This window comes from Ranitomeya imitator, chromosome 3, assembly GCF_032444005.1.
Source record: "Ranitomeya imitator isolate aRanImi1 chromosome 3, aRanImi1.pri, whole genome shotgun sequence".
NCBI classification, from domain to species: Eukaryota; Metazoa; Chordata; class Amphibia; order Anura; family Dendrobatidae; genus Ranitomeya; species Ranitomeya imitator.
In genome coordinates this window covers 837,874,191-837,939,127 of record NC_091284.1, presented here as the reverse complement: position 1 = coordinate 837,939,127, position 64,937 = coordinate 837,874,191, and the positions used below count along the sequence as shown (strand labels likewise).

At 48.2% G+C, this 64,937-nt stretch overlaps 1 protein-coding gene across 2 annotated transcripts; it reads right to left on the bottom strand.

The window, feature by feature from the left end:
- Positions 1-10,707: 10,707 nt before the first annotated feature.
- On the bottom strand, positions 10,708-63,502 carry LOC138671407 (ecto-ADP-ribosyltransferase 5-like). Of its 2 annotated transcripts, none has more exons than XM_069759551.1 (7): positions 63,364-63,502; positions 34,091-34,149; positions 20,141-20,840; positions 17,779-17,811; positions 12,330-12,557; positions 12,108-12,242; positions 10,708-11,072 (listed from the first exon to the last, which is right to left on the bottom strand). In XM_069759551.1, exons 2-7 carry the CDS (start codon positions 34,145-34,147, stop codon positions 10,990-10,992), a joined length of 1,236 nt encoding a protein of 411 aa, XP_069615652.1. In that variant the 5' UTR covers positions 34,148-34,149; positions 63,364-63,502; the 3' UTR covers positions 10,708-10,989. The 2 variants fall into 2 exon arrangements, with proteins under 2 accessions (XP_069615652.1, XP_069615653.1); XM_069759552.1 differs by lacking the exon at positions 63,364-63,502 and adding an exon at positions 40,691-40,746.
- Between the last annotated feature and the right edge of the window lie 1,435 nt (positions 63,503-64,937).

Below are 64,937 nucleotides of genomic sequence, written 5' to 3'. Positions count from 1 at the left end.
TGAATGTCTACAATCTATCATTTCTCCTTATGGAGAGTGACATACTATCTCTGGCTTGTCAAGGTAAGGAGGCTTATTCGCCATGCAATGCTCCTCTGGGAAATATAATATGCAAATTGCCTCTTCTGAGAAAAAGAGGACTTAACTCTATAGCGCCACCTGTTGGAAGTAGCGATCCTAAGTCATATTGCTCTTTAACGAGTCGAGCAATATGACTTAGGATCGCTACTTCCAACAGGTGGCGCTATAGAGTTAAGTCCTCTTTTTCTCAGAAGAGGCAATATGCATATTATATTTCACAGAGGAGCATTGCATGGCGAATAAGCCTCCTTACCTTGACAAGCCAGAGATGGTATGTCACTCTCCATAAGGAGAAACGATACCTCTTAGACCCCAGTCCAGAGCCTCTCACCGAGCCAAATTAGTTCTCATGCTTCGCAATGATGAGGGCCAACAGCCCGAAACACCGTGTCTGCGAATTGAGATACTAATTTGGCTTTTATCCTAAGTCATATTGCTCGACTCGTTAAAGAGTTGATTGTGATTTGTAGGATTGCTACTTCCAATAGGTGGCGCTATAGAGTTAAGTCCTCTTTTTCTCAGAAGAGGCAATTTGCATACAATGTATCATTATTGCAGAGTGTTACTATGTATCATGCATTGTGATGTGTGGCACATGGCGGTCTCCAGAGCTCGACATATTCACATGGCGGTCTCCAGAGCTCGGCATATTCACATGGCGGTCTTCTGAGCTCGGTATATTCACATGGCGGTCTCCAGAGCTCGGTATAATCACATGGCGGTCTCCAGAGCTCGGGATATTCACATGGCGGTCTCCAGAGCTCGGCATAATCACATGGAGGTCTCCAGAGCTCGGTATATTCACATGGCGGTCTCCAAAGCTCGGCATATTCACATGGCGGTCTCCAGAGCTCGGCATATTCACATGGCGGTCTCCAGAGCTCGGCATATTCAAATGGCGGTCTCCAGAGCTCGGCATAATCACATGGAGGTCTCCAGAGCTCGGTATATTCACATGGCGGTCTCCAGAGCTCGGCATATTCACATGGCGGTCTCCAGAGCTCGACATATTCACATGGCGGTCTCCAGAGCTCGGCATATTCACATGGCGGTCTTCTGAGCTCGGTATATTCACATGGCGGTCTCCAGAGCTCGGTATAATCACATGGCAGTCTCCAGAGCTCGGGATATTCACATGGTGGTCTCCAGAGCTCGGCATAATCACATGGAGGTCTCCAGAGCTCGGTATATTCACATGGCGGTCTCCAAAGCTCGGCATATTCACATGGCGGTCTCCAGAGCTCGGCATATTCACATGGCGGTCTCCAGAGCTCGGCATATTCACATGGCGGTCTCCAGAGCTCGGCATAATCACATGGAGGTCTCCAGAGCTCGGTATATTCACATGGCGGTCTCCAGAGCTTGGCATATTCACATGGTGGTCTCCAGAGCTCGGCATATTCACATGGCGGTCTCCAGAGCTCGGCATATTCACATGGTGGTCTCCAGAGCTCGGCATATTCACATGGCGGTCTCCAGAGCTCGGTATAATCACATGGCAGTCTCCAGAGCTCGGGATATTCACATGGCGGTCTCCAGAGCTCGGTATATTCACATGGCGGTCTCCAGAGTTCGGCATATTCACATGGCGGTCTCCAGAGCTCGGTATAATCACATGGTGGTCTCCAGAGCTCGGCATATTCACATGGCGGTCTCCAGAGCTCGGCATAATCACATGGCGGTCTCCAGAGCTCGGCATATTCACATGGCGGTCTCCACAGCTCGGTATAATCACATGGTGGTCTCCAGAGCTCGGCATATTCACATGGCGGTCTCCAGAGCTCGGCATATTAACATGGTGGTCTTCTGAGCTCGGCATATTCACATGGCGGTCTTCTGAGCTCGGTATATTCACATGGCGGTCTCCAGAGCTCGGTATAATCACATGGCGGTCTCCAGAGCTCGGGATATTCACATGGCGGTCTCCAGAGCTCGGGATATTCACATGGCGGTCTCCAGAGCTCGGCATATTCACATGGCGGTCTCCAGAGCTCGGCATATTCACATGGTGGTCTTCTGAGCTCAGCATATTCACATGGCGGTCTCCAGAGCTCGGTATAATCACATGGTGGTCTCCAGAGCTCGGCATATTCACATGGCGGTCTCCAGAGCTCGGCATAATCACATGGAGGTCTCCAGAGCTCGGTATATTCACATGGCGGTCTCCAGAGCTCGGCATAATCACATGGCGGTCTCCAGAGCTCGGCATATTCACATGGCGGTCTCCAGAGCTCGGCATATTCACATGGCGGTCTCCAGAGCTCAGCATATTCACATGGCGGTCTCCAGAGCTCGGCATATTCACATGGCGGTCTTCAGAGCTCGGCATAATCACATGGCGGTCTCCAGAGCTCGGCATATTCACATGGCGGTCTCCAGAGCTCGGCATATTCACATGGCGGTCTCCAGAGCTCAGCATATTCACATGGCGGTCTCCAGAGCTTGGCATATTCACATGGCGGTCTTCAGATCTCGGCATAATCACATGGTGGTCTCCAGAGCTCGGTATATTCACATGGCGGTCTCCAGAGCTCGGCATATTCACATGGCGGTCTCCAGAGCTCGGCATATTTACATGACGGTCTTCAGAGCTCGGCTGTATTCACATGGATCTCTCTAGAGCTCGGCATATTCACATGGTGGTCTCCAGAGCTCGGAATATTCACATGGCGGTCTCCAGAGCTCGGTATATTCACATGGCGGTCTCCAGAGCTCAGCATATTCACATGGCGGTCTCCAGAGCTCAGCATATTCACATGGTGGTCTCCAGAGCTCGGTATATTCACATGGCGGTCTCCAGAGCTCGGCACATTCACATGGCGGTCTCCAGTGCTCGGCATACTCACAATGATGTCTCCAGAGCTCGGCATATTCACATGGCGGTCTCCAGAGCTTGGCATACTCACAATGCTGTTTCCAGAACTTGGCATCTTCACATGGCGGTCTCCAGAGCTCGGCATATTCACATAGTGGTCTCCAGAGCTCGGCATATTCACATGGCGGTCTCTAGAGCTTGGCATATTCACATGGCAGTCTCCAGAGCTCGCTATATTCACATGGAGGTCTCCAGAGCTCGGTATATTCACATAGAGGTCTCCAGAGCTTGGTATATTCACATGGAGGTCTCCAGACCTCGGCATACTCACAATGCTGTCTCCAGAACTTGGCATCTTAACATAGCGGTCTCCAGAGCTCGGTATATTCACATGGCAGTCTCCAGAGCTCGGCATATTCACATGGCGGTCTCCTGAGCTCGGCATATTCACATGGAGGTCTCCTGAGCTCGTCATATTCACATAGTGGTCTTCTGAGCTCGGCATATTCACATGGTGGTCTCCAGAGCTCGGCATATTCACATGGCGGTCTCCAGAGCTCGGCATATTCACATGGCAGTCTCCAGAGTTCGGTATATTCACATGGCGGACTCCAGAGCTCGGCATAATCACATGGCGGTCTCCAGAGCTCGGCATATTCACATGGCGGTCTCCAGAGCTCGGCATATCCACACGGCGGTCTCCAGAGCTCGGCATATTCACATTGTGGTCTTCAGAGCTCGGCATAATCACATGGTGGTCTCCAGAGCTCGGTATATTCACATGGCGGTCTCCAGAGCTCAGCATACTCACATGGCGTTCTCCAGAGCTCGGCATATTCACATGGTGGTCTTCAGAGCTCGGCATTATCACATGGTGGTCTCCAGAGCTCGGTATATTCACATAGCGGTCTCCAGAGCTCGGCATAATCACATCGCGGTCTCCAGAGCTCGGCATATTCACATGGCGGTCCTCAGAGCTCGGCATATTCACATGGCGGTCTCCAGAGCTCGGCATATTCACATGGCGGTCTCCAGAGCTCGGCGTATTCACATGGCGGTCTCCAGAGCTCGGCATATTTACTTGGAGGTCTCCAGAGCTTGGCATATTCACATGGCGGTCTCCAGAGCTCGGCATACTCACAATGCTGTCTCCAGAGCTCGGCATATTCACATGGCGGTCTCCAGAGCTAGGCATACTCACAATGCTGTTTCCAGAACTCGGCATCTTCACATGGCGGTCTCCAGAGCTCGGCATATTCACATAGTGGTCTCCAGAGCTCGGCATATTCACATGGCGGTCTCCAGAGCTCGGCATATTCACATGGCGGTCTCCAGAGCTTGGTATATTCACATGGAGGTCTCCTGAGCTCGGTATATTCACATGGAGGTCTCCAGACCTCGGCATACTCACAATGCTGTCTCCAGAACTCGGCATCTTCACATGGCGGTCTCCAGAGCTCGGCATATTCACTTGGCGGTCTCCAGAGCTCGGTATAATCACATGGCGGTCTCCAGAGCTCGGCATAATCACATGGTGGTCTCCAGAGCTCGGCATATTCACATGGCGGTCTCCAGAGCTCGGCATAATCACATGGAGGTCTCCAGAGCTCGGTATATTCACATGGCGGTCTCCAGAGCTCGGCATAATCACATGGCGGTCTCCAGAACTCGGCATATTCACATGGCGGTCTCCAGGGCTCGGCATATTCACATGGCGGTCTCCAGAGCTCAGCATATTCACATGGCGGTCTTCAGAGCTCGGCATAATCACATGGCGGTCTCCAGAGCTCGGCATATTCACATGGCGGTCTCCAGAGCTCGGCATATTCACATGGCGGTCTCCAGAGCTCAGCATATTCACATGGCGGTCTCCAGAGCTTGGCATATTCACATGGCGGTCTTCAGAGCTCGGCATAATCACATGTTGGTCTCCAGAGCTCCGTATATTCACATGGCGGTCTCCAGAGCTCGGCATATTCACATGGCGGTCTCCAGAGCTCGGCATATTTACATGACGGTCTTCAGAGCTCGGCTGTATTCACATGGATCTCTCTAGAGCTCGGCATATTCACATGGTGGTCTCCAGAGCTCGGAATATTCACATGGCGGTCTCCAGAGCTCGGTATATTCACATGGCGGTCTCCAGAGCTCAGCATATTCACATGGCGGTCTCCAGAGCTCGACATATTCACATGGTGGTCTCCAGAGCTCGGCATATTCACATGGCGGTCTCCAGAGCTCGGCATATTCACATGGTGGTCTCCAGAGCTCGGCACATTCACATGGCGGTCTCCAGAGCTCGGCATACTCACAATGATGTCTCCAGAGCTCGGCATATTCACATGGCGGTCTCCAGAGCTTGGCATACTCACAATGCTGTTTCCAGAACTTGGCATCTTCACATGGCGGTCTCCAGAGCTCGGCATATTCACATAGTGGTCTCCAGAGCTCGGCATATTCACATGGCGGTCTCTAGAGCTTGGCATATTCACATGGTGGTCTCCAGAGCTCGGTATATTCACATGGCGGTCTCCAGAGCTCGGCATAATCACATCGCGGTCTCCAGAGCTCGGCATATTCACATGGCGGTCTTCAGAGCTCGGCATATTCACATGGCGGTCTCCAGAGCTCGGCGTATTCACATGGCGGTCTCCAGAGCTCGGCATATTTACTTGGAGGTCTCCAGAGCTTGGCATATTCACATGGTGGTCTCCAGAGCTCGGCATATTCACAAGGCGGTCCCCAGAGCTCGGCATATTCAAATGGTGGTCTTCAGAGCTCGGTATATTCACATGGAGGTCTCCAGAGCTCGGCATATTCACATGGCAGTCTTCAGAGCTCGGCTGTATTCACATGGATCTCTCCAGAGCTCGGCATATTCACATGGTGGTCTCCAGAGCTCGGAATATTCACATGGCGGTCTCCAGAGCTCGGTATATTCACATGGCGGTCTCCAGAGCTCAGCATATTTACATGGCGGTCTCCAGAGCTCAGCATATTCACATGGTGGTCTCCAGAGCTCGGCATATTCACATGGCGGTCTCCAGTGCTCGGCATATTCACATGGCGGTCTCCAGAGCTCGGCATATTCACATGGCAGTCTCCAGAGCTCGGCATATTTACATGACGGTCTCCAGAGCTCAGCATATTCACATGGTGGTCTCCAGAGCTCAGAATATTCACATGGCGGTCTCCAGTGCTCGGCATATTCACATGGCAGTCTCCAGAGCTCGGCATATTCACATGGCAGTCTCCAGAGCTCGGCATATTCACATGGCGGTCTCCAGAGCTCGACATATTCACATGGCGGTCTCCAGAGCTCGGCATATTCACATGGTGGTCTCCAGGGCTCGGTATATTCACATGGCGGTCTCCAGAGCTCGGCATACTCACAATGCTGTCTCCAGAGCTCGGCATATTCACATGGCGGTCTCCAGAGCTTGGCATACTCACAATGCTGTTTCCAGAACTCGGCATCTTCACATGGCGGTCTCCAGAGCTCGGCATATTCACATAGTGGTCTCCAGAGCTCGGCATATTCACATGGCGGTCTCCAGAGCTCGGCATATTCACATGGCGGTCTCCAGAGCTCGGTATATTCACATGGAGGTCTCCTGAGCTCGGTATATTCACATGGAGGTCTCCAGACCTCGGCATACTCACAATGCTGTCTCCAGAACTCGGCATCTTCACATGGCGGTCTCCAGAGCTCGGCATATTCACTTGGCGGTCTCCAGAGCTCGGCATATTCACATGGCGGTCTCCAGAGCTCGGCATAATCACATGGTGGTCTCCAGAGCTCGGTATATTCACATGGCGGTCTCCAGAGCTCGGCATATTCAGATGGCGGTCTCTAGAGCTCGGCATATTCACATGGCGGTCTCCAGAGCTCGGCATATTCACATGGTGGTCTCCAGAGCTCTGTATATTTACATGGCGGTCTCCAGAGCTCGGCACATTCACATGGCGGTCTCCAGAGCTCGGCATATTAACATGGTGGTCTCCAGAGCTCAGCATATTTACATGGCGGTCTCCAGAGCTCAGCATATTCACATGGTGGTCTCCAGAGCTCGGCATATTCACATGGCGGTCTCCAGTGCTCGGCATATTCACATGGCGGTCTCCAGAGCTCGGCATATTCACATGGCAGTCTCCAGAGCTCGGCATATTTACATGACGGTCTCCAGAGCTCAGCATATTCACATGGTGGTCTCCAGAGCTCAGCATATTCACATGGCGGTCTCCAGTGCTCGGCATATTCACATGGCAGTCTCCAGAGCTCGGCATATTCACATGGCAGTCTCCAGAGCTCGGCATATTCACATGGCGGTCTCCAGAGCTCGACATATTCACATGGCGGTCTCCAGAGCTCGGCATATTCACATGGTGGTCTCCAAGGCTCGGTATATTCACATGGCGGTCTCCAGAGCTCGGCATACTCACAATGCTGTCTCCAGAGCTCGGCATATTCACATGGCGGTCTCCAGAGCTTGGCATACTCACAATGCTGTTTCCAGAACTCGGCATCTTCACATGGCGGTCTCCAGAGCTCGGCATATTCACATAGTGGTCTCCAGAGCTCGGCATATTCACATGGCGGTCTCCAGAGCTCGGCATATTCACATGGCGGTCTCCAGAGCTCGGTATATTCACATGGAGGTCTCCTGAGCTCGGTATATTCACATGGAGGTCTCCAGACCTCGGCATACTCACAATGCTGTCTCCAGAACTCGGCATCTTCACATGGCGGTCTCCAGAGCTCGGCATATTCACTTGGCGGTCTCCAGAGCTCGGCATATTCACATGGCGGTCTCCAGAGCTCGGCATAATCACATGGTGGTCTCCAGAGCTCGGTATATTCACATGGCGGTCTCCAGAGCTCAGCATATTCAGATGGCGGTCTCTAGAGCTCGGCATATTCACATGGCGGTCTCCAGAGCTCGGCATATTCACATGGTGGTCTCCAGAGCTCGGTATATTTACATGGCGGTCTCCAGAGCTTGGCACATTCACATGGCGGTCTCCAGAGCTCGGCATACTCACAATGCTGTTTCCAGAACTTGGCATCTTCATATGGCGGTCTCCAGAGCTCGGTATAATCACATGGCAGTCTCCAGAGCTCGGTATAATCACATGGCTGTCTCCAGAGCTCGGCATATTCACATGGCGGTCTCCAGAGCTCAGCATATTCACATGACGGTCTTCAGAGCTCGGCATAATCACATGGTGGTCTCCAGAGCTCGGCATATTCACATGGTGGTCTCCAGAGCTCGGCATATTCACATGGCGGTCTCCAGAGCTCGGCATATTTACATTGCGGACTTCAGAGCTCGGCTGTATTCACATGGATCTCTCTAGAGCTCGGCATGTTCACATGGTGGTCTCCAGAGCTCGGAATATTCACATGGCGGTCTCCAGAGCTCGGTATATTCACATGGCGGTCTCCAGAGCTCAGCATATTCACATGGCGGTCTCCAGAGCTCGGCATATTCACATGGTGGTCTCCAGAGCTCGGCATATTCACAATGCTGTCTCCAGAACTCGGCATCTTCACATAGCAGTCTCCAGAGCTCGGCATAATCACATGGTGGTCTCCAGAGCTCGGCATATTTACATGATGGTCTCCAGAGCTCGGCATATTCACATGGCGGTCTCCTGAGCTCGGCATATTCACATGGAGGTCTCCTGAGCTCGGCATATTCACATAGTGGTCTTCTGAGCTCGGCATATTCACATGGTGGTCTCCAGAGCTCGGCATATTCACACGGCGGTCTACAGAGCTTGGTATATTCACATGGAGGTCTCCATAGCTCGGCATATTCACATGGTGGTCTCCAGAGCTCGGCATATTCACATGGCGGTCTCCAGAGCTCGGTATATTCACATGGCAGTCTCCAGAGTTCGGTATATTCACATGGCGGTCTCCAGAGCTCGGCATATTCACATGGCGGTCTCCAGAGCTCGGCATATTCACATGGCGGTCTCCAGAGCTCGGCATATTCACACGGCGGTCTACAGAGCTTGGTATATTCACATGGAGGTCTCCATAGCTCGGCATATTCACATGGTGGTCTCCAGAGCTCGGCATATTCACATGGCGGTCTCCAGAGCTCGGTATATTCACATGGCAGTCTCCAGAGTTCGGTATATTCACATGGCGGTCTCCAGAGCTCGGCATATTCACATGGCGGTCTCCAGAGCTCGGCATATTCACATGGCGGTCTCCAGAGCTCGGCATATTCACATGGTGGTCTTCAGAGCTCGGCATAATCACATGGTGGTCTCTAGAGCTCGGTATATTCACATGGCGGTCTCCAGAGCTCGGCATACTCACATGGCGGTCTCCAGAGCTCGGCATATTCACATGGTGGTCTTCAGAGCTCGGCATTATCACATGGTGGTCTCCAGAGCTCGGTATATTCACATGGCGGTCTCCAGAGCTCGGCATAATCACATCGAGGTCTCCAGAGCTCGGCATATTCACATGGCGGTCTTCAGAGCTCGGCATATTTACATGACGGTCTCCAGAGCTCAGCATATTCACATGGTGGTCTCCAGAGCTCAGCATATTCACATGGCGGTCTCCAGTGCTCGGCATATTCACATGGCGGTCTCCAGAGCTCGGCATATTCACATGGCGGTCTCCAGAGCTCGGCATATTCACATGGTGGTCTTCAGAGTTCGGCATAATCACATGGTGGTCTCCAGAGCTCGGTATATTCACATGGCGGTCTCCAGAGCTCGGCATACTCACATGGCGGTCTCCAGAGCTCGGCATATTCACATGGTGGTCTTCAGAGCTCGGCATTATCACATGGCGGTCTCCAGAGCTCGGCATTTTCACATGGCGGTCTCCAGAGCTCGGCATAATCACATCGAGGTCTCCAGAGCTCGGCATATTCACATGGCGGTCTTCAGAGCTCGGCATATTTACATGACGGTCTCCAGAGCTCAGCATATTCACATGGTGGTCTCCAGAGCTCAGCATATTCACATGGCGGTCTCCAGTGCTCGGCATATTCACATGGCAGTCTCCAGAGCTCGGCATATTCACATGGCAGTCTCCAGAGCTCGGCATATTCACATGGCGGTCTCCAGAGCTCGGCATATTCACATGGCGGTCTCCAGAGCTCGGCATATTCACATGGTGGTCTCCAGAGCTCGGCATATTCACATGGCGGTCTTCAGGGCTCGGCATATTCACATGGCGGTCTCCAGAGCTCGGCATACTCACAATGCTGTCTCCAGAGCTCGGCATATTCACATGGCGGTCTCCAGAGCTTGGCATACTCACAATGCTGTTTCCAGAACTCGGCATCTTCACATGGCGTTCTCCAGAGCTCGGCATATTCACATAGTGGTCTCCAGAGCTCGGCATATTCACATGGCGGTCTCCAGAGCTCGGCATATTCACATGGCGGTCTCCAGAGCTCGGTATATTCACATGGAGGTCTCCTGAGCTCGGTATATTCACATGGATGTCTCCAGACCTCGGCATACTCACAATGCTGTCTCCTTAACTCGGCATCTTCACATGGCGGTCTCCAGAGCTCGGCATATTTACATGTTGGTCTCCAGAGCTCGGCATATTCACATGGTGGTCTCCTGAGCTCGGCATATTCACATGGTGGTCTTCTGAGCTTGGCATATTCACATGATGGTCTCCAGAGCTCGGCATATTCACATGGCGGTCTCCAGAGCTCGGTTTATTCAGATATGAAGAAAAGGTTGGTGGTCTAAATGTTCCTGACAAAGAAGGAAATGTCCTAGGGGTCTCTAGAGACGCAAAAAATAATAGCAATAAGAAGAGAGACATTCTACAAAAACTTTATTAATGTGATAACATCGACTTACAAAAAAATCTAAGGGCATCACTGCCATGGCCTTTCACACAGTGATGACAATGTTTAGCAGGACACTACCCTGAGAAATGAAAAGAGGACAGTGGAGTCAGATGAGGTCCAGCAGAAGGGGCTGAAGGACCGGGCAGCTCTTTCAATATTAATCTTCTGCATAAAGTACAGGAATCGGAGGCAGGAGAAGTCGGCTGGTCGGTGCCGATATCTGAACAATCGTCTCAGAGTTTAAAGATTTCACATACAAAGTTTATAGACCAGAAGAGTAGCGCTGGTGATGGCAAACGCAATAACACAAGTGGAGAGGAACTGGAGAGAGGCTGCAGAGAAAAGAGGAAAAAATCATTCTGGTTGGGACCTCAGCAGAACGTCATGACCAAAGATCACAGCATAACCCTGCAAGAACCCCGCGGAGAGCTGAGCACAACTAATATAACAAGTGATTCTGCAAATTTACTACTGAATGATAGCAGGATTATCCACCCCTTCATGACCAGCATCTTTAGTATTTAGCAAAGCTCATATGACCGGTCTGACCTGCTGTTCCTCTGGCTGTTATGACTCTTTGCCTGTTAAGACCTGTTTCCCCTCGGGAAGCTTACAACCTGCTGTATCTGGCTGTTAAGACCTGCTTTCTCCTCTGGCTGTTATGATCAGCTTTGTCTTTGCCTGTTATGACTGGTTGTGCCAGTTGCTGCGATGAACATTTGTCCCAGTTGCTATTATTACCTGCTGTCCCTTTAGCTATTCTGACCTGATGTTCCTCAGCATGTTATTTGCTGCTGTCCTTCTGGCTGTTGTAACCTGCTGTCCTTCTGGCTGTTATGACCTGCTGTCCTTCTGGCTGTTGTAACCTGCTGTCCTTCTGGCTGTTATGACCTGCCGTCCTTCTGGCTGTTGTAACCTGCTGTCCTTCTGGCTGTTATAAACTGGTGTTTCTATTGCTGTTATAATAACTTGCTGTCCTTCTGGCTGTTATGACCTGTAGTCTATTTGCCTGTTAAGACCTGTTGCCCTTAAGAAGGCTACAACCTGCTGTCTGGCTGTTAAGACCTGCTTCTCCCCTGGTTGTTATGATCAGCTTTGTCTTTGTCTGTTATGACTGGTTGTCCCATTTGCGCTGTTATTATCTGATGTGCCTCAGGATGTTATGAGCTTCTGGCTGTCGTGACCTGCTGCAGACATAATGCACAGCTAGACACCGGCTGCTAGAAATGTTCCTGCCCAGCCATCATGACCACCGGTCTTCATGTCACTAATAAGTCTGAGCACTATGGATGCTGGTTATGATTCCGTGAAGGTGAGACTGAATATCACCGGCAGGTCTCATATCATCCTCCGCTCCGGCTTCTTACCTCGCTGATTTGACAGATCTTTCTTTATCTCTTCGAAGAGTGACTGATGAAGAGACACCAGCCGGATGACTTTCCCCTCGTTCTTCATCACCACCTTCAGCTGATTCCCAATAGAGAAAGTGACGTCCCTCAGATCTGAGAAGATAAAGACAAGATAAAGCAACCATCTCTAGATATTGGAATCTTTGTGACCCACAGTGATACCAGAGCCGGCAGAGTTACCCTTTATCCGGGCAGCCAGTTTCTTTAGAGAGTTGTAGAGCGTGGATTTATTTCCATGATCAGAAAAGTGATGTAGAATGGCTTCCATGTCGGTGTGATACTCGTCCCAGTACAGGTGATTCTGGCTGATCTGTTCCTCCAGGACTCTCATCCTCTGCTCCAGCTCCCTCTCAGATGCATCCACCGCCTCACTTCCATCTATTGAGTCTTCAAGTGTTTGAGTTGTGGCTTCACAAAAAGAAAAATGTAAAAAAATTGCAATTTACTAGAAATTCAAAATATTTCCCAAACCAGAACCATTTTATTCTAATTATCTCAATAAACCTGAAGGCACAAGACAATATCCTATCTATAGCCACCATTAGGGGGAGCTCCCTGTATACAGAGATACATGATAAGATCCTGTCTGCAGCCACCACTAGGGGGAGCTCCCTGTATACAGAGATACATGATAAGATCCTGTCTGCAGTCACCACTAGAGGGAGCTCCCTGTATATAGAGATACATGATAAGATTCTGTCTGCAGTCACCACTAGGGGGAGCTCCCTGTATATAGAGATACATGATAAGATTCTGTCTGCAGCCACCACTAGGGGGAGCTCCCTGTATACAGAGATACATGATAAGATCCTGTCTGCAGCCACCACTAGGGGGAGCTCCCTGTATACAGAGATACATGATAAGATCCTGTCTGCAGCCACCACTAGGGGGAGCTCCCTGTATACAGAGATACAAGATAAGATTCTGTCTGCAGCCACCACTAGGGGGAGCTCCCTGTATACAGAGATACATGATAAGATCCTGTCTGCTGTCACCACTAGGGGGAGCTCCCTGTATAGAGATACATGATAAGATCCTGTCTGTAGCCACCACTAGGGGGAGCTTCCTGTATACAGATACATGATAAGATCCTGTCTGTAGCCACCACTAGGGGGAGCTCCCTGTATATAGAGATACATGATAAGATCCTGTCTGCAGCCACCACTAGGGGGAGCTCCCTGTATACAGAGATACATGATAAGATCCAGTTTGCAGCCACCACTAGGGGGAGCTCCCTGTATACAGAGATACATGATGAGATCCTGTCTGCAGCCACCACTAGGGGGAGCTCCCTGTATACAGAGATACATGATAAGATCCTGTCTGCAGCCACCACTAGAGGGAGCTCCCTGTATACAGAGATACATGGTAAGATTCTGTCTGCAGCCACCACTAGGGGGAGCTCCCTGTATACAGAGATACATGATAAGATCCTGTCTGCAGCCACCACTAGGGGGAGCTCCCTGTATACAGAGATACATGATAAGATTCTGTCTGCAGCCACCACTAGGGGGAGCTCCCTGTATACAGAGATACATTATAAGATCCTGTCTGAAGCCACCACTAGGGGGAGCTCCCTGTATACAGAGATACATGATAAGATTCTGTCTGCAGCCACCACTAGGGGGAGCTCCCTGTATATAGAGATACATGATAAGATCCTGTCTGCAGCCACCACTAGAGGGAGCTCCCTGTATACAGAGATACATGATAAGATCCTGTCTGCAGCCACCACTAGAGGGAGCTCCCTGTATACAGAGATACATGATAAGATTCTGTCTGCAGCCACCACTAGAGGGAGCTCCCTGTATATAGAGATACATGATAAGATCCTGTCTGCAGTCACCACTAGGGAGAGCTCCCTGTATACAGAGATACATGATAAGATCCTGTCTGCAGCCACCACTAGGAGGAGCTCCCTGTATACAGAGATACATGATAAGATCCTGTCTGCAGCCACCACTAGGGGGAGCTCCCTGTATACAGAGATACATGATAAGATCCTGTCTGCAGCCACCACTAGGGGGAGCTCCCTGTATACAGAGATACATGATAAGATCCTGTCTGCAGTCACCAGATGGAGACCAGTAGGAGATGGAGTGTTGTCCTCTTGGTGGGGACAGGGAAATCTTGCCTGTTGGGAGACTGGCACACATGGCTGATTTTATGTCCCTCTGCCTTTCCCGTGAATAGCACATTGTGAGGAAAATGTATAATATAAATATTAGTTTCTCCTGCTAGCCCATGCTGTGGGCTAAACACCCCTCCCCCCTTTCTCTCTCTGGCTCTCTTTGTTTCAATGTGTGAGTGGAGCTTTCTTCTCAATGCTCTGCCCTTCCCTCAAGCCAGAAAGGTCTGGTGCGCTGGTAGCAGCACAATTCTCTCTCCAGCTAGAGCCGGTCTGATAGTAACATATAGTAACATAGTAACATAGTTAGTAAGGCCGAAAAAAGACATTTGTCCATCCAGTTCAGCCTATATTCCATCATAATAAATCCCCAGATCTACGTCCTTCTACAGAACCTAATTGTATGATACAATATTGTTCTGCTCCAGGAAGACATCCAGGCCTCTCTTGAACCCCTCGACTGAGTTCGCCATCACCACCTCCTCAGGCAAGCAATTCCAGATTCTCACTGCCCTAACAGTAAAGAATCCTCTTCTATGTTGGTGGAAAAACCTTCTCTCCTCCAGACGCAAAGAATGCCCCCTTGTGCCCGTCACCTTCCTTGGTATAAACAGATCCTCAGCGAGATATTTGTATTGTCCCCTTATATACTTATACATGGTTATTAGATCGCCCCTCAGTCGTCTTTTTTCTAGACTAAATAATCCTAATTTCGCTAATCTATCTGGGTATTGTAGTTCTCCCATCCCCTTTATTAATTTTGTTGCCCTCCTGATAGCTTTCTCAAAGCCATGCGGCTCTTTGTTCTGTTATCGCAAGATATTGGGCCAACGATTTAGGCTAGGAAAATAAAAATTACATATTCTTAACATCCACCGGTGGATCTATCCGCCACGGTAAACGCGGGCTTCTAGTTCCAACAGGTAAAGTATGGATTTCTCTGGAACTGTGTGTCCCACTAGCCCGAATTTAGTATCTATAGAGAGCAAATCTTAATACAAGATGGATGAGGGGTGTGTTATGACTCTGCCAGATTCTCCAGCGAAAAATATGACAATCATAAGAATGGTTGGAGAAAACTTACAGCTGAGGAAAGGGGAGGGCGATCTTAACTCTACCCCTTTTAGTGATGTCACGAGCCTGGGGGTTTCAAAGTCTCTACCCTTATCCCAGCCTGAGTTTGAATTCAGCAGAGATCTTACCGGAGGGGCTGTTTCTACCCAGACCTCCTGATGCATTGGGACATTTGGGAAGCTCCGCCCACCAGCATGGTTTTGCCTGATATGAACTGAGAATATGTGAGTTTTACCTTTCTTCTTTATTCCCCTTTATTTTATAATTATTTTGTACATATTTTCAATTGTCTTATATTGTAACATCTTTATATGCCTTTTTATAAACACTGCCTTAATTTCGGAGTAAAATATATAAATAACTAGTTTTTGTTCTTCCTGCTCTAAAACGTACCCCAAGTCTTCTGATGGGAATTACGCTACTGTTTTGGGTTAGCTTCGGACCCGTTTAATCGAAGCTGGTGGCAGCATTCCGTGTGCTGTGCCTTTGGGAGTCGTTGTAGCGACTGCGACGTTGATAATTATTGTTCCTGCCTGAGCGGGAGTAGTTAATCGCGTCGCTGCAGTGTGCCCAATAGCCATTACATAGCAGGCAGCCTTTCTGGCGACTAATTACCCTAGGTGCACTACCTAGTCTGACCTGAGGGTGAGGGGGCGCCAGAGAGCTGCAAGTTTCAAGTGGAACTGTAAAGCGGGATATCCATAAATCCCTGCAGTTTATGGTATATTGAAGAGCAGTGGGATAACTAAAATAAGCCCCTGCTGTAATACAAGAGGTCAATAGCCTTGTGTGTGTTTTCATCACATTGTGGAGTGGAGGGATAACTAAGATAAGCCCCCTGCACATGTGATAGCCGTCTGTTGGCCTAAAGTCATCCCGATCCGTGATGTGGGGTGACGGTCACGGTGTGAATCGTGACATATTGTTGGCAGCGGTGTGGATTCGTGACACACATGATACACATTTTGGCTAACACTGATTACTGGTTCTTCACCCTTCTCGACCCATGTTTTCCATCTCTCCTTTCTGCGGCAGGGAGACAAATAAAATGGTACAATACCAGAATACCCTAGATGAACAATTAGTACAAAAATTCCCATATGGCAACGCTGGTAGCAGAGGTCATAGATCCTTGGGCAACTAAGGAGAAGAGATGAGGGAGACACACAACAGGTCCAACATAACCAGGTGAACACTATCAAAGGTCTGGGACAATTTTGTTAGACCCTCCCAGCGTCCAGGCCCTGATGCGTGGTGTACTCTGACAAGAAGGGAAAAGTTTGGAAGATGCTGAAGGAGTACCTTACCGACTGTACCTCGGTGACTTACAACGATTGGATATCCAAGCTGGACACATGGAAGAACTGGCACTCTAGGCCTTGGAGGTCGTAGCCTGCCCGGCCGCTAGCATTTTGTTGGACTGGTTTTTAGAACCGCGGAGGGGGGGGGTATTATAACTGATGCATCCGCCTGTCAACTGAAGATGCTGACAGGCTCACTCTTATCAAGATGAGCAAGGCCTCGACTGGCCCAGACTTGATAACAGCACCGGATGACAGCAGAGGAACATAAAGCCAATTCTAATGTTCCTTTTTTTCTGGTGTATTTCCATGCACCTCACCCCACCCAGAAAAGGGTATACAGTTCACTTTCTTCTTTTTCTTGTCTCCCGCCTCCTTTTCCTCCTGCTCCACCAGATCAACAGGGTCACTAGACCCCACTAGGCCTAACTCTACAGTTCTCTTATATATATATATATACCCACAAGGAGTAAATGTTTTTCAGCCCTTGCATTTAGTACATAGGTTTTACCAGTCTAGGAGTCCTACGCCTTAAAAATTGGAAAAAAATGTTTTCTGAGGCCTCCTGTGAGTCTTCCAGGGTGTATCGCAACCCCTCCTTATAATGTTTGGCAGCCGTTGCACTTAGTGCATAGCCTTTATGAGTCCAGGAGACCAATACATGACAGTGTGACCAGAATGTGTATGATCCCTCCTTTATGTCTAATACAGGGGTATCGGAGGCCCCGTTCTTCTATTTCTTGGCAGTTCTTGTATTGTTCGCATAGGCTTTGTGAGTTTCAGAGTCCCTCCTTCATAAATTAACAGGATGTGTCTGACCATGTCACACTCACCATAGCCCAGAAAATGCCGGAGTTGCCTTCCATTGACTTCCATTATACTCGTTACTCGAGCCCGTCCGTGCGTCCGACCCGATGGACTCGAGCATTTTAGTGCTTGATCATCACTAGTTATAATGTTTCTTTATGCTTTTAGTTGTTTATTGGCCCCTGTTTATTTGACCGCAGGGATCTGTCTGAATGAAGGCTTGTCCTAATCACGAGCCCCCCCCCAGCCCTCCATTATTAAAGCATTGACAGCCCATATTAAGTTATTACCCCACAGACTCCTTTAAAGTTTTTCTTACCTGAGTGGCATAAAGGGGATTTTCTCTTTTCACCTGAAAGTTAAAAAAAAATGTAAATGTACAACTTTTGTTATAATTGTGTCTGACTCCAAAACCAACCCAGAGATCGACCTCGGGCTCCACAGTCCTGGGATTAGTCCGGTCCATTCATCCTTATCGAAGTCATTGGAAACGAAGGCATCAGACAGACACTGGTCGTGTTCTTCAGCTTTGTAGAAATGGCCCATAATGGTCCGCGATCATTAGAAGAGGTGCAACAAAAATACAGACTAATATCTGGACGCTCGTTACGTTCCTCTGGACTATTTTAGGTGAGCGGCTTATTGGGGGCATTCACACTCCACCCACCCTAAGGAAAGTATTTAATGTCTTGTGTCCCCAAATACAAAGGTCACTGTCCCAGCGTGGTCAGGCTCTTGTGTCGCCCTCTCTCTTATCTCCTCTTGAAACAGATTTATCGGTATCTTTTGGAAACCTGATCGCTTGGATTTCCAAAGTTCTGACATTGGCAAATCAAAAGGACATTTATGGCTCAATAACAGAAGTTCCCTCTCTGCCATCACAGCAGTAAAAAGACATCAATGCAAAAAAACAACTCTCAACACTGAACCTCCACATTTTTCAACCTTTGGGTCTTCATCGTGCCAACATTAACATAGACCGCAGGTCTTCAGGAGAGGCTGATCCAGAACATGGCCCCACAATATATTAGTAACATGGTACAATGTATCATAGAAACAGAAGAATGTCTGATATAAAACATAGAAGTAAAAGAGGTGACATTGCAACAATGTTTCACTATTAGTTTAGATGAGGCAGGAAAGCCGTGTGCTCAGAAGAAATCCAAAATGCCTCTCAGCTCAATAATCGATGTTTCCGGCCACCTCCTCAATTCGTCTTGTTAACCTCAGTTGGGAGTTAAAAAGCGTTGGAAAAAATGTTGGGAGTTGAATCGCGTTGGATAAAATGTTGGGAGTTGAATTGTGTTGGATAAAATGTTGGGAGTTGAATCGTGTTGGATAAAATGTTGAGAGTTGAATTGTGTTGGATAAAATGTTGGGAGTTGAATCACGTTGGATAAAATGTTGAGAGTTGAATTGCATTGGAAAAAATGTTGGGAGTTGAATCACGTTGGATAAAATGTTGAGAGTTGAATTGCGTTGGATAAAATGTTGGGAGTTGAGTTGTGTTGGATAAAATGTTGGGAGTTGAATTGCATTGAATAAAATGTTGGGAGTTGAATTGCATTAAATAAAATGTTGGAAGTTGAATCGCGTTGGATAAAATGTTTAGAGTTGAATTGTGTTGGATAAAATGTTGGGAGTTGAATCGCGTTGGATAAAATGTTGGGAGTTGAATCGCGTTTGATAAAATGTTGGGAGTTGAATTGCGTTGGATAAAATGTTGGGAGTTGAGTTGTGTTGGATAAAATGTTGGGAGTTGAATTGCATTGAATAAAATGTTGGGAGTTGAATTGCATTAAATAAAATGTTGGAAGTTGAATCGCGTTGGATAAAATGTTTAGAGTTGAATTGTGTTGGATAAAATGCTGGGAGTTGAATCGCGTTGGATAAAATGTTGGGAGTTGAATCGCGTTGGATAAAATGTTGGGAGTTGAATCGCGTTGGATAAAATGTTGAGAGTTGAATCGCATTGGATAAAATGTTGAGAGTTGAATTGCATTGGAAAAAATGTTGGGAGTTGAATCACGTTGGATAAAATGTTGAGAGTTGAATTGTGTTGGATAAAATGTTGGGAGTTGAATCGCGTTGGATAAAATGTTGGGAGTTGAATTGCGTTGGATAAAATGTTGGGAGTTGAATCGCGTTGGATAAAATGTTGGGAGTTGAGTTGTGTTGGATAAAATGTTGGGAGTTGAATCGCGTTGAATAAAATGTTGGGAGTTGAATTGCGTTGGATAAAATGTTGGGAGTTGAGTTGTGTTGGATAAAATGTTGGGAGTTGAATTGCATTAAATAAAATGATGGGAGTTGAATTGCATTGAATAAAATGTTGGGAGTTGAATTGCATTGAATAAAATATTGAGAGTTGAATTGCATTGAATAAAATGTTGGGAGTTGATTCGCGTTGGATAAAATGTTGGGAGTTGAATTGCATTGAATAAAATGTTGGGAGTTGAATCGCGTTGGGTAAAATGTTGGGAGTTGTTGTTCTGTATTTCCACTTTTCTAATAAAATGAAGATTTTCCGGAGAGTGGATGCCTGTGTTTGATCTTGATACACCACGAACTCGATTGACCGTGACCCTGTCATAAGGGAGGAATATTCTACAAGGAAGGGGAATCTTTTCATGGTTCTTTCCTCTCTGGACATCACCCTTAACAGATGGACGGACATTTACTTTTTAGATAGGCGCAGTTGAAGTAGCTGCACATCTCTCCGGTACTTTTCAGAATGTGGAGTGAATTCTGTTTCGTAAGAGACAGAAACTTTTCTGTTGGAGGAATCAGAACTTCGTCTTTCAGGGAATAAAAGGAGAATTTACCAATTTTGGCACCAAAACAAGATGTGATCTGAAATAGCGACTCAGTGCCGAAGACCTGAGCGGCCTCAAGGTTCAAAGAGGACGAGGTGAATGTGCCGAACTTGAATAGCAGCTTTATGTCCTTGGAGTGAGGACTTCCTCTGTAGGTTGTGTAGGTTTCCTCACAGTTGGGTTTTAGTATCTGTAAAGCTCTTGTTAGATAGAAGTGAAGGGCTTTGAAGTGGAACTTCTCCATGTACTCTGTCGTGGAGGCTCCCGCTATGGTGAGGTTCCCATTCAGCTGCTGGTATATGGGGTTTCCTGCTGGATACTTGTTGGAGAAAGTCAGCAGCGCTATCCCATACTCATCCTCAAACCCTTCCGGAATATCCAGCTCATTTTTGACATCGTACCACCACTCAGTGGCAATTGTCCAGGCTTCCTTAAATTGCACATTTTCCTTCTCTTTCTGAAGCACCTTTGGCATGACCTTCTTCAGGAGTTGGTCAGAGCAGCCAATGTATTGGTCATCAAATACATTGGGGTCTTGCGTCATGACATAGGTTTCACTGTAAACCTAGATTGGAAGAAAATAGAAGAGTTAACCAGAGCATTTCCAATGGCGCCCCAGAGAACATAACACTGCGTGCAGCGCTGGGCAAACGCTTTACTTTTTTTTAAATTAATTAACAAAATGCAAAGAGAATGAACAAAAGAGAAATCTAAATCCCATCAATCATCATTAATGATCACTTTTTATCTCTATAAGTTTCCTTAGGTACATATGGGGATGTCTAAGCGGGAACATTTCACCTTGCAGAGAGTGCCGAGCCAGTGTAAGGAGACTATGGGCCATGCTATGCTACTCTGGAAATTTCAATATGCAAATTGTCTCTTCAGAAGGAAAATAATTTGATCTCTCTCGCCACCTACTGGATGTAGCAATCTTATTAGTCAATGATGACCCTTTAACCCTTTAACAATGTTTGCCACATGACTTAGAATAAGAATCCAAACCAGACATTCCATGTGCAGATGCATGTTTTGTGTTTGCGTGGTCTATAAGTCTCCTTACACTGGTTGGCACTGTCCACAAGAAGAAATGTTTCCCTTTAGAGCAGCAGTCTCTCATGTGATCAAATCTGATCCCCTGCTTTGCCCTGATAAGGTAGAAGATATTCGTCTTGTGAGGCAGTGACTGGTGTTATATGCGAGGGTCGCTTGGTTTTCCATGTGACCTATGGCCACAGGTTATTGTAAAAACCCCTGCAGCAGAGGGTTGGGTGTGTCAGTTTTGATCTTGCAAGCAGGCAGAGCAGTCAACTCTGCAGAGCACTACCTGCGTGAAGCAACACAGGGCCAAGCGGAGCCAAAAGGCCTGGCACCCTCAGCGTACACGGCAGTGGAGTCGCCCATGGCAACCGGTCGTGGACTATCTTTGTTTTACCATCTGCAATCCGGAGGATCCAAGTTATGTTCTGTTTGTGAGTACACTGAATATTAAAAGAGACTTTACTTTGAACCTTTTTTCCTGGGTCATTGCCTCATCATTGCACAGCGTGGATTCCGCTGCACTACATATGGTGGAGAATGCGGGCAGTGTGAACTGAGACATACCTCAAAGCGCGCTGCATGTCAGTGTTTAAGCCTAGTATAGAAAGGTAGGAGACAAAAAAAGCGCAAATAGGGTCTTATCCCCAGGATTGTTTCCAATCAATTATGAGAGAACTGTGCTCACCTGGTGGTACACAGTAAAGGCGTGTAGTTGTACCGATCTCTGGCTATATTCTGACTAAGATTCCTGCTTATCCTCCCAACTACTCTGCTGCTCCATGTACCAACCACTGGCTATATCCTGACCACATTACCTGCTTATCCTCCCAACTACACTGCTGCTCCGTGTACCGACCTCAGGATATATCCTGACTACATTACCTGCTTATCCTCCCAACTATACTGCTGCTCCGTGTACCGACCTCTGGCTATATCCTGACTACATTACCTGCTTATCCTCCCAACTATACTGCTGCTCCGTGTACTGACCTCTGGATATATCATGACTACATTATCTGCTTATCTGCCCAACTATACTGCTGCTCCGTGTACTGACCTCTGGCTATATCCTGACTACATTACCTGCTTATCCTCCCAACTATACTGCTGCTCCGTGTACCAACCTCTGGCTATATCCTGACTACATTACCTGCTTATCTTCCCAACTACACTGCTGCTCCATGTACCGACCTCTGGCTATATCCTGACTACATTACCTGCTTATCCTCCCAACTATACTGCTGCTCCAAGTACCGACCTCTGGCTATATCATGACTCCATTATCTGCTTATCCGCCCAACTATACTGCTGCTCCATGTACTGACCTCTGGCTATATCCTGACTACATTACCTGCTTATCCTCCCAACTATACTGCTGCTCCGTGTACCAACCTCTGGCTATATCCTGACTACATTACCTGCTTATCTTCCCAACTACACTGCTGCTCCATGTACCGACCTCTGGCTATATCCTGACTACATTACCTGCTTATCCTCCCAACTATACTGCTGCTCCGTGTACCGACCTCTGGCAATATCCTGACTACATTACCTGCTTATCCTCCCAACTACACTGCTGCTCCGTGTACCGACCTCTTTCTATATCCTGACTACGTTATCTGCTTATCCTCCCAACTATACTGCTGCTCCGTGTACCGACCTCTCGATATATCATGACTACATTACCTGCTTATCCACCCAACTATACTGCTGCTCCGTGTACTGACCTCTGGCTATATCCTGACTACATTACCTGCTTATCTGTTATGAAAGGTAATTCAGTACCTCAATGGTCATAGAGGTCAGCGCACATACAGTGACCTGGCAATAACCCAAAAAACAAGAACGAGCTCTGAGACGTGGGAACTCTGTTGACCGCAATCCCTAATCCTCTCCAACCACACTAAAGGCAGCCGTGGATTGCGCCTGACGCTCCCTATGCAACTCGGCACGGCCTGAGAAACTAGCTAGCCTGAAGATAGAAAATAAGCCTACCTTGCCTCAGAGAAATACCCCAAAGGAAAAGGCAGCCCCCACATATAATGACTGTGAGTTAAGATGAAAAGACAAACGTAGAGATGAAATAAATTTAGCAAAGTGAGGCCCAACTTTCTGAACAGAGCGAGGATAGGAAAGGTAACTTTGCGGTCAACACAAAACCCTACAAAAACCACGCAAAGGGGGCAAAAAGACCCTCCGTACCGAACTAACGGCACGGAGGTACACCGTCTGCGTCCCAGAGCTTCCAGCAAGCAGAAAAAAACAAATTGACAAGCTGGACAGAAAAAAACAGCAAACAAATAGCAAAGAGTAACTTAGCTATGCAGAGCAGCAGGCCACAGGAACGATCCAGGAGGAAACAGGTTCAATACTAGAACATTGACTGGAGGCCAGGATCAAAGCACTAGGTGGAGTTAAATAGAGCAGCACCTAACGACTTCACCACATCACCTGAGGAAGGAAACTCAGAAGCCGCAGTACCACTTTCCTCCACCAACAGAAGCTCACAGAGAGAACCAGCCGAAGTACCACTTGTGACCACAGGAGGGAGCTCTACCACAGAATTCACAACAGTACCCCCCCCTTGAGGAGGGGTCACCGAACCCTCACCAGAGCTCCCAAGACGACCAGGATGAGCCATATGAAAGGCACGAACAAGATCGGGAGCATGGACATCAGAGGCAAAGACCCAGGAATTATCTTCCTGAGCATAACCCTTCCACTTAACCAGATACTGGAGTTTCCGCCTTGAAACACGAGAATCCAAAATCTTCTCCACAATATACTCCAACTCCCCCTCCACCAAAACCAGGGCAGGAGGATCAACAGATGGAACCATAGGTGCCACGTATCTCCGCAACAATGACCTATGGAATACGTTATGTATGGAAAAAGAATCTGGAAGGGTCAGACGAAAAGACACAGGATTAAGAACCTCAGAAATCCTATACGGACCAATAAAACGAGGTTTAAACTTAGGAGAGGAAACCTTCATAGGAATATGACGAGAAGATAACCAAACCAAGTCCCCAACCCGAAGTCGGGGACCCACACAGCGTCTGCGATTAGCGAAACGTTGAGCCTTCTTCTGGGACAAAGTCAAATTGTCCACTACATGAGTCCAAATCTGCTGCAACCTGTCCACCACAGTATCCACACCAGGACAGTCCGAAGACTCAACCTGTCCTGAAGAGAAACGAGGATGGAACCCAGAATTGCAGAAAAACGGCGAAACCAAGGTAGCCGAGCTGGCCCGATTATTAAGGGCGAACTCAGCCAAAGGCAAAAAGGACACCCAGTCATCCTGATCAGCAGAAACAAAGCATCTCAGATATGTTTCCAAGGTCTGATTGGTTCGTTCGGTCTGGCCATTAGTCTGAGGATGGAAAGCCGAGGAAAAAGACAAGTCAATGCCCATCCTACCACAAAAGGCTCGCCAAAACCTCGAAACAAACTGGGAACCTCTGTCAGAAACGATATTCTCTGGAATGCCATGTAAACGAACCACATGCTGGAAAAACAATGGCACCAAATCAGAGGAGGAAGGCAATTTAGACAAGGGTACCAAATGGACCATCTTAGAGAAGCGATCACAGACCACCCAAATGACTGACATCTTTTGAGAGACGGGAAGATCTGAAATAAAATCCATAGAGATATGTGTCCAACGCCTCTTCGGGACCGGCAAGGGCAAAAGCAACCCACTGGCACGAGAACAGCAGGGCTTAGCCCGAGCACAAATCCCACAGGACTGCACAAAAGTACGCACATCCCGCGACAGAGATGGCCACCAAAAGGATCTAGCCACTAGCTCTCTGGTACCAAAGATTCCAGGATGACCAGCCAACACCGAACAATGAACCTCAGAGATAACTTTATTCGTCCACCTATCAGGGACAAACAGTTTCTCCGCTGGGCAACGATCAGGTTTATTAGCCTGAAATTTTTGCAGCACCCGCCGCAAATCAGGGGAGATGGCAGACACAATTACTCCCTCTTTGAGGATACCCGCCGGCTCAGATACACCCGGAGAGTCATGCACAAAACTCCTAGACAGAGCATCCACCTTCACATTTTTAGAGCCCGGAAGGTATGAAATCACAAAGTCAAAACGGGCAAAAAACAACGACCAACGAGCTTGTCTAGGATTCAACCGCTTGGCGGACTCGAGATAAGTCAAGTTCTTATGATCAGTCAAGACCACCACGCGATGCTTAGCTCCTTCAAGCCAATGACGCCACTCCTCGAATGCCCACTTCATGGCCAGCAACTCTCGATTGCCCACATCATAATTTCGCTCAGCAGGCGAAAACTTCCTGGAAAAGAAGGCGCATGGTTTCATCACCGAGCAATCAGAACTTCTCTGCGACAAAACAGCCCCTGCTCCAATCTCAGAAGCATCAACCTCGACCTGGAACGGAAGCGAAACATCTGGTTGACACAACACAGGGGCTGAAGAAAAACGACGCTTCAACTCTTGAAAAGCTTCCACCGCAGCAGAAGACCAATTGACCACATCAGCACCTTTCTTGGTCAAATCGGTCAATGGTTTAGCAATACTAGAAAAATTGCAGATGAAGCGACGATAAAAATTAGCAAAGCCCAGGAACTTTTGCAGACTTTTCAGAGATGTCGGCTGAGTCCAATTATGGATGGCTTCCACCTTAACAGGGTCCATCTCGATAGTAGAAGGGGAAAAGATGAACCCCAAAAATGAAACCTTCTGAACACCAAAGAGACACTTTGATCCCTTCACAAACAAAGAATTAGCACGCAGGACCTGAAACACCGTTCTGACCTGCTTCACATGAGACTCCCAATCATCCGAGAAGATCAAAATGTCATCTAAGTACACAATCAGGAATTTATCCAGGTACTCTCGGAAGATGTCATGCATAAAGGACTGAAACACTGATGGAGCATAAGCAAGTCCGAACGGCATTACTAGATACTCAAAATGGCCCTCGGGTGTATTAAATGCAGTTTTCCACTCATCGCCTCGCTTAATACGCACAAGATTATACGCACCACGAAGATCTATCTTGGTGAACCAACTAGCCCCCTTAATCAGAGCAAACAAATCAGATAACAATGGCAAGGGGTACTGAAATTTTACCGTGATCTTATTTAGAAGGCGGTAATCTATACAAGGTCTCAGTGAACCATCCTTCTTGGCTACAAAAAAGAACCTTGCTCCTAATGGCGACGATGACGGGCGAATATGCCCCTTCTCCAAAGACTCCTTCACATAACTCCGCATAGCGGCGTGCTCAGGCACAGATAAATTAAACAGTCGACCTTTTGTGAATTTACTACCAGGAATCAAATCGAAAGCACAATCACAATCCCTATGCGGAGGTAGGGTATCGGACTTGGGCTCATCAAATAAATCCCGGTAATCAGACAAGAACTCAGGAACCTCAGAAGGGGTGGATGACGAAATAGTCAGAAATGGGACATCACCATGTACCCCCTGACAACCCCAGCTGGACACAGACATGGATTTCCAATCTAATACTGGATTATGGACTTGTAGCCATGGCAACCCCAACACGACCACATCATGCAGATTATGCAACACCAGAAAGCGAATAACCTCCTGATGTGCAGGAGCCATGCACATGGTCAGCTGGGTCCAGTACTGAGGCTTATTCTTGGCCAAAGGCGTAGCATCAATTCCTCTCAATGGAATAGGACACTGCAAGGGCTCCAAGAAAAACCCACAACGCTTAGCATATTCCAAGTCCATCAAATTCAGAGCAGCGCCTGAGTCCACAAATGCCATGACAGAATACGATGACAAAGAGCAGATCAAGGTAACAGACAGAAGAAATTTTGACTGTACCGTACCAATGGTGGCAGACCTAGCGAACCGCTTAGTGCGCTTAGGACAATCAGAGATAACATGAGTGGAATCCTCACAGTAGAAACACAGCCCATTCAGACGTCTGTGTTCTTGCCGTTCAACTCTGGTCAAAGTCCTATCGCACTGCATAGGCTCAGGTTTAAGCTCAGGTAATACCGCCAAATGGTGCACAGATTTACGCTCGCGCAAGCGTCGACCGATCTGAATGGCCAAAGACATAGACTCATTCAGACCAGCAGGCATAGGAAATCCCACCATGACATCCTTAAGGGCTTCAGAGAAACCTTTTCTGAAAATAGCTGCGAGCGCACCTTCATTCCACTGAGTGAGCACGGACCACTTTTTAAATTTCTGACAATATACCTCTATTTCATCCTGACCCTGACACAGAGCCAGCAAATTCTTCTCTGCCTGATCCACAGAATTAGGTTCATCATACAGCAATCCGAGCGCCAGGAAAAATGCATCGATATTACTTAATGCAGGATCTCCTGACGCAAGAGAAAATGCCCAGTCCTGAGGGTCGCCACGCAAAAAAGAAATAACGAACCTAACTTGTTGAACTGGGTCACCAGAGGAGCGAGGTTTCAAAGCCAGAAATAGTTTACAATTATTTTTGAAACTCAGAAATTTAGTTCTATCTCCAAAAAACAAATCAGGAATAGGAATTCTCGGTTCTAACATAGAATTCTGAACCACAAAGTCTTGAATACTTTGTACTCTTGCCGTGAGCTGATCCACACATGAAGACAGACCTTTAATGTCCATTGCTACACCTGTGTCCTGAACCACCCAAATGTCTAGGGGAAAAAAAAGGCAAAACACAGTGCAAAGAAAAAAAAATGGTCTCAGAACTTCTTTTTTCCCTCTATTGAGAATCATTAGTACTTTTGGCCTCCAGTACTGTTATGAAAGGTAATTCAGTACCACAATGGACATAGAGGTCAGCGCACATACAGTGACCTGGCAATAACCCAAAAAACAAGAACGACCTCTGAGATGTGGGAACTCTGTTGACCGCAATCCCTAATCCTCTCCAACCACACTAAAGGCAGCCGTGGATTGCGCCTGACGTTCCCTATGCAACTCGGCACGGCCTGAGAAACTAGCTAGCCTGAAGATAGAAAATAAGCCTACCTTGCCTCAGAGAAATACCCCAAAGGAAAAGGCAGCCCCCACATATAATGACTGTGAGTTAAGATGAAAAGACAAACGTAGAGATGAAATAGATTTAGCAAAGTGAGGCCCAACTTTCTGAACAGAGCGAGGATAGGAAAGGTAACTTTGCGGTCAACACAAAACCCTACAAAAACCACGCAAAGGGGGCAAAAAGACCCTCCGTACCGAATTAACGGCACGGAGGTACACCGTCTGCATCCCAGAGCTTCCAGCAAGCAGAAAAAAACAAATTGACAAGCTGGACAGAAAAAAACAGCAAACAAATAGCAAAAAGTAACTTAGCTATGCAGAGCAGCAGGCCACAGGAACGATCCAGGAGGAAACAGGTTCAATACTAGAACATTGACTGGAGGCCAGGATCAAAGCACTAGGTGGAGTTAAATAGAGCAGCACCTAACGACTTCACCACATCACCTGAGGAAGGAAACTCAGAAGCCGCAGTACCACTTTCCTCCACCAACGGAAGCTCACAGAGAGAACCAGCCGAAGTACCACTTGTGACCACAGGAGGGAGCTCTGCCACAGAATTCACAACACTTATCCTCCCAACTATGCTGCTGCTCCGTGTACCGACCTCTGGCTATATCCTGACTACATTACCTGCTTATCCTCCCAACTATACTGCTGCTCCGTGTACCGACCTCTGGCTATATCCTGACTACATTACCTGCTTATCCTCCCAACTATACTGCTGCTCCGTGTACCGACCTCTGGCTATATCCTGACTACATTTCCTGCTTATCCTCCCAAATACACTGCTGCTCCTCTCTCGGCATGACTCTTACTGGCTCTCCTTTGTGCTGATCTCGTTTACACTGTTCCACAATATTCTTCCCTTCTTGTCTCTTTCTTAGGATACCGCCGCAAGGTGTGCAGGCGCGGTTCCGTTACGTTCTGTTCTGTTCGCTAGGCACCTGCCAGGTTCCCACGCCTGACAGGGACCCCCCTGTGCCTTCTCCCTGCAACACCCCCTGCCACGGGATGTTGCCTGGTTCCAACCCAGTCAGCTTCTGACTAACTTCCTCCCCAGTCCCTAGTTTTACCAGTGTGAGGAGTGACCCAATAAATAAAGCCTTTTTCTCCCCCTAGTGGCCGGAGTGTGAAGTGTAATGTGTTCTGGTGATACCTGGTCAGGAGAACTCTTTAGTGCCATCAGATGTACCGCTGCTCCCCTTAGTGGCAGAGCGCTATACTACAACGACCAGGTCTCTGGGGCGCTGCACTGACCTCTGGCTATATCCTGACTATGATTCTGGCTTATCCGTCCAACTACACTGCTGCTCTGTGTACCGACCTCTGGCTATATCCTGACTGCGATTCCCAATGATCCTCACAACTATACTGCTGCTCCGTGTACCGACCTCTGGCTATATCCTGACTACAATACCTGCTTATCCTCCCAACTATACTGCTGCTCCGTGTACCGACCTCTGGCTATATCCTGACTGCGATTCCCAATGATCCTCACAACTATAGGAATTTTTTTCCCCAATGTAGAGCTTATTCTTTGCCACATGGGTTTTTTTTGCCTTCCTCTGTATCAACATGTTAGGGCATGTTAGGTTAGGCTATGGGTTGAACTAGATGGACATATAGTCTTCCTTCAACCTTAATAACTATGTAACTATGTAACTATACTGCTGCTCTGTGTACCGACCTCTGGCTATATCCTGACTACATTACCTGCTTATCCTCCCAACTATACTGCTGCTCCGTGTACCGACCTCTAGCTGTATCCGGACTACATTACCTGCTTATCCTCCCAACTATACTGCTGCTCCATGTACTGACCTCTGGCTATATCCTGACTACATTTCCTGCTTATCCTCCCAAATACACTGCTGCTCCATGTACTGACCTCTGGATATATCATGACTACATTACCTGCTTATCCTCCCAACTATGCTGCTGCTCCGTGTGCCGACCTCTTTCTATATCCTGACTACATTACCTGCTTATCCTCCAATATACTGCTGCTCCATGTACCGACCTCTGGCTATATCCTGACTACATTACCTGCTTATCCTCCCAACGACACTGCTGCTCCGTGTACCGACCTCTGGCTATATCCTGACTACATTACCTGCTTATCCTCCCAACTATACTGCTGCTCCGTGTACCGACCTCTAGCTGTATCTGGACTACATTACCTGCTTATCCTCCCAACTATACTGCTGCTCCATGTACTGACCTCTGGCTATATCCTGACTACATTTCCTGCTTATCCTCCCAAATACACTGCTGCTCCATGTACTGACCTCTGGATATATCATGACTACATTACCTGCTTATCCTCCCAACTATGCTGCTGCTCCGTGTGCCGACCTCTTTCTATATCCTGACTACATTACCTGCTTATCCTCCAATATACTGCTGCTCCATGTACCGACCTCTGGCTATATCCTGACTACATTACCTGCTTATCCTCCCAACTATACTGCTGCTCCATGTACCGACCTCTGGCTATATCCTGACTACATTACCTGCTTATCCTCCCAACTATACTGCTGCTCCGTGTACCGACCACAGGCTATATCCTGACTGCATTACCTGTTTATCTACCCAACTACACTGCTGCTCCGTGTACCGACCTCTGGCTATATCATGACTACATTACCTGCTTATCCTCCCAACTATACTGCTGCTCCATGTACCGACCTCTGGCTATATCCTGACTACATTACCTGCTTATCCTCCCAACTATACTGCTGCTCCGTGTACCGACCTCTGGCTATATCATGACTACATTACCTGCTTATCCTCCCAACTATACTGCTGCTCCATGTACCGACCTCTGGATATATCCTGACTACATTACCTGCTTATCCTCCCAACTATACTGCTGCTCCGCGTACCGACCTCTGGCTCTATCCTGACTGTGATTCCTGCTTATCCTCCCAACCATACTGCTGCTCCGTGTACCGACCTCTGGCTATATCCTGACTACACTACCTGCTTATCCTCCCAACTATGCTGCTGCTCCGTGTGCCGACCTCTGGCTATATCCTGACTACATTACCTGCTTATCCTCCCAACTATACTGTTGCTCCGTGTACTGACCTCTGGCTATATCCTGACTACATTACCTGCTTATCTTCCCAAATACACTGCTGCTCCATGTACTGACCTCTGGATATATCATGACTACATTACCTGCTTATCCTCCCAACTATGCTGCTGCTCCGTGTGCCGACCTCTTTCTATATCCTGACTACATTACCTGCTTATCCTCCAATATACTGCTGCTCCATTTACCGACCTCTGGCTATATCCTGACTACATTACCTGCTTATCCTCCCAACGACACTGCTGCTCCGTGTACCGACCTCTGGCTATATCCTGACTACATTACCTGCTTATCCTCCCAACTATACTGCTGCTCCGTGTACCGACCTCTAGCTGTATCCGGACTACATTACCTGCTTATCCTCCCAACTATACTGCTGCTCCATGTACTGACCTCTGGCTATATCCTGACTACATTTCCTGCTTATCCTCCCAAATACACTGCTGCTCCATGTACTGACCTCTGGATATATCATGACTACATTACCTGCTTATCCTCCCAACTATGCTGCTGCTCCGTGTGCCGACCTCTTTCTATATCCTGACTACATTACCTGCTTATCCTCCAATATACTGCTGCTCCGTGTACCGACCTCTGGCTATATCCTGACTACATTACCTGCTTATCCTCCCAACTATACTGCTGCTCCATGTACCGACCTCTGGCTATATCCTGACTACATTACCTGCTTATCCTCCCAACTATACTGCTGCTCCGTGTACCGACCTCAGGCTATATCCTGACTGCATTACCTGTTTATCTACCCAACTACACTGCTGCTCCATGTACCGACCTCTGGCTATATCATGACTACATTACCTGCTTATCCTCCCAACTATACTGCTGCTCCATGTACCGACCTCTGGCTATATCCTGACTACATTACCTGCTTATCCTCCCAACTATACTGCTGCTCCGTGTACCGACCTCTGGCTATATCATGACTACATTACCTGCTTATCCTCCCAACTATACTGCTGCTCCATGTACCGACCTCTGGATATATCCTGACTACATTACCTGCTTATCCTCCCAACTATACTGCTGCTCCGCGTACCGACCTCTGGCTCTATCCTGACTGTGATTCCTGCTTATCCTCCCAACTACACTGCTGCTCCGTGTACCGACCTCTGGATATATCCTGACTACATTACCTGCTTAGCCTCCCAACTATACTGCTGCTCCGTGTACCGACCTCTGGCTGTATCCGGACTACATTACCTGCTTATCCTCCCATCCATACTGCTGCTCCGTGTACCGACCTCTGGCTATATCCTGACTACACTACCTGCTTATCCTCCCAACTATGCTGCTGCTCCGTGTGCCGACCTCTGGCTATATCCTGACTACATTACCTGCTTATCCTCCCAACTATACTGTTGCTCCGTGTACTGACCTCTGGCTATATCCTGACTACATTACCTGCTTATCCTCCCAACTACACGGCTGCTCCGTGTACCGACCTCTGGCTATATCCTGACTACATTACCTGCTTATCCTCCCAACTACACTGCTGCTCCGTGTGCCGACCTCTGGCTATATCCTGACTGCGATTCCCAATGATCCTCACAACTACACTGCTGCTCCGTGTACCGACCTCTGGCTATATCCTGACTGCGATTTCCAATGATCCTCACAACTACACTGCTGCTCCGTGTACCGACCTCTGGCTATATCCTGACTGCGATTTCCAATGATCCTCACAACTACACTGCTGCTCCGTGTACCGACCTCTGGCTATATCCTGACTGCGATTTCCAATGATCCTCACAACTACACTGCTGCTCCGTGTACCGACCTCTGGCTATATCCTGACTGCGATTTCCAATGATCCTCACAACTATACTGCTGCTCCGTGTACCGACCTCTGGCTCTATCCTGACTGTGATACCTGCTTATCCTCCCAACTACGCTGTTGCTCCGTGTACTGACTTCTGGCTATTACTGACTATGCTACCTGCCAGTGCTGCCCCTACTGGTTGCAATACCACTACTCCAACACAGGTCAGTCAATAACAGAGGCCTTTAGCTGCTTAAAGGTAACCTTGGGGTCCTTTGTGACCTTGCAAACTATCATATGCCTTGTTGTTAGAGTGATCCTTACTGATCGACCATTCCTGTGGAGGGTAATAATGGTTTTGCGATAAATTTCCTCCATTTTTACATAATTTGTTTGTCTTTTGATTGGTGGAGTCCGAAACCTATTCCAGCCCGATGAGCATTAACAACTCCTCTTCTGAGGTGCTCAGAAATCTTCTTTATTTGTACCTTTATACACTTCCTCAAACATAATGTGAAGATCAGACTTTGATAGATCTCTGGTCTTTGTTTATAACAGGTCGCCCACTCACACCTGATTGCCATGACATTGACTAAAGTCATCAAACTCAAATCTCACCTTCAACTTGTCTACTTCACAAGAAGGTTCACATACTTTTGCCATATACTGACACATAATATTGGATTATTTTCCTTACATAATAAAAATGATAAGGTCTAATATTCTTTTGTCATCTGTCTGACTTGGTTCTTTATCGACTTTTAGGAAGCAGGGTTTTTAACCATTACTGACTGTAATATGTAGAAAAAATATATGGAGACTCCTATCAATATTATGTAACACAAAACTAACACTTTATATCAATAATATCATTTATCATACCTGTGGACAAAGACAAGCAGTAATGAGCCAGATAATGGCACTGGTGAAGAGAAGCATATCTGGAAGACAAGAAAGAAATAAAGCAAAATAAATCGCTGCGTACATACATTACATTACTGATCCTGAGTTACATCCTGTATTATACTCCAGAGCTGCACTCACTATTCTGCTGGTGCAGTCACTGTGTACATACATTACATTACTGATCCTGAGTTACATCCTGTATTATACTCCAGAGCTGCACTCACTATTCTGCTGGTGCAGTCACTGTGTACATACATTACATTACTGATCCTGAGTTACATCCTGTATTATACTCCAGAGCTGCACTCACTATTCTGCTGGTGCAGTCACTGTGTACATACATTACATTACTTATTCTGAGTTACATCCTGTATTATACTCCAGAGCTGCACTCACTATTCTGCTGGTGCAGTCACTGTGTACATACATTATATTACTTATCCTGAGTTACATCCTGTATTATACTCCAGAGCTGCACTCGCTTTTCTGCTGGTGCAGTCACTGTGTACATACATTACATTACTAATCCTGAGTTACATCATGTATTATACCCCAGAGCTGCACTCACTATTCTGCTGGTACAGTCACTGTGTACATACATTACACTACTGATCCTGAGTTACTTCCCGTATTATACTCCAGAGCTGCACTCACTATTCTGCTGGTGCAGTCACTGTGTACATACATTACTGATCCTGAGTTACATCCTGTATTATACCCCAGAGCTGTACTCACTATTCTGCTGGTGCAGTCACTGTGTACATACACTACATTACTGATCCTGAGTTACATCCTGTATTATACTCCAAAGCTGCACTCAGTATTCTGCTGCTGCAGTCACGGTGTACATACATTACATTACTGATCCTGAGTTACATCCTGTATTATACTCCAGAGCTGCACTCACTATTCTGCTGGTGCAGTCACTGTGTACATACATTACATTACTGATCCTGAGTTACATCCTGTATTATACCCCAGAGCTGCACTCACTATTCTGCTGGTGCAGTCACTGTGTACATACATTACTGATCCTGAGTTACATCCTGTATTATACCCCAGAGCTGCACTCACTATTCTGCTGGTGCAGTCACTGTGTACATACATTACATTACTGATCCTGAGTTACATCCTGTATTATACCCCAGAGCTGCACTCACTATTCTGCTGGTGCAGTCACTGAGTACATACATTACATTACTGATCCTGAGTTACATCCTGTATTATACTCCAGAGCTGCACTCACTATTCTGCTGGTGCAGTCACTGAGTACATACATTACATTACTGATCCTGAGTTACATCCTGTATTATACCCCAGAGCTGCACTCACTATTCTGCTGGTGCAGTCACTGAGTACATACATTACATTACTGATCCTGAGTTACATCCTGTATTATACTCCAGAGCTGCACTCACTATTCTGCTGGTGCAGTCACTGTGTACATACATTACATTACTGATCCTGAGTTACATCCTGTATTATACCCCAGAGCTGCACTCACTATTCTGCTGGTGCAGTCACTGTGTACATACATTACATTACTGATCCTGAGTTACCTCCTGTATTATACCCCAGAGCTGCACTCACTATTCTGCTGGTGCAGTCACCGTGTACATACATTACATACTGATCCTGAGTTACATCCTGTATTATACCCCAGAGCTGCACTCACTATTCTGCTGGTGCAGTCACTGTGTACATACATTACATTACTGATCCTGAGTTACCTCCTGTATTATACTCCAGAGCTGCACTCACTATTCTGCTGGTGCAGTCACTGTGTACATACATTACATTACTGATCCCGAGTTACTTCCTGTATTATACCCCAGAGCTGCACTCACTATTCTGCTGGTGCAGTCACTGTGTACATACATTACATTACTGATCCTGAGTTACATCCTGTATTATACCCCAGAGCTGCACTCACTATTCTGCTGGTGCAGTCACTGTGTACATACATTACATTACTGATCCTGAGTTACATCCTGTATTATACCCCAGAGCTGCACTCACTATTCTGCTGGTGCAGTCACTGTGTACATACATTACATTACTGATCCTGAGTTACATCCTGTATTATACTCCAGAGCTGCACTCACTATTCTGCTGGTGCAGTCACTGAGTACATACATTACATTACTGATCCTGAGTTACATCCTGTATTATACCCCAGAGCTGCACTCACTATTCTGCTGGTGCAGTCACTGAGTACATACATTACATTACTGATCCTGAGTTACATCCTGTATTATACTCCAGAGCTGCACTCACTATTCTGCTGGTGCAGTCACTGTGTACATACATTACATTACTGATCCTGAGTTGCATCCTGTATTATACCCCAGAGCTGCACTCATTATTCTGCTGGTGCAGTCACTGTGTACATACATTACATTACTGATCCTGAGTTACATCCTGTATTATACCCCAGAGCTGCACTCACTATTCTGCTGGTGCAGTCACTGTGTACATATATTACATTACTGATCCTGAGTTACATCCTGTATTATACTCCAGAGCTGCACTCACTATTCTGCTGGTGCAGTCACTGTGTACATACATTACATTACTGATCCTGAGTTACATCGTGTATTATACCCCAGAGCTGTACTCACTATTCTGCTGGTGCAGTCACTGTGTACATACATTACATTACTGATCCTGAGTTACCTCCTGTATTATACCCCAGAGCTGCACTCACTATTCTGCTGGTGCAGTCACCGTGTACATACATTACATACTGATCCTGAGTTACATCCTGTATTATACCCCAGAGCTGCACTCACTATTCTGCTGGTGCAGTCACTGTGTACATACATTACATTACTGATCCTGAGTTACATCCTGTATTATACCCCAGAGCTGCACTCACTATTCTGCTGGTGCAGTCACTGTGTACATGCATTACATTACTGATCCTGAGTTACATCCTGTATCTCTTTTTATTATAAAAGTACAAAACAAAACTTACAGGCAAAGCTTACAGACAAACTCAATAACAAAACAAATTATTTACAATCCCCAAAAAGTCCAATGTCCAGCAGATTTATACAAACAAAATGTTCCTCCATTTCATTAATACCCCCAGCAAGGGAAGAGACCTCAACCTATATCCTTTTTCCCCCTCATACATACATACCCACGCATTCATCCCTAGAAAAATAAACACGTCGGCCAACTGCCCTAAACAAAGTAAATAGGCCACCTGGCCGAAACTTAATCATATATTTTTATATATTTTTTTATTTTATATATTTTTTTATAATTTTTTTTTTTCCCCCTCCTAAACTATACCACCACCATTCCCCCAAAGGTCCCACGAAAGTTTGTGGCCTATCACACCAGGTCCCACCAAAGTTTGTGGCCTTTGCTATACAGCAAGGTCCGTAAAAGTTTATGGCCTTTTTTTTTCCTCTTCTTGGCATCCCGCCGGACGTCCATTCTCCAAAACCCATCCCCCCACCCCCCAAGAAACCCCCCCACCTAAACTAAATCCCCCTACACGCATCATAGTACACATGTAACATATATATACAACCTTATAATAACATATCAATAATAACATAATAATAATAACCACTACACACCTTAACCATGACCAAAGAACAGGCCCAAGTTCAATGCTTGCAAGCCCTATACCCAGGTTACCAATTACAAAACAAAAATCTGTAAGTGAGGGTTACAGCCCACCACCAGGAACTGGAGACCATAGAGGCTCTCACCCTAATCTACCGCACATCACCCTGACCCTCCCTAACAACACAAAAGAGAAAATCCTGTCCCTATAGCCCTACCAATCTCTCCCTACCTGCCCCTATCTGTCCCTCACTGACCCTCACTACCAACCTAATACTAACTACCTGTCCCTAAAGACTGTCCCTATCTGTCCCTATCTGTCCCTACACATCTATCTGACCCTACAAAATAAAGATAAAAGGATAAAACTCAACCCTATCACAGGCACACAGAACCTAACTCTCCCTAGGGCACATTAAAGGAGAAACCCCTCCATAGAAGAGAGGCCCTCCCTGCACCCAGCCTCTCAAACTCCAGCACGCGCACTTTTGCCAGGTCACCCAGGATGTTCCTAATCACCTCTTCCCCGGGGAGGACTTTACGCTGAGTAGACACTAGACACCGTGCATTCCACGTGTGGAACCTAGTTACTAAACTAACTAAGAAAACAGTGCCCCGATCTCGGCCACCAAGGGACCTGAATGCCCCATAGGCCCACTCCGCATAGGAAAGGCCTGCCAGCCTGGGCCAGCCAATGGAAGCACCCACCCTGCTATAGACCTCTGTATTAAAGGGACACCGAAGCAGGAAATGCTCCATGCTTTCAAGCATGCCGCCACACTCCTCGCGGGGACAATCCCGGTCATCAGAGCGTCTGCACTTCAGGTTGTCCCTCACATACAGCTTCCCATGGAAGCAGCGCCAAGCCAAGTCCCAAAACTTCAAGGGGATCCGCTTAGAGTTCAATAACCCGAGCCCCACCTCCAGATCCCAGCTTGGGCAATCCCTGAGCGCCAGGGGCTTCTGAAAGTGGGTCAACAGGACCCTATTGTCAAGAAACATTCTCAACATGGTCCTGATCTCCCACACTCCCAGACCCCACCGACGGATCACCTTCAGAACTGGGGTAGCATAAGCCGGAAGATGCCCATGAGGTGTACGAAGGTCCTTCACCTGCCCTCCTGTCTCCCATTCCTGGAAGAAAGGCCGAAACCACCCCCTACAGGAGAATACCCACAGAGGAGCCCTCTCTAACCAGAGGTTGGCGATGTTTGCCTTAAGAAAGGTGTTTACTAGAAACACCACTGGGTTGACCATACCCAACCCTCCTAGTCTCCTCGTGCGGTACGTGACCTCCCTCTTGATTAGGTTCAGCCTATTTCCCCATAATAATTGGAAAAACAGGCTGTAAACCCGTGTCCAAAGAGGCTCTGGCAAGATGCAGACGCTGCCCAGATATATTAGCAAAGGAAGCAAATAGCCCTTGGCAAGACTAACCCTTTCCCTTAGGGTCAAAGACCAACCCTTCCACTGATTCACCTTCTGAGCGGCAATCTTAAGTCTGCCCTCCCAGTTTTGCTGGGGATAGTCCCCCGGGCCGAAACTGATGCCTAATATTTTTGCTGTGGCCTGAGGCCCTGGAAGGGTGTCCGGAAGATCAAAACTTGGATCTCCCCCTCCCAGCCAGAGACTCTCACACTTGTCCCGGTTGATCATGGATCCGGATGCCACCGAGTAGCGTTCAACCTCAGACATCACCCAATCTGCCTCCTCTCTCGAGGATACAAAAAGGGAAACATCGTCAGCGTACGCCACTACCCTCAAGGCAGCCTCAGGATCCGCCTGGTCCATCCCGACTCCCACCAACGGTCCACGCTCCACCCTCCTTAAAAGGGGGTCGATTGCAAACACGTATAACAGTGGGCTCAGAGGACAGCCCTGGCGGACACCAGACCTCACCTCAAAAGGGTGTCCGACCCAACCGTTCACGAGCGGAAAAGTCTCTGCCCCATTGTATAAAACTCTCAACCAATCAACAAACCTCCCAGGCAGACCATATCTCAGAAGGACGGACCAGAGGTAATCATGGTTAACCCGGTCAAAGGCCTTCGCCTGATCTAAGGACAGCAAGTACCCCTTCCAGTGACCCGCCCTGCCCTGCTCCACTGCCTCCCGGACACCGAGCACAGCACTAAATGTACTGCGGCCTGGAACAGAGCAGTGCTGGGCCCCCGAAAGGAGCCGGGGCGCAAACTGCACCAACCGATTAAAAAGCACCTTTGCCAGAACCTTTCGGTCCGTATTGAGAAGCGCTATGGGACGCCAATTCTCAATACGGGACGAGTCTTTACCCTTTGACAGGATAATCAGGGCTGACTTCCTCATTGAACTGGGCAGAATGTCCGAGGAGAGACACTCATTAAACATCTCAGTCAAGAGGGGGACCAAAGAGTCCCTAAAAGTCTTGTAGAACTCGGATGTTAAGCCATCCGGACCGGGCGACTTTTTGGGCCGGAGCCCATCAATCGCCTGTCTCACTTCCTCTTCCCTGATTGCTTCTGTCAAAACATGAAGAGAGGGGTCATCCCCTGGCTCAGGGATGGTTTCAGTCAGGAAAGCCGACATCTCATCACGATCAGGATCCTTCCTCCCCAAGAGGTGCAAGTAGAAGGATCTGACCACCTCCAGAATCCACGATTTGGATCTGTTCAGGGACCCCGTACTGTCAATCAGTCCTCTCACCATCTTACAATTCACTGACAACCTGCAGTTTCTGTAAGGGTCGGGCGAGCGGTACCTCCCGAAATCCCTCTCAAAAACCAAGGATGTGTGCCTATCATACTGGCACCCCTTGAGCAAGGTCTTCACCCTGGAGATTTCCTCTCGGTCCCCTCCAGTCGAGACGAGCTGCTCGAGTTTCCTCCCCAGCTCCCGATACAGGCGGTACCTGTTCAGGCCCCTGAGGCTCGAGAGCTGACGGAAGAACCCCGCGACCCTTCTTTTGAAGATCTCCCACCACTCAGACTTACTGCTACAAAGACCCAAGAGAGGTACCTGGCTCTGAAGAAATTCCTCAAAGGACTGTCTTACTTCCGCCTCTTCCAGAAGGGACGAATTCAGCTTCCATAGGCCTCTCCCCATGCGGGGGGTCTCTGTAACATTCAAAGTAAAGAAAATGAAACTCCACCTCAACAGCGGACACTGCAGAAGAGACGGCTTCCTCCTTTAAAAAAAACCTATCTATCCTAGACCTACTGCTTCCCCTAAAAAAGGTGAAACCCCCGTGACCTGGGGTGTGCCGGATGTGGACATCCACCAGGCGAGCTTCGCTTACTATGCTATTCAAGGCTACGCTATCATAAGCCAGCCGGTCTCCGGGGCCTCCCCTATCACGGAGTCTGGTTACAGTATTAAAATCCCCACCGAAGACCACCTGCCGGCTTGTAAAAAGATAGGGCTTGATCCTCAGGAACAGACATTTATGGTCCCACTTAGATTGCGGGCCATAGATAATGATGAGCCGAAGCTCCTGTCCCCTCATGAAGACGTCAAGGACCAAACATCTCCCCATTTCTACCTCAATCACCCGTCTGCATTCCACCTCCGCGGTCTTAAAAAGGACCGCTACCCCGCTATACGGCTCGGCCGCAAGAGACCAGTATGAGGGCCCACTCCTCCATTCCCTCTTTGCTTTGTAGATGGACCCCAGGTCCGTTAGTCTGGTCTCCTGCAAAAATAAAATATCAGCCTCAACCCGGGTGAAAAAAATCAAAGGCCGTAAATCTAGCCGTATCTGACTTTATGCTGGCGACATTAATTGACGCCAGAGTCAACGGGGTAGGTTCCGCCATCATGGGTGATTGAGTTAGATGGCCTGTTTTTTAACCGTACCCCCTGATTTCCTCTTCCCCTCTGAGGAGGAGCCCGACTCACCCCTCCTCTTTAAAGACACCGAGGTGTCCATATCCTCCTTTACAGTACTGGACTTCCCAGAAATAGATTCCTCGCCCCTGGACCCCGAGGTAGTCCCCCCCCAGAGGAGTGTGAATCCCAAGGAGGACAGACCTCACCATTCCCCGAAGGCACCCCAGATGTTCCGTCCGGCCCCTCACCCCCGACCTCCGACACAGCAGAGTCATCAAGGGCTTGGAACCGATTGGAGAGGGGGATCAGAGGGGAGTCGGTGAGCCCTTCCGTAGGCACCCCAGTGGCCAGGGGGGGGCTTAGATTTTTTAGCCTTGTTCTTCTTCTTCTTCCGACTCTTACCGGTACGATTGTCACCCGTTTTTTTAGGCTGCTCCATCACCTCTTCATCCAGACTTTCATACTGGGAAGAGTTATCAGAAGCAGCCAACTCCTCCCTCTCCATCCTCCGGATCTCATCGCTCACCGCCTTCTCCCCCAGGGCCTCAGAGGCTTCGGCTGCCGCGTCCAGGCTGGGGGCAGTCATCACCCCAGTTGCCTGAGGTTTATCCTGCCCCCTGCCCTTACGGCGCCTCACCTGTTGCCACTGATGGGCAGATGTACCAGCCTCGCCTTTCCTCACTGACCCCTCAGCTCCCCTCAAGCCTCCACCCTCAGCTGCAGCAGAAGCTGCACCACCAGGGACCCCCCCGGGGCTCCCCCCTGCCGGGCCAGAGATGGTGCTGGAAAAGGAACGGGGGCAGCGGCTATACGGGTGACCTAGGTCACCACACAGGTGACACCTAATGTCACCACAGGCTGCGGCAAGATGGCCTACCCCGCCACACAAGGCACATTTCTGCACCTTGCAGCCTGCGCTGAAGTGGCGGGGATCACCGCACCTGTGGCAGACCTTCGGTTGCCCCTGGTAGAAGATCTGGATTCTGTCCCTCCCCAGAAATGCTGAGGAGGGGATATGGGTGACCGTACCTCCTGAAACCTTCAACTTTACCATGAAGGTCCAGCCCCCTGACCAAATGCCAAACTCGTCCCTATTTTTCTTAGGGACCTCGGTGACTTCCCCATAACGGGAAAGCCACGTCATTATGTCGACCCCAGAGAGTGACTCGTTACTTGTCAGAACAGTCACCCTCTTTACACTATTTTGACGAGACACCGCCTGCACGGCAAAGTCTCGCCAGCCGGGCTCCCCCTTTGCCAGTTCAAAATTCGACCAGAAAAGCTCCAAGCCCTCCGGCCGAACAAAACTGACATCGAAGAAGGAGGTGCCAAACGGATGAATCAGGGCAAAGATGTCCGTTTCCCTGAAGTCCATCTTCAGAAGGAGCTCCACAACCCTCGCCCTTGGCGGGCACGCTTCACTGCCCCTCCACCGAAGACGGACCACATTCCACCTGGCCACCCCCTGCCCGGCTGTCGGGAGGGACCAAACCGTTTCCCCTTCCCTTTTATCTTGGAAGGCAGCCAGGCTGTGTCTATCCAGCCAAAAGGCCAAGTCCACCACTCTTCCCTCTACTTCGATCGTCCGTTCTCCCTTTTTGAGGGCCTCCAGGAAACGGCGCCGCAAGACGCTATCCCTGAGGTCCAGAGGCGAGGAAACCCCTTGATTAGACCCCGAGGCTCCAGCCACCACCCCCGAATAACTCAGAGGACCTGTGGCCGGGGGGGCAGATGGAACGGCCCCCTCCCCCCTTCTCCCACTACCATCAGACACCGTACTCACACTTGCCACGATATTCACACTTGCCACCTCAGACGCACTGCCACTCGCATCCTCAACCACAGACACTTCCATACCCGCACCCTCCTCATCCACTCCATCAGTCACCGCACTCTCACTCACATGCACACTGGGGTCAGTATTATTTTGCCTCACCTTTTGGGTATTTCCAGGTTTTGTTTTCCCACTGCTTCGCCACCTACTGGTGGCATCTTCCCTGCTGGGGGGTTTGGCGCACACAGTGCTGCTGTCCCTTTAAGAGTCCTGCTGCCATTGGGTTTAAGCAGCACTTTCTTACTTTCCACCATAGCAGGCACAGAGCTTCCTCCCTCACTGGCAGGTAGGAAGCCAGGTGCAGACCCGCATCCAGCTCCATCCTGCCTTGTGGCCAGAGCCCCCACCGCAGGTAAGCCCCCCGACACAGGGGACCCCGCCAGGCAGGCGCCCTTGCTGCTATCTGCTGCAGCTGCAGTTCCTGCACCATTGCTGACCGCAGCTATGACCATTTTTTTTCTTTTGCTTTGGAAGCCACGCCACCAGCCTCCAGCCGCACAGCACAACTATCCAAAGCTGCTCCTACATGGGCAGCGGGTGCCGAGGAGGCCACGCCCCCTGAGACCGGCCGCAGCGGGACCCCCAGAGCCGACCCAGAGCTGGATCCACCCCCAGGAATCCCCCCAGCGGTACCGGTCCCCTGAGGCACAGCGCCCCCCACCACCACACCCTGGGCCACAAACAGCCTGGCCACAGCAACTCCAGCGGCTGGCCCCAGGCTAGGCCACTCCCCCTCAGCATCCACCAGTGGCGGTGCCCCCAATGCAGGAGACCCTGACTTCACCGCAGACCCCGCCAGGGGAGCTTCCACCATTTTCTTTTTATGAGCCTGTTCAGCTGGAGCCGCAGGCCCCTCCCCCTTTACTTTACTAGGTGCCTGGGTCCCCAGAAGCGATCCAGCTTTAACGGATCCGTAAGTGGGGGACCCGGACACCCCAGCGCTCACCGCCGGAGATGCGGTCCCGGCTGTCACTCTCCTGCCCACCACTGGGCCACCCTCCACATCATGCTCCATATCAGACACATCACTACCCCCTCCGTTACCACAAACAGAGGCAGCGCCCTGCGTGTCATGGCCTGTAATCTCCCCGCTCCCTCGCTGCGGACCCACAACAGAGGCCGAGCCGGGGTGGGTAGCGGGTGCCGCACAGCGGGACCGGGGGGCCCCAGAGGGGGGGACATACACGAATTTCTGCACAGTAGATGTTTTCTGCTTATTCCTTTTCTTGGCCTTTCTCTTCATCCCCCTCCTGGTTGCCTCGTCCTCGTAGATCTCATCCCCGAACCTCAGCTGGTTAAAACGGATCGGGGATTCGATCTGCCGGATCTGCTGCATGACGAGGCAGCCCCCCTCACTGCTACTACTCCCACCATCCTCATCCTCCCCCTCGCTCCCGCTGTCCCCTGAAGGGCCAGAATCTGACGGGAGAGCCACCTGCTCGGGGGCTATCCCGCTATGCGACGCCTGGAGATCTCTTACCAGGCCACCAGGCGGTGGGTAGGGCACGACCTCCTCCTCACATTCCTCTTCCTCATCATCCTCCTCCACCACCTGGCCCGAGCTCCGTGACCCCTCCAGAGCCCCACTGGCCATGGCTCCGAACCGGTCATCGTTCTCCAGCTTTTCACGGAAGGGCCCGCTGCCATCCAGGATCTCACATCTCCGGCTTTCCAGGTCTTGTATGGATTTTTTGATCTTCTTGACCGCGGCGGATAGCTCGGCCTTCTTATTGCCGGAGGCCCTGTCAGACCTCTCCTTAGCTACCCTCAACTCCCCCCAGAGGGATTTTAGCTTCCTTGAGGCGTCCTCATACTCGCAGAGGTGCGCATGGACGCGGGAACCATAGACCAGGGCGGATTCTCTAGCCGCCTTGGTGCCCCAACCAAGAGGCACCGCTGCAGCTCCCCTGCTCGTACTAGGCCTACCTCCAGGGGAAGGAGCCGCCGCGGCCTCAGGGGTCCTCCGGGTCTTCATGTTGGATCCTTGGCCAGATCTTGTGGCCCTAGCCGGAGTTGGAGTCCTCCCACCCCCCGCTTGGACCGGGAGGTGGGAGCCAGGGGCCCAGCCCCGGAGGCCAGTCCCAAAATGAGCCTTCTTTCCTGGGAAGGGGGCAGACAAAAAGTCCTGGATGGAAAACTTTACCTCCCTTCTCAGGAGCTCTCTCTAGGCAGCACACAGAGCACATGGCAAACAGGCTCCGCCTCTTCCTGTATGACACTCCAGAGCTGCACTCACTATTCTGCTGGTGCAGTCACTGTGTACATACATTACATTACTGATCCTGAGTTACATCCTGTATTATACCCCAGAGCTGCACTCACTATTCTGCTGGTGCAGTCACTGTGTACATACATTACATTACTGATCCTGAGTTACATCCTGTATTATCCTCCAGAGCTGCACTCACTATTCTGCTGGTGCAGTCACTGTGTACATACATTACATTACTGATCCTGAGTTACATCCTGTATTATACTCCAGAGCTGCACTCACTATTCTGCTGGTGGAGTCACTGTGTACATACATTACATTACTGATCCTGAGTTAACTCCTGTATTATCCTCCAGAGCTGCACTCACTATTCTGCTGGTGCAGTCACTGTATACATACATTACATTACTGATCCTGAGTTACATCCTGTATTATCCTCCAGAGCTGCACTCACTATTCTGCTGGTGCAGTCACTGTGTACATACATTACATTACTGATCCTGAGTTACATCCTGTATTATACCCCAGAGCTGCACTCACTATTCTGCTGGTGCAGTCACTGTGTACATACATTACATTACTGATCCTGAGTTACATCCTGTATTATACTCCAGAGCTGCACTCACTATTCTGCTGGTGGAGTCACTGTGTACATACATTACATTACTGATCCTGAGTTAACTCCTGTATTATCCTCCAGAGCTGCACTCACTATTCTGCTGGTGCAGTCACTGTGTACATACATTACATTACTGATCCTGAGTTACATCCTGTATTATCCTCCAGAGCTGCACTCACTATTCTGCTGGTGCAGTCACTGTGTACATACATTACATTACTGATCCTGAGTTACATCCTGTATTATACCCCAGAGCTGCACTCACTATTCTGCTGGTGCAGTCACTGTGTACATACATTACATTACGGATCCTGAGTTACATCCTGTATTATACTCCAGAGCTGCACTCACTATTCTGCTGGTGCTGTCACGGTGTACATTTATTACATTACTGATCCTATGTCCTCCTGAGCCATATTGTGTCACATGATACACTCCTGCTGGTTTGTCTTTCTACGTCTTTAGATAACAAAGAACTTATATGTGGATTTTTTTCCCCTTCTCATCAGGAGATGACTTCCGTGGTCTCTGTGAGATGTTAGAACTTCATTTTTCTTACTTTCTTGTATCACATTTCCTCCGGTGTCTGACTGATAAGTGTATATGTGCAGCTCTTCTTGCAGCCATCACATTTTTTGTAAAGAAATTATTTTCTTTCTCAGGTCTTGTGACATTTCTCTTCCATGAGGTGCCATTGCTGACAGCATAAATGGGGACGTGTTTCCTTTGTTTATGGGGTTGTCACAAGAATAAAGTAAGACAGGAAGCAAAAAAGTAGAACATTTTTTAAAAACAGCTGAGGAAATGCTTTATCTCAGAAAAACAGTCTCTACACTCTTTTTAGTTTAAGGATTCTGAAACAACCACAAGACGAATTTCATCACCAGGTAACAGTGTAATCAGAATAACGGCACCGACCTGACACTGTCTGTAGTCACTGAGCACAATCCTGATCACAGGTATCAGTGTATTCAGAATAACGGCACCGACCTGACACTGTCTGTAGCCACTGAGCACAATCCTGATCACAGGTATCAGTGTAATCAGTATAACGGCACCGACCTGACACTGTCTGTAGTCACTGAGCACAATCCTGATCACAGGTATCAGTGTAATCAGTATAACGGCACCGACCTGACAGTGTCTGTAGTCACTGAGCACAATCCTGATCACAGGTGTCAGTGTAATCAGTATAATGGCACCAACCTGACACTGTTTGTAGTCACTGAGCACAATCCTGATCACAGGTATCAGTGTAATCAGTATAACGGCACCGACCTGACACTGTCTGTAGTCACTGAGCACAATCCTGATCACAGGTATCAGTGTAATCAGTATAACGGCACCGACCTGACAGTGTCTGTAGTCACTGAGCACAATCCTGATCACAGGTGTCAGTGTAATCAGTATAATGGCACCAACCTGACACTGTTTGTAGTCACTGAGCACAATCCTGATCAAAGGTCTCAGTGTAATCAGTATAACGGCACCGACCTGACACTGTCTGTAGCCACTGAGCACAATCCTGATCACAGGTATCAGTGTAATCAGTATAATGGCAGCGACCTGACACTGTTTGTAGTCACTGAGCACAATCCTGATCACAGGTATCAGTGCAATCAGTATAACGGCACCGACCTGACACTGCCTGTAGTCACTGAGCACAATACTGATCACAGGTATCAGTGTAATCAGTATAACTGCACCGACCTGACGCGGTCTGTAGTTACTGAGCACAATCCTGCTGACAGGTATCAGTACAATCAGTATAACGGCGCCGACCTGACACTCTGTAGTCAGTGGGCATAATCCTGATCACAGGCATCAGTGTAATCAGTATAATGGCAGCGACCTGACACTGTTTGTAGTCACTGGGCACAATCCTGATCAAAGGTCTCAGTGTAATCAGTATAACGGCACCAACCTGACACTGTCTGTAGCCACTGAACACAATCCTGATCACAGGTATCAGTGTAATCTGAGTAACGGCACCAACCTGACACTGTTTGTAGTCACTGAGCACAATCCTGATCACAGGTATCAGTGTAATCAGTATAACGGCACTGACCTGACACTGTCTGTAGTCACTGAGCACAATCCTGATCACAGGTATCAGTGTATTCAGTATAACGGCACCGACCTGACACTGTCTGTAGTCACTGAGCACAATCCTGATCACAGGTATCAGTGTAATCAGTATAACGGCACCGACCTGACACTGTCTGTAGTCACTGAGCACAATCCTGATCACAGGTGTCAGTGTAATCAGTATAACAGCACTGACCTGACACTGCCTGTAATCACTGAGCACAATCCCGATCACAGGTATCAGTGTAATCAGTATAACGGCACCGACCTGACACTGTCTGTAGTCACTGAGCACAATCCTGATCACAGGTGTCAGTGTAATCAGTATAACAGCACTGACCTGACACTGCCTGTAATCACTGAGCACAATCCTGATCACAGGTATCAGTGTAATCAGTATAACGGCACCGACCTGACACTGTCTGTAATCACTGAGCACAATCCTGATCACAGGAATCAGTGTAATCAGTATAACGGCACCGACCTGACACTGTCTGTAATCACTGAGCACAATCCTGATCACAGGTATCAGTGTAATCAGTATAACGGCACCGACCTGACACTGTCTGTAATCACTGAGCACAATCCTGATCACAGGTATCAGTGTAATCAGTATAACGGCACCGACCTGACACTCTGTAGTCACTGAGCACAATCCTGATCACAGGTATCAGTGTAATCAGTATAACGGAGCCGACCTGACACTGTAGTCACTGAGCACAATCCTGATCACAGGTGTCAGTGTAATCAGTATAACGGCGCCGACCTGACACTGTCTGTAGTCACTGAGCACAATCCTGATGACAGGTGTCAGTGTAATCAGTATAACGGCGCCGACCTGACACTGTCTATTGTCACTGAGCACAATCCTGATCACAGGTGTCAGTGTAATCAGTATAACGGCGCCGACCTGACACTGTCTATAGTCACTGAGCACAATCCTGATCACAGGTATCAGTGTAATCAGTATAACGACACCGATCTGACACTGTCTGTAGTCACTGAGAACAATCCTGATCACAGGTATCAGTGTAATCAGTATAACGGCACCGACCTGACAGTGTCTGTAGTCACTGAGCACAATCCTGATCACAGGTGTCAGTGTAATCAGTATAATGGCACCAACCTGACACTGTTTGTAGTCACTGAGCACAATCCTGATCAAAGGTCTCAGTGTAATCAGTATAACGGCACCGACCTGACACTGTCTGTAGCCACTGAGCACAATCCTGATCACAGCTATAAGTGTAATCAGTATAATGGCAGCGACCTGACACTGTTTGTAGTCACTGAGCACAATCCTGATCACAGGTATCAGTGTAATCAGTATAACTGCACCGACCTGACGCGGTCTGTAGTTACTGAGCACAATCCTGCTGACAGGTATCAGTACAATCAGTATAACGGCGCCGACCTGACACTCTGTAGTCAGTGGGCATAATCCTGATCACAGGCATCAGTGTAATCAGTATAATGGCAGCGACCTGACACTGTTTGTAGTCACTGGGCACAATCCTGATCAAAGGTCTCAGTGTAATCAGTATAACGGCACCAACCTGACACTGTCTGTAGCCACTGAACACAATCCTGATCACAAGTATCAGTGTAATCTGAGTAACGGCACCAACCTGACACTGTTTGTAGTCACTGAGCACAATCCTGATCACAGGTATTAGTGTAATCAGTATAACGGCACTGACCTGACACTGTCTGTAGTCACTGAGCACAATCCTGATCACAGGTATCAGTGTAATCAGTATAACGGCGCCGACCTGACACTCTGTAGTCAGTGGGCACAATCCTGATCACAGGTATCAGTGTAATCAGTATAACGGCACCAACCTGACACTGTTTGTAGTCACTGAGCACAATCCTGATCACAGGTGTCAGTGTAATCAGTATAATGGCGCCAACCTGACACTGTCTGTAGTCACTGAGCACAATCCTGATCACAGGTGTCAGTGTAATCAGTATAATGGCAGCGAGCTGACACTGTTTGTAGTCACTGAGCACAATCCTGATCACAGGTATCAGTGCAATCAGTATAACGGCACCGACCTGACACTGCCTGTAGTCACTGAGCACAATCCTGATCGCAGGTATCAGTGTAATCAGTATAACAGCACCGACCTGACACTGTCTGTAGTTACTGAGCACAATCCTGCTGACAGGTAACAGTACAATCAGTATAACGGCGCCGACCTGACACTCTGTAGTCAGTGGGCATAATCCTGATCACAGGTATCAGTGTAATCAGTATAACGGCACTGACCTGACACTGTCTGTAGTCACTGAGCACAATCCTGATCGCAGGTATCAGTGTAATCATTATAACGACACTGACCTGGCACTGTCTGTAGTCACTGAGTACAATCCTGATCACAGGTATCAGTGTAATCAGTATAACGGCGCCGACCTGACACTCTGTAGTCAGTGGGCACAATCCTGATCACAGGTATCAGTGTAATCAGTATAACGGCACTGACCTGACACTGTCTGTAGTCACTGAGCACAATCCTGATCACAGGTATCAGTGTAATCAGTATAATGGCACCGACCTGACACTGTCTGTAGTAACTGAGCACAATCCTGATAACAGGTATCAGTGCAATCAGTATAACGGCACCGACCTGACACTGCCTGTAGTCACTGAGCACAATACTGATCACAGGTATCAGTGTAATCAGTATAACGGCACTGACCTGACACTGTCTGTAGTCACTGAGCACAATCCTGATCGCAGGTATCAGTGTAATCATTATAACGACACTGACCTGGCACTGTCTGTAGTCACTGAGTACAATCCTGATCACAGGTATCAGTGTAATCAGTATAACGGCGCCGACCTGACACTCTGTAGTCAGTGGGCACAATCCTGATCACAGGTATCAGTGTAATCAGTATAATGGCACCGACCTGACACTGTCTGTAGTAACTGAGCACAATCCTGATAACAGGTATCAGTGCAATCAGTATAACGGCACCGACCTGACACTGCCTGTAGTCACTGAGCACAATACTGATCACAGGTATCAGTGTAATCAGTATAACTGCACCGACCTGACGCGGTCTGTAGTTAATGATCACAATCCTGCTGACAGGTATCAGTACAATCAGTATAACGGCGCCGACCTGACACTCTGTAGTCAGTGGGCACAATCCTGATCACAGGTATCAGTGTAATCAATATAATGGCAGCGACCTGACACTGTCTGTAGTCACTGAGCACAATCCTGATCACAGGTATCAGTGTAATCAGTATAACGGCACTGACCTGACACTGTCTGTAGTCACTGAGCACAATCCTAATCACAGGTATCAGTGTAATCAGTATAATGGCACCGACCTGACACTGTCTGTAGTTACTGAGCACAATCCTGCTGACAGGTATCAGTACAATCAGTATAACGGCGCTGACCTGACACTCTGTAGTCAGTGGGCACAATCCTGATCACAGGTATCAGTGTAATCAGTATAACGGCACCGACCTGAGGCTGTCTGCAGTCACTGAGCACAATCCTGATCACAGGTATCAGTGTAATCAGTATAATGGCACCGACCTGACACTGTCTGTAGTCACTGAGCACAATCCTGATCACAGGTATCAGTGTAATCAGTATAATGGCACCGACCTGACACTGTCTGTAATCACTGAGCACAATCTTGATCACAGGTATCAGTGTAATCAGTATAACGGCACCGACCTGAGGCTGTCTGTAGTCACTGAGCACAATCCTGATCACAGGTATCAGTGTAATCAGTATAATGGCACCGACCTGACACTGTCTGTAGTCACTGAGCACAATCCTGATCACAGGTATCAGTGTAATCAGTATAATGGCACCGACCTGACACTGTCTGTAATCACTGAGCACAATCCTGATCACAGGTATCAGTGTAATCAGTATAACGACACTGACCTGACACTGTCTGTAGTCACTGAGCACAATCCTGATCACAGGTATCAGTGTAATCAGTATAACGGCACCGACCTGACACTGTCTGTAGTCACTGAGCACAATCCTGATCACAGGTATCAGTGTAATCAGTATAATGGCAGCGACCTGACACTGCCTGTAGTCACTGAGCACAATCCTGATCGCAGGTATCAGTGTAATCAGTATAACGGCACCGACCTGACAGTGTCTGTAGCCACTGAGCACAATCCTGATCACAGGTATCAGTGTAATCAGTATAACGGCACCGACCTGACACTGTCTGTAGTCACTGAGCACAATCCTGATCACAGGTATCTGTGTAATCAGTATAACGGCACCGACCTGACACTGCCTGTAGTCACTGAGCACAATCCTGATAACAGGTATCGGTGTAATCAGTATAACGGCGCCGACCTGACACTGTAGTCACTGAGCACAATCCTGATAACAGGGGCACTTTAAGTATCGCCTCTGCTGGACACTGGTGTAATGAAGAATTAGGTTGACCTGTGGGTGAATGCTTCTTCATTACAGGAAATATATATATCTTGGTACCGTGTTAGCCAGTGGATAGATTTATATTTAGAATTGAGAGTTCTCAGTGGTTCATACCTTTTAATAACTAACTGAAAAGATGGTAACAAATTGCAGCTTTCGAGACTACTCAGGTCTCTTCATCAGACACAGACTAAAGCAAATTCTGAAGAATCACATATTTATATACAACACAGCACAGAACTGTTGCAGCGCCCCAGAGTTCTGGTCGTTGCAGTAATGTCGCTCTGCCACCAAGGGGAGTGATGTTATGTCTGATTGCATTAAAGGAGTTCACCTGACCAGGTATCACAGTCACACATTACACTTCACACTCCGGCCACTAGGGGGAGCAAAAGGCACTATGTATTAGGCCACTCCTCACACTGGTAAAACTGGGGGTCGGATAGGAAGTTAGAAGAGAACGCAGCCTGGGAGAGCTCCAGGGACGACCTGTCAGGGGTGGGTTCGTGGCAGGTATCTAGCGGAAAGGACAGAACGTTACGGAGCCGTGCCTGCACTACCTTGCGGCGGCATCCTAAGGAAGGACACGAAGCGAAGGATATTGTGGAGAAGTGAGAAACGAAATTGCAGCACAAGGAGATATCCAAAGACACAAAAGAGAATAGTAAAACCAAAAACACTCAGTTTGAAAAAAATTGCAGTAATCCGCAAGTGCTAGTAAAAGATGTAAAAAACAGGGTATTTGGTTGATACGTTTTTTGCAAAAAATGTATACTAAGCTGCTCTACCAAACTTCACGGTATACCCATATCAGAGCAGTCCTAACTAATGTATGCAATCCCTATCTGATCATCTGTATATTACATGTGTGAACAGGGTTCAGAGAGGAAAAATCCATGTGTGCATACAGAGTAGAACAGCTTTTGTGCAGATATCCAGTAGGAGTCGTGCCCCGAGATCGGCAACATCCTACTGAGGCACGTAGCCGGTGGCCAGAACGCCGAGGAAGTGACAGACTCCAAGCATTACTTTGAACAGTGGCAGGACAGTTGATTTTAGGTTGGCTGTCTACCTTACATCACCTAAGCAGACATAGGGGGCAAAGTTGGAGAGGGGCGTCTCTAGGGTCCCAGAATAGCTCCGAGCCTTCCCGTCAAACGGGTGCGTCCTATCCACACAATAACTTGGGGGACGGAGAGCAAGAGAAAGAACAGATACGAAAGTTGCGAGGGCTATCCCGAATGCTTAGTAGGAAAGAACTACAACACACAGGGGCTAGTTGGTAGGCACTGATTTCCACCTGCATAGGGAACTCTGGATGTGCCTTCGGACCGGCCGGACTCAGCCAGCCCTGTTAGCAGTGCTCTGGATTGCGGATCCCGAAGTCTTCAGTAAAAGGTAAAGAGACTGCAACCCTGTGTCCTCGTTATTAACTGCGCCTCACATCATCGCCACCTACACTACTGGGAAGCCCTGGGGATATACTTCACCTGTGGGAAGGTATACCATCTAGCTGCCATTCCATCACCAGTGGACCCCTAGCAGCGTCGGTCATCCTGACCGAATACCACAGGTGGCGTCACGAACCCTTGACAAACTACATCACCCTTTCATTGGACGCCCCTTAGCAGGGTCACAGACCGGGTCCAGCCACCGTGACAACCCCAGCACCGAGACAGAGAGGACCGGTGCCGAGTACACCGCGGCCCTGTGTCTGGGAGCGCTCCAACTTGGCGTCACGAACAGGATGTACTTAAGCCTGAAGAATCAGATCATGTGTGCCTTGGAACTGTGATTGAATTGTGCTTTAACTGTGATTTATTGCAAAGACTGTGTATTGCTATTTGCCGCCAAGATTCCCGCCAAAACCGCCGCCATTGCCGCGCCACGTGGAGCGCAGGAGAAGAAGAAGGGCGTGCCATGGGAGGAGACTATCAAAGTGGCGCCAGAAGTGCTGACCGCCCCCTCCGATTACTGCTGCAGGAGGACGATCTGCCCCGAAGCAGAGGAGAACCGCCCCCTGATTTGCAACGGCGGGAACCAAGACAAGAAGGAGCTCCACCCCCAGAAAATGGAGGAGCAGCGTGTGAGTGCCATCGCAGATCCTGGAGTGGGGATGACGACCAGCGGGTACCCGAACGACGAAGGAGTGATCCTGGCCTGTCCTCGTCAGCCGGAGGTGGACCCGGACTCGAATCTGCCGCAGCCGGAGGGTTCGGACTTCTTGGAGCCGCGGGCGGAGGAGCCGAGTCAGCCTATCCCGAGCGTGGAGCCAGCCGATGTGAAGCAATGGAGGCCGGAGCCGTCACCGGGGGCCGCATCGGGAGAACCACGGTCCGAGCCGCAGCCGACTCCAGTGTCCTCATCAATGGAATCGATCGGCATTGGTGGAACCACATCGGACGGAGGTATGGAAAACGCCCCTGCTCTCCTGACCGATCCTGCTTCCGTGACCGCTCCCTGTCCCGACAGTGACCGATTCCTTGCTCCTGAGCTGGTGGTTATAGCCCCCAACACTATGGAGAAGCTGCGGCCCCCGCTACCGACAACTATGGGAAAACCACTGGATGTAAGCTCAGAGGGGGTGATCTTCCAATGGGATACCCCAAGGATTGTTCCACACGGGACCAGGCAGGAGGGCCTCAGCATCGCTGCGCTCACTTGGGAACAATATAAACAATGCCAATTTTACACTGGAAAGACCGAAAAGAGACAGAACAAAGTGACCCACCGAAAGTACAAGGACCAAAGACAGAATGCAGTAAAAGAAGTCCGGTAAAGCAGGGGACTGTGCTAGCCTTTCACCCGAAGCGGGGTTGGGGCTCTATACAGGAACCGGGACTACCGACGGAAGTCTTCTTTACTAGCTACAATGTGAAGACCCCGTTCCGCAATAGATGTGATAATCAGCTACTATATAGAGGGGACCAGGTGACATACACCCGCCATCGGAGTGCACAAGGGTTGTGCGCTCGGAACGTCTAACGATGCGAGCCGGCAGGGGCGCCACCTGCTGTCCTGACTACGACTAACCCTGATTTGACGAATTCCTTCCCTATCACCACAGTGTGCCTCATCGCCGCTACTGAACTTGCAACCAAAGCTGACATTCGGATCCAGACATCGGGTGACCTGGCCGCACCTGAGAGACGAACCCATGATACTGACACCGCATCAGGCAGGAACACAGAACCAAAGCTTCCACGGCCGGGAAGTGTTCACTACCGATAGATGTCTTGCAACCTACTATAGCAATAAACCTCGAAACCCCGATAAATGTAAATAGTTAACTGTTGCCTGCTTTTGCTGCTCTAATCCCGTCTAGGGATATTTCTTAAAGGGGTCCCTTCGTTTACCCGGGATCCCTATTGTTTCCATTTTTCTTTTTGCACAAGTTCATCACTGTTTAAAAGACTGCCAAATCATGGACAGTGAATGATTCACAAATTGTGTTGTAAATAGTTTGCAACTTCTTAAAGTGCTCCCTACTGGTTATACAAAGGCAGAAGACTTTGCGAAGAAACTGTTCCTGATGACGATGTGAAAGTTTCTCTTGTCTTAAAGTTTATTAGTGACTTGTTGATTGATTGCACTACCTCAGAAAAGGCTGATTTTCCTCTTAAAGGGAATGTTTACTTGTTGCACTTGATGATGTTACCTTAAGTAGTAAGATAGTGATAATGTTTGCATAGTAGATGCCATGTAGCTAGAGAGCTAGAAAGTGAACCCGTAGGGGTTCGTGAGTCTGAGAACCATAGAGAGATGGTTGCTGTGAGCCAAGAAGAAGAGAGGCAGTAGGCCCGGACGAATAGCCAGGCGGTCCTGCATCTGTGTGAAGTTAGAAGTAAAGGGAATGTTAGTTTTGTACCATAGTGTTTTATAGTAAGCCTTTAGTGGGTTCAGCCTATACGCCCTTAAAGGAAAAGTTAAATTATTGTTCAAAGATTTGCACTTAGTAGAATACCCGGCTGGGTAATAGGAAATTATTTATAGTCAGTAGAATAGAATGTTATTTAAAATGTTTCTGTTTGTAACGTTCAAGTGATCTCACCTCCCATAAAGGGAAGCATTGTTATATTTACTTGTTCATAGCATTTCAAAATTTTGTATGTCTTTTCCCTAATATGTATTGTTGTTATGTCTGATTGCACTAAAGGAGTTCATCTAACCAGGTATCACAGTCACATATTACACTTCACACTCCGGCCACTAGGGGGAGCAAAAGGCACTATGTATTAGGCCACTCCTCACACTGGTAAAACTAGTGGTCGGATAGGAAGTTAGAAGAGAACGCAGCCTGGGAGAGCTCCAGGGAGGACCTGTCAGGGGTGGGTTCCTGGCAGGTATCTAGCGGAAAGGACAGAACGTTACGGAGCCATGCCTGCACTACCTTGCGGCGGCATCCTAAGGAAGGAAACGAAGTGAAGGATATTGTGGAGAAGTGAGAAACAAAATCGCAGCACAAGGAGATATCCAGTAGGAGTCATGCCCCGAGATCGGCAACATCCTACTGAGGTGCGTAGCCGGTGGCTGGAACGCCGAGGAAGTGACAGACTCCAAGCATTACTTCGAACAGCGGCAGGACAGTTAATTTTAGGTTGGCTGTCTACCTTACATCACCTAAGCAGACGTAGGGGGCAAAGTTGGAGAGGGGCGTCTCTAGGGTCCCAGAATAGCTCCGAGCCTTCCCGTCAAACGGGTGCGTCCTATCCACACAATAACGACGGAGAGCAAGAGAAAGAACAGATACGAAAGTTGCGAGGGCTATCCAGAATGCTCAGCAGGGAAGAACTACAACACACAGGCGCTAGTGGTATGCACTGATCTCCACCTGCAAAGGGAACTCTGGATGTGCCTTCGGACCGGCCGGACTCAGCCAGCCCTGTTAGCAGTGCTCTGGATTGCGGATCCCGAAGTCTTCAGTAAAAGGTAAAGAGACTGCAACCCTGTGTTCTCGTTATTAATTGCGCCTCACATCATCGCCACCTACATTACTGGGAAGCCCTGGGGATATACTTCACCTGTGGGAAGGTACACCATCTAGCTGCCATTCCATCACCCCAGCGGAACCCCTAGCAGCGTCGGTCATCCTGACCGAATACCACAGGTGGCGTCACGAACCCTTGACAAACTACATCACCCTTTCATTGGACGCCCCTTAGCAGGGTCACGGACCGGGTCCAGCCACCGTGACAACCCCAGCACCGAGATATAGAGGACCGGTACCGAGTACACCGCGGCCCTGTGTCTGGGGGCGCTCCACTGTCATTATGGGAGAGTGAAAAGTGATAAACAGTTGTGTTCCTAGATTAGGAGTGAATGTTTGTTGTCCTCTGATTGGGGTCTGGTTCTGTTATGATGACCCCACATGGTGTGAAGTACAAATTCCTTAATTGATGTAAAAATACATAAATCCATGCAACACATTCATTCCTGCACTAAGTGTGTCAAAGGTTGCCATAAAGGAATCACCTGCTACATTACAAAGCTAAAGAATAAAATAACCGGGTACCTCTAGTAGTCACTTACAATCCAAATCTGGAGGTGCTGAGGGGAGCTGCACAGAAATTACAACCTTTACTACAAAAAGATGCCCGATTACAATCCTCCAGACCCCCCACTACTGTGTTTTAGGCAGCCCCCAAATCTAAGAAGCATCATTGTCAGAAGCCCCCTGTCCTCTCCAACAGCTGCAGGATCCTTTCCTTGCAACCAGAAAAAGTTTAAAACCTGTCCATTTATAATGACCACGGACAAGATAAAGATCCCCAATTATTATTATTATTTATTATTATAGCGCCATTTATTCCATGGCGCTTTACATGTGAGGAGAGGTATACATAATAAAAACAGGTACAATAATCTTGAACAATACAAGTCACAACTGGTACAGGAGGAGAGAGGACCCTGCCCGCGAGGGCTCACAATCTACAAGGGATGGGTGAGGATACAGGAGGAGAGAGGACCCTGCCCTCGAGGGCTCACAATCTACAAGGGATGGGTGAGGATACAGGAGGAGAGAGGACCCTGCCCTCGAGGGCTCACAATCTACAAGGGATGGGTGAGGATACAGGAGGAGTGAGGACCCTGCCCGCGAAGGCTCACAATCTACAAGGGATGGGTGAGAATACAGTAGGTGAGGATAGAGCTGGTCGTGCAGCGGTTTGGTCGATCGGTGGTTACTGCAGGTTGTAGGCTTGTCGGAAAAGGTGGGTCTTCAGGCTCTTTTTGAAGGTTTCGATGGTAGGTGAGAGTCTGATATGTTGTGGTAGAGAGTTCCAGAGTAGGGGTGATACGCGAGAGAAATCTTGTATACGATTGTGGGAAGAGGAGATAAGAGGGGAGTAGAGAAGGAGATCTTGTGAGGATCGGAGGTTGCGTGCAGGAAAGTACCGGGAGACGAGGTCACAGATGTATGGAGGAGACAGATTGTGGATGGCTTTGTATGTCATGGTTAGGGTTTTGTACTGGAGTCTCTGGGCAATGGGGAGCCAGCGAAGGGATTGACAGAGGGGAGAGGCCGGGGAATAGCGGGGGGATAGGTGGATTAGTTGGGCAGCAGAGTTTAGAATAGATTGGAGGGCTGCGAGAGTGTTAGAGGGGAGGCCACAGAGCAGGAGGTTACAGTAGTCGAGGCGGGAGATGATGAGGGCATGGACTAGGGTTCTTGCAGATTCTTGGTTTAGGAATGTACGGATCCGTGAAATATTTTTGATTTGAAGGTGGCAGGAAGTGGAAAGGGCTTGGATATGCGGATTGAAGGAGAGATCAGTGTCAAGGATTACCTCGAGACAGCGAGTGTTAGGGCTAGTGGAACGCACCAAATAATAAGATAGAATAAGGTGCGTTCGCAGCCCGGGGTCCACCGTGCAGAGATGGAACCTGCTGCCAAGTAATGACGGACTATATGGCGGTACAATGTGAATACACACACGGGTTAACTTCACCCTGTGTGAAGGAAGCAAACCCTGTTGCGTCACAGGGCCGCAGTACCGCTAGTAACAAAATTAATAATTAATTAGCATGAGAGTGCGAACTGTGCTGTACTGGCGGACGCCACTAACCACCCTGACTTGGGTTAAAGAAGCGCTCTAATGGCGCGTGGCACCGTACTGGTGGTCACAGCAGTAGGCGCAGTTTCGTGTGTTAACGCTGTGAGTTCAGCCGGGGGCTAGATTGCAACCATACACTTTACGCGAACAGTCATACACAAGGGATGGTTTTTTTTAAGGAACGACTTGCACTCATCAACACACACACGATTACAATTGTACACTAGTGCATGGCCGTGCGGTCATGCGAAGCTTATATAACTGCAGCATGTATAGGACCTTCCAATAAAGGACCAATAGGAAGCTGCCACAGAAGTTTAGCACCTTCAGGACCTTCCTGGAGGACCAATGAGAACCGCTGCAGCATCTGAGCATGTGACCTTCGATCTCCAACGGGAGATCTCACCCTAGGCATGGTCAGAAGGGAAAAAGCAGGACTTAGTCCCAAAAGCGTCTGCTCGCCGCTGCCCAGCACTGGCTTCAATGGCAGAAGCAGGAAAAGCAGCAGTAACCCTATACACAGAGTGAGACTGAGCAAGATGCTGGGACCGACGTCTCCGTTGAGCAGACTCCACTGCAGCTGGAGAAGAATGGGAGACTGCAGCAGAGATGGTTCGAGATTCCCCCTGTGCAGAGGTGGGAACTCGACACCTAACAGGGAGCTTGTGGGACTGGGGAGAGTGGGCGGCTGTTTACTGTAATGGATAGGTTCATTGGGGGGCTCGCGTGAGATGGGGAAAGACAATGAATTCTGTTTTGTCCATGTTAAGTTTTAGAAATCTAGTGGAGAAGAAGGATGAAATAGCGGATTCTGGTTAGTAGGGTGGTGATATCTGGTCCAGAGATGTAGATCTGTGTGTCATCAGCATAGAGATGATACTGAAAACCGTGAGATTCTATGAGCTGTCCCAGGCCAAAAGTGTAAATGGAGAAGAGCAGGAGCCCTAGAACTGAACCTTGCGGGAGTCCGACAGATAGCGGGCGAGGTGAGGAGGTGGTGTGTGAGTGGGAGAAGCTGAATGTCCGGTCTGTTATGTATGATGAGATCCAGGATAGGGACAAGTCTGTGATGCCAAGGGATGAGAAGGTCTGTAGTAATAGGGAATGGTCCACTGTGTCAAAGGCAGAGGACAGGTCCAGGAGGAGGAGGATAGAGTAGTGTCGCTTGCTCTTGGCGGTTAATAGGTCATTGGTGACCTTAGTTAGGGCAGTTTCAGTGGAGTGGTGTGACCGGAAACCAGATTGTAAGCGGTCGAAAAGGGAGCAGGAAGACAGATGGGAGGACAGTTCAAGATGGATGTGTTGTTCCGGTAGTTTTGAGGCATAGGGGAGAAGTGATATAGGGCGATAGCTAGATACAGAGGATGGGTCAAGAGAGGGTTTTTTGAGGATAGGTGTGATTGAGGCATGTTTAAAGCTTGAAGGGAAAACACCAGTTGTTAGTGATAGGTTGAAGAGATGGGTTAGGGTTGGGATGAAGACTGTGGCGAGGTTTGGGATGAAGTGGGATGGGATCGGGTCAAGTGCACAGGTGGTGAGATGCGATCTTGAGAGTAGAGTGGAGAGTCGATCTTCTGTAATGGTGGAGAAGTTGGTTTTGGAGGTGGAGGGCTGGGTAGTTGGGAGGAAGGGCTCTGGGGGTTTTCGACTAACACTGTCTCTGATGTTCTCAATCTTCTGCTTGAAAAATGAGGCAAAGTCTTCAGCTGAGATGAGTGGGGAGGGAGGAGGTGTTGGGGGACGGAGGAGAGAGTTGAAGGTGTTGAATAACTGTTTAGAGTTATGAGACAGGGAGGATATGAGAGATGAGAAGTAGGTTTGTTGAGCTGTGGTGAGTGTGGTCTTGAAAGTAGTGAGGGACTGTTTGAATGCGATGAAGTCCTTGTTGGAGTGGGATCTTTTCCATCTGCGCTCAGCAGCCCTGGAAGCTCACCTCAGTTCTTTGGTCAGGCTGGTGTGCCAGGGCTGTCTGTTGATTTTGCGAGCTTTGGTATGTGTCAGAGGGGCAAGAGATTCCAAAGCTGCAGCTACTGTGATGTTATATAGAGCGGCAGCATCATCCGCATTGTGTAGGGAACTTATGTCTGTGAGAGGGAGGAGGGATTCAGAGACTGAGTGTAGAACAAGGTGTTTAAGATTTCTGCGAGGGTGTGCAAGTTTGTGGGGTGCGGATTGTAGACAAGGAGTAGAGAGGGAAGAGAATGTGAGTAGATTGTGGTCAGAAAAAGGAAGAGATGAAATAGAGAGGTTAGATAGGGAGCAGAGGCGGGTGAAGATGAGGTCCAGTGTGTGACCGTCTTTGTGAGTGGCTGCAGAAGACCATTGAGTGAGGCCGAAGGAGGAAGTGAGAGTTAGAAGTTTAATGGCAGCTGAGAGGGAAGTGTCTATTCACATCAGGACTACAAGATACCAGGTACCTTCAGCTGCATCACATCTAATGTGGTGTACTAAATTATGTGTACTAAATGTCCAACTGGGGTCTGTATGTGGGGAGACAGGGCAGAAACTGAGAACAAGGATGAACTCTCACCGCCACACAATAAGAGAAAAAAGAATGGATCTACCTGTGGCCAAACATTTTTTGTCTCCCGGATCACAGCATTATGGACATGAAATTACTTGTATTGAAAGGTAACTTCAAATCTCAGAGAGGCAGGAGAATCTGGGAATAAAAATGTATGGCAACCTTTGACCCACTTAGTGCAGGAATGAATGTGTAGCATGGATTTATGTCTTTTTACATCAATTAAGGAATTTGCACTTCAGACCTTATGGGGCCACAACACAGAACCAGACCCCAATCAGAGGACAACAAAACATTCACACTCCTAATCTATGAACTGTTCCAATATTTATGGACACAACTGTTTATTACTTATCACTCTCCCATAATGACAGTTATATGCTGTGTTGTGTATAAATATGTGATTCTTCAGAATTTGCTTTAGTCTGTGCCTGATGAAGTGACCTGAGTAGTCTCGAAAGCTGCAATTTGTTACCATCTTTTCAGTTAGCCATTAAAAGGTATCAACTACTGAGGACCCCAAATTCTAAGCATTTTTCTTCATTAGAATTTTGGAGTTTAAAATAAGCTTTTCTCCTAAGACTTTCATTGGGGTGTACTCATCTTAGGACACTGAGGTCCAGGGCACTGTGGACACTCAAGACTCTATTGTCAGATGCACATTGATCTTCTATCATTTGTTTGCGTCCATTTGCACATCACTCACTGGCACTTAGCACTTTTTATAAGTCATATGGTGACTTTTTTATTACATAGTGAATAAAAGTTAATTTTACCCATTTGCTTTTTTCCCTCTTACTGCTCGGTTGATATTCCTAGCTAATTCGTATGTTAATAATCACTGTTGTGTGAATGACGCTTTATTCCGTTTTTGTATCTGGAATGGGGCTAAGATTGGAACATTTGGGAGGAGATGTCCTGCTCTCCTAGATAAGACTCTGACAGCCCCCTCCATAGGGAAAAACACAATGAGCTAGACCTCACTGTACAGACCCGCCGGAAAGCCTCTACTGTATATAGCATGTAACGTACCATTGTGTATATATATGTGAGCATTGTACCTTTATACACTCTGTATATGTGAATCCTGGTACTTACCGGGATCCGGTGCGGAGGGGACTGGGGAGACGGTTTGGCCCGGTGAGTCCTGCGGAGCTGCGCTCTGTGACTTCTGCTTTACTTTCTACTTCCCGCTGACTTTTGGCTGTATCTCTGAGCTTTTTGCCCCTGACCTTCTGTAACTTTTGTGCTTTTTTATCTATTGCAACTGCTTTAACCCTTTCATTCACGGATGTTTCCTGATTTTCCAGACTGAGACAAATGGAGACAAAAACAGGAATCCGCGATACAATGAAAAGGGGACAGAAGATTATATTGTAGATTTATAAAAGGAAGGGAAAAACAGTGGAGGCGAATAGCGAGTGGGAGAATTAGTATGTAGCACTGGTGTATATATGTGAGCGCGTGTGTATATATGTGAGCGCGTGTGTATATACAGTATGTAGCACTGGTGTATATATGTGAGCACGTGTGTATATATGTGAGCGCGTGTGTATATATGTGAGCGCGTGTGTATATATGTGAGCGTGTGTGTATATATATGAGCGCGTGTGTATATACAGTATGTGAGTACGTGTGTATATACAGTATGTGAGCGCGTGTGTATATATGTGAGTGCGTGTGTATATATGTGAGTGCATGTGTATATATGTGAACGCGTGTGTATATATGTGAGCGTGTGTGTATACAGTATGTGAGCACGTGTGTATATACAGTATGTGAGCGCGTGTGTGTATATATGTGAGCGCGTGTATATATGTGAGAGCGCATATATATATATGAGCGCGTGTGTATATATGAGCGCGTGTGTATATATGTGAGTGCATGTGTATATATGTGAGTGCGTGTGTATATATGTGAGCGCGTGTGTATATATGTGAGCGCGTGTGTATATATGTGAGCATGTGTGTATATATGTGTGCGCGTGTATATATATGTGAGCGCGTGTGTATATATGTGAGCGCGTGTGTATATATGTGAGCACGTGTGTATATATGTGAGCGCGTGTGTATATATGTGAGCGCGTGTGTATATATGTGAGCGCGTGTGTATATACAGTATGTGAGCACGTGTGTATATACAGTATGTGAGCGCGTGTGTATATATGTGAGCGTGTGTGTATATTTGTGAGCGTGTGTGTATATATGTGAGCGCGTGTGTATATATGTGAGCACGTGTGTATATATGTAAGCGTGTGTGTATATATGTGAGCGCTTGTGTATATATGTGAGCGTGTGGGTATATACAGTATGTGAGCACGTGTGTATATATGTGAGCACGTGTGTATATATGTGAGCACGTGTGTATATATGTGAGCGCTTGTGTATATATGTGAGCGCGTGTTTATATATGTGAGCGCGTGTGTATATGTGAGCGCGTGTGTATATATGTGAGCGCGTGTGTATATATGTGAGCGCGTGTGTATATATGTGAGCGCGTGTGTATATATGTGAGCGCGTGTGTATATATGTGAATGCGTGTGTATATATGTGAGCGCGTGTGTGTACAGTATGTGAGCGCGTGTGTATATATGTGAGCGCGTGTGTATATATGTGAGCACGTGTGTATATATGTGAGCACGTGTGTATATATGTGAGCGCGTGTTTATATAT

Excerpts from the sequence above, each read along its gene's own strand:
- LOC138671407 (XM_069759551.1), bottom strand. The coding sequence starts at position 34,147 with ATGCTTCTCTTCACCAGTGCCATTATCTGGCTCATTACTGCTTGTCTT. Across the intron at positions 12,558-17,778 it reads ATCCCCTTTATGCCACTCAG|CCACAACTCAAACACTTGAA; the intron begins GTAAGAAAAACT and ends CTTTTTGTGAAG. Across the intron at positions 11,073-12,107 it reads AGATCTGTCAAATCAGCGAG|CCTCTCTCCAGTTCCTCTCC; the intron begins GTAAGAAGCCGG and ends TTTTCTCTGCAG.